We start from the raw sequence: 70,720 nt of genomic DNA, 5'->3' as shown, positions 1-70,720 counted from the left end.
CGTCGTTTTTGAAGAGACGATGCGGGCGGCGATGTTGGAGGCGTCGCCGGTTTTGGAGGAGGCACCGCGGGCGGCGGTGCCGGAGGCCACCCCGGCGGCTGGGCCAGAGACGGCGACGAAGGGCGTTCCGTCGTCCGGGTCGGAGACGGCGATGCAGGGCGTCCCGGCGTCGGGGTCGTCATCGGCGCTGGGTGGCGTCGGAGGAGGTGCTGGCCGCGTCACGAGCGGCCAGCGGGGAGTACGCCTTGGTGCCCCGGCAGGGAGGGCGCCGAGCTGCCGTGCCGCAGCTGGTGCGGAGCGGGGGCGCCGTTGTCTTCGGGCCTCAGACCCAGGAGGAGACGGCACTGGACGCCGTCAGTTGCTACGTCTTGAGCTTGCGTTGGTTTTCCCCGAAGAGGAAGGGATGATGTAGCAGAGTAGCGTAAGTATTTCCCTCAGTTTTTGAGAACCAAGGTATCAATCCAGTAGGAGCCCACGCTCAAGTCCCTCATACCTGTACAAAGCGATAGCTACTCGCAACCAACGTGATTAGGGGTTGTCAAGCCCTTCACGGTCACTTACGAGAGTGAGATCTGATAGATAGAATATTTTTGGTATTTTTGATATAAAGATGCAAAGTAAAAAGTAAAAGCAAAGTAAATAGCAAAACAATATAATAGTGATGGAGATTGATATGATGAGAATAGACCCGGGGGCCATAGGTTTCACTAGTGGCTTCTCTCAAGAGCATAAGTATTCTACGGTGGGTGAACAAATTATTATTGAGCAATTGATAGAATTGAGCATAATAATGAGAATATCTAGGCATGATCATGTATATAGGCATCACGTCTGTGACAAGTAGATCGAAACGATTCTGCATCTACTACTATTACTCCACTCATCGACCGCTATCCAGCATGCATCTAGAGTATTAAGTTAAAAACAGAGTAACGCCTTAAGCAAGATGACATGATGTAGAGAGATAAATTCATGCAATATGAAATAAACCCCATCTTGTTATCCTCGATGGCAACGATACAATACGTGCCTTGCTGCCCCTTCTGTCACTGGGTAAGGACACCGCAAGATCGAACCCAAAGCTAAGCACTTCTCCTATGGCAAGAACTACCAATCTAGTTGGCCAAACAAAACGGATAATTCGAAGAGACTTGCAAAGATAACCAATCATGCATAAAAGAATTCAGAGAAGATTCAAATATTATTCATAGATAGACTTGATCATAAACCCACAATTCATCGGTCTCAACAAACACACCACAAAAAAGAAGATTACATCGAATAGATCTCCACAAGAGAGGGGGAGAACTTTGTATTGAGATTCAAAGAGAGAGAAGAAGCCATCTAGCTACTAACTATGGACCCGAAGGTCTGAGGTAAACTACTCACACTTCATCGGAGGGGCTAGGATGATGTAGAAGCCCTTCGTGATGACGACCCTATTCTGGCGGAGCTCCGGAACAGGCCCCAAGATGGGATCTCATGGATACAGAAAGTTGTGGTGGTGGAATTAGGTTTTTGGCTCCTGTTTTGATCGTTTGGGGGTACGTGTGTATATATAGGAGGAAGGAGTACGTCGGTGGAGAACCGAGGGGCCGACGAGGCAGGGGGCGCCCCCCCATCCTCGTGACCACCTCTTTGATCCCTTTCAGTAGGGTCCAAGTCTCCTGGATCACGTTCGGTGAGAAAATCACGTTTGTGAAGATTTTATTCCGTTTGGACTCCGTTTGATATTCTGTTTATCCGAAACACTGAAATAGGCAAAAAAACAGCAATTCTGGGCTGGGCCTCCGGTTAATAGGTTAGTCCCAAAAATAATATAAAATTGGAAAATAAAGCCCAATATAGTCCAAAACAGTAGATAATATAGCATGGAGCAATCAAAAATTATAGATACGTTGGAGACGTATCAGGCATCCCCAAGCTTAATTCATGCTCGTCCTCGAGTAGGTAAATGATAAAAAGAGAATTTTTGATGCGGAGTGCTACTTGGCATAATTTCAATACAAATTTTCTTAATTGTGGTATGAATATTCAGATTAGAAAGATTCAAGACAAAAGTTTATATTGACATAGAAAATAATAATACTTCAAGCACACTAACAAAGCAATTATGTCTTCTCAAAATAACTTGGCCAAAGAAAGTTATCCCTACAAAATCATATAGTCTGGCTATGCTCCATCTTCCCCACACAAAGTATATAAATCATGCACAACCCCGATGACAAGCCAAGCAATTGTTTCATACTCTAACTTTTTCAAAACTTTTTCAATCTTCACGCAATACATGAGCATGAGCCATGGATATAGCACTATAGGTGGAATAGAATGGTGGTTCTGGAGAAGACAAAAAGGAGAAGATAGTCTCACATCGACTAGGCGTATCAACGGGCTATGGAGATGCCCATCAATAGATATCAATGTGAGTGAGTAGGGATTGCCATGCAACGGATGCACTAGAGCTATAAATGTATGAAAGCTCAACAAAAGAAACTAGTGGGTGTGCATCCAACTTTCTTGCTCACGAAGACCTAGGGCAATTTGAGGAAGCCCATCATTGGAATATACAAGCCAAGTTCTATAACGTAAAATTCCCACTAGTATATGAAAGTGACAACATATGAGACTCTCTATATGAAGAACATGGTGCTACTTTGAAGCACAATATATGAGACTTGCTATATCATGGCGCTACTTTGAAGCACAAGTGTGGAAAAAAAGGATAGTAGCATTGCCCCTTTTTATTTTTTTGGGCCTTCTTTTTTTCTTTTTTGGCCTTCCCTTTTTTTTATTTGGTACAATGCTCTATTGAATGATGATCATCACACTTCTATTTATTTACAACTCAATGATTACAACTCGATACTAAAACAAAGTATGACTCTATATGAATGCCTCCGGCGGTGTACCGGGATATGCAATGAATCAATAGTGACAAGTATTAAAGAATTATGAACGGTGGCTTTGCCACAAATACTATGTCAACTACATGATCATGCTAAGCAATATGACAATGATGGATGTGTCATGATGAACTAGATGATGGAAAGTTGCATGGCAATATATCTCGGAATGGCTATGGAAATGCCATAATAGGTAGGTATGGTGGCTGTTTTGAGGAAGGTATATGGTAGGTGTATGATACCGGCGAAAGTTGCACGGTATTAGAGAGGCTAGCAAGGGTGGAAGGGTGGGAGTGCATATAATCCATGGACTCAACATTAGTCATAAAGAACTCATATACTTATTGCAAAAATTTAGAAGTTATCAAAGCAAAGTATTACACGTATGCTCCTAGGGGGATAGATTGGTAGGAAAAGACCATCGCTCGTCCCCGACCGCCACTCATAAGGAAGACAATCAATAAATAAATCATGCTCCGACTTCATCACATAACGGTTCACCATACGTGCATGCTACGGGACTCACAAACTTCAACACAAGTATTCTTTAAATTCACAACTACTCAACTAGCATGACTTTAATATTATCACCTCCATATCTCAAAACAATTATCATGCTTCAATCTTTTCTTAGTATTCAACACACTCAAAAGAAAGTTTCACAAATCTTGAATACCAAGCATATTATTATTAGGCAAATTACCATGCTATTAAGAGATTCTCAAATTAATTTAAGTGAAGCATGAGAGATCAATAGTTTCTTTAAAACGAATCCATCACCGTGCTCTAAAAGATCTAAGTGAAGCACATAGAGAAAAATTATCTATCTCAAAAGGATATAAGTGAAGCACATAGAGCAAAATTATCTAGCTCAAAAGATATAAGTGAAGCACATAGAGCAAAACTATCTAGCTCAAAGGATATAAGTGAAGCACATAGAGTATTCTATCAAGTTTTAATTCATGTATGGCTCTCTCATAAGGTGTGTACAGCAAGGATGATTGTGGCATACTAACAAAAAAAGACAAAAATAATACAAGACGCTCCAAGCAAAACACATATCATGTTGGTGAATAAAAATATAGCTCCAAGTAAATTACCGATGGAAGTGGACGAAAAGAGGGGATGCCTTCCGGGGCATCCCCAAGCTTTGACTTTTTGGTGTCCTTGGATTATCTTGGGGGTGCCATGGGCATCCCCAAGCTTACGCTCTTGCCACTCCTTGTTCCATGATCCATCAAAAGAATTCACCCAAAACTTGAAAACTTCACAACACAAAACTCAAAATAGAAAACTCGTGAGCTCCGTTAGCGAAAGAAAACAAAAGACCACTTCAAGGTACTGTAATGAACTCATTCTTTATTTATATTGGTGTTAAACCTACTGTATTCCAACTTCTCTATGGATTATAAACTATTTCACTAGCCATAGATTCATCAAAATAAGCAAACAACACACGAAAAACAGAATCTGTCAAAAACAGAACAGTCTGTAGTAATCTGTAGCTAGCGCAAGATCTAGAACCCCAAAAATTCTAAAATAAATTGCTGGACGTGAGGAATTTATCTATTAATAATCTGAAAAAAAGAATTAACTAAATATCACTCTTCAAATAAAAATGACAGCAGTTCTCGTGAGCGCTAAAGTTTCTGTTTTTTACAGCAAGTTCAACAAGACTTTCCCCAAGTCTTCCCAACGGTTCTACTTGGCACAAACACTAATTAAACACACAAAAAAACAACCAAAAAAGAGTCTAAATAATTTATTTATTAATAAACGGGATCAAAAAGCAAGGAATAAAAATAAAATTGGGTTGCCTCCCAACAAGCGCTATCGTTTAACGCCCCTAGCTAGGCATAACAAGCAAGGATAGATCTAGGTATTGCCATCTTTGGTAGGCAATCCATAAGTGGCTCTCATGATAGTTTCATATGGTAATTTTATTTTATTTCTTGGAAAGTGTTCCATGCCCATTTTAATGGAAATTGAAATCTAATATTCCCTTCCTTCATATCAATAATCGCACCAACCGTTCTAAGGAAAGGTCTACCAAGAATAATAGGGCAAGAAGGATTGCAATCTATATCAAGAACAATGAAATCTACGGGCACATAATTCCTATTTGCAACAATAAGAACATCATTAATTCTTCCCATAGGTTTCTTAATAGTGGAATCCGCAAGATGCAAGTTTAGAGAGCAATCATCAAAATTATGGAAATCTAGTAAATCACACAAAGTCTTGGAAATAGTAGAGACACTAGCACCCAAATCACACAAAGCATAAAACTCATGATATTTAATTTTAATTTTAATAGTTGGTTCCCACTCATCATAGTGTTTTCTAGGGATAGAAACTTTCAACTCAAGTTTTTCTTCATAGGATTGCATCAAGGCATCAACAATATGTTCGGTGAAGGCTTTATTTCGACTATAAGCATGTGGAGAATTTAGCACGGATTGCAACAAGGAAATACAATCAATCAAAGAGAAATTTTCATAATTAAATTCCTTGAAATCCAATATAGTGGGTCTAGCAACATCTAGATTTTTATTTCTTTCAATCCCACTTTCATCAGTTTCATCATTAAGATCTAAACACTCCGAATTTTTAGAACGCCTTCTAGGTAAAGGAAGATCATATTCAGTTTCATCAAGCTTCATATTGCAAAATAAAGATTTAATTGGAGACACATCAATAACTTTTAAATCTTCATCTTGATTTTCATAGGAATTGGAAGAACACGCTTTAATTAATAAAGGCATCTTTGGAAGCACGCATCCTAGTGGTTCTTTCTTTACACTCATAAATTGAAATTCTCATGGCTTTTAGAGACTCATTAATATCATGCTTAGGTGGAATAGATCTAAGTTTCGAAGCATCAACATCAAGAGCAATTCTATCAACGTTCCTAGCCAAATCATCAATCTTAAGCAATTTTTCCTCAATCATAGCATTAAAATTCTTTTGTGAAGAAATAAATTCTTTAATATTAGATTCAAAATCAGAGGGCATCTTATTATAATTTCCATAAGAATTGTTGTAGGAATTCCCATAATTATTAGAAGGATTACTAGGATATAGCCTAGGATTAAAATTCCCTCTATAAGCGTTGTTACCAAAATTATTCCTACCAACAAAATTCACATCCATAGATTCATTATTATTCTCAATCAAAGTAGACAAAGGCATATCATTAGGATCAGAAGAAACACTCTTAGTAGCAAATAATTTCATAAGTTCATCCATCTTTCCACTCAACACATTAATTTCTTCTATCGCATGCACTTTTTTATTAGAAGTTCTTTCAGTATGCCATTGAGAATAATTAACCATAATATTATCTAGGAGTTTAGTAGCATCTCCTAAAGTGATTTCCATAAAAGTGCCTCCCGCGGCCGAATCTAAAAGATTTCTAGAAGCAAAATTCAATCTGGCATAAAATTTTTATATAATCATCCACAAATTCAAACCATGAGTAGGGCAATTACGTATCATTAATTTCATTCTCTCCCAAGCTTTTGCAACATGTTCATGATCAAGTTGTTTAAAGTTCATTATATCGTTTCTAAGAGAGATGATCTTAGCGGGAGGAAAATACTTAGAGATAAAAGCATCTTTGCATTTGTTCCATGAATCAATACTATTCTTAGGCAAAGACGAAAACCAAGCTTTAGCACGATCTCTAAGCGAAAAAGGAAATAGCTTCAATTTAACGACATCATTATTGACATCTTTTTCTTTTGCATATCACATAAATCAACGAAGCTATTCAGATGAGTAGCGGCATCTTCACTAGGAAGGCCGGCGAATTGATCTTTCATAACAAGATTCAACAAAGCAGTATTAATTTCACAAGATTCAGCATCGGTAAGAGGAGCAATCGGAGTGCTAAGGAAATCATTATTATTGGTGTTGGTGAAGTCACACAATTTGGTAGTATCTTAAGCCATCGCGACAAACAAGCAATCTAACACACGGGCAAACAAAAAGCAAGCGGACAAAAGAGGCAAACAGAGAGGGAGGATAGAGAGAGAGGGCGAATAAAACGGCAAGGGTGAATTGGAGGGAGAGGAAAACGAGAGGCAAATGGCAAATAATGTAATGCGAAAGATAGGGATTGTGATGGGTACTTGGTATGTTGACTTTTTGCGTAGACTCCCTGGCAACGGCGCCAGAAATCCTTCTTGCTACGTCTTGAGCTTGCGTTGGTTTTCCCCGAAGAGGAAGGGATGATGCAGCAGAGTAGCATAATTATTTCTCTCAGTTTTTGAGAACCAAGGTATCAATCCAGTAGGAGCCCATGCTCAAGTCCCTCGTACCTGCACAAAGCGATAGCTACTCGCAACCAATGCGATTAGGGGTTGTCAAGCCCTTCACACTCACTTACGAGAGTGAGATCTGATAGATAGAATATTTTTGGTATTTTTGATATAAAGATGCAAAGTAAAAAGTAAAAGCAAAGTAAATAGCAAAACAATATAAAAGTGATGGAGATTGATATGATGAGAATAGACCCAGGGGCCATAGGTTTCACTAGTGGCTTCTCTCAAGAGCATAAGTATTCTACGGTGGGTGAACAAATTATTATTGAGCAATTGATAGAATTGAGCATAATAATGAGAATATCTAGGCATGATCATGTATATAGGCATCACGTCTGTGACAAGTAGATTGAAATGATTCTGCATCTACTACTATTACTCCACTCATCGACCGCTATCCAGCATGCATCTAGAGTATTAAGTTAAAAACAGAGTAACGCCTTAAGCAAGATGACATGATGTAGAGAGATAAATTCATGCAATATGAAATAAACCCCATCTTGTTATCCTCGATGGCAACGATACAATACGTGCCTTGCTGCCCCTTCTATCACTGGGTAAGGACACCGCAAGATCGAACCCAAAGCTAAGCACTTCTCCTATGGCAAGAACTACCAATCTAGTTGGCCAAACAAAACGGATAATTCGAAGAGACTTGCAAAGATAACCAATCATGCATAAAAGAATTCAGAGAAGATTCAAATATTATTCATAGATAGACTTGATCATAAACCCACAATTCATCGGTCTCAACAAACACACCGCAAAAAAGAAGATTACATCGAATAGATCTCCACAAGAGAGGGGGAGAACTTTGTATTGAGATTCAAAGAGAGAGAAGAAGCCATCTAGCTACTAACTATGTGTTGGGGAATGTAGCATAAATTCAAAATTTTCCTACGTGTCACCAAGATCAATCTATGGAGTCATCTAGCAACGAGGGAGGAGTGGATCTACATACCCTTGTAGATCGCGCGCGGAAGCGTTCAAGAGAACGGGGTTGATGGAGTCGTACTTGTCGTGATTCAAATCACCGATGATCCTAGCGCCGAACGGACGGCACCTCCGCGTTCAACACACGTACGGAACGGAGACGTCTCCCATGCCTTGATCCAGCAAGGAGGAGGGAGAGGTTGATGGAGATCCAGCAGCACGACGGCGTGGTGGAAGTAGCGGGATTCCAACAGGGCTTCGCTAAGCGCTGCGGGAGGAGGCAGATGTGTCACGGGAGGGAGAGGGAGGCGCCAGGCCTTAGATTGGTTTGCTCCTCCTTTTTCCCCACTATATATAGGGCCAAGGGAGAGGGGGAGGCGCAGCCCTTGCCCCTTCCTCCAAGGAAGGGTGCGGCCAAGGGTGGGGAGGAGTCCATCCTCCCCAAGGCACCTCGGAGGTGCCTTCCCCTTTTAGGACTCTCCCCTTTTCCCATCTCTTGGCGCATGGGCCTCTTGGGGCTGGTGCCCTTGGCCCATATAGGCCAAGGCACAACCCCTACAGCCCATGTGGCCCCCCGGGGCAGGTGGCCCCACCCGGTGGACCCCCGGGACCCTTCTGGTGGTCCCGGTACAATACCGATGACCCCGAAACTTGTCCCGATGGCCGAAATAGCACTTCCTATATATAATTCTTTACCTCCGAACCATTCCGGAACTCCTCGTGACGTCCGGGATCTCATCCGGGACTCCGAACAACTTTCGGGTTACCGCATACTAATATCTCTATAACCCTAGCATCACCGAACCTTAAGTGTGTAGACCCTACGGGTTCGGGAGACATGCAGACATGACCGAGACGTTCTCCGGTCAATAACCAACAGCGGGATCTGGATACCCATGTTGGCTCCTACATGTTCCACGATGATCTCATCGGATGAACCACGATGTCAAGGACTTAATCAATCCCGTATACAATTCCCTTTGTCTATCGGTATGTTACTTGCCCGAGATTCGATCGTCGGAATCCAATACCTAGTTCAATCTCGTTACCGGCAAGTCTCTTTACTCGTTCCGTAACACATCATCCCGTGATCAACTCTTTGGTAACATTGCGCATATGATGATGTCCTACCGAGTGGGCCCAGAGATACCTCTCCGCTTACACGGAGTGACAAATCCCAGTCTCGATTCGTGCCAACCCAACAGACACTTTCGGAGATACCCGTAGTGTACCTTTATAGCCACCCAGTTACGTTGTGACGTTTGGCACACCCAAAGCACTCCTACGGTATCCGGGAGTTGCATAATCTCATGGTCTAAGGAAATGATACTTGACATTAGAAAAGCTTTAGCATACGAACTACATGATCTTGTGCTATGCTTAAGATTGGGTCTTGTCCATCACATCATTCTCCTAACGATGTGATCCCGTTATCAACGACATTCAATGTCCATGGTCAGGAAACCGTAACCATCTATTGATCAACGAGCTAGTCAACTAGAGGCTTACTAGGGACATGGTGTTGTCTATGTATCCACACATGTATCTGAGTTTCCTATCAATACAATTATAGCATGGATAATAAACGATTATCATGAACAAGGAAATATAATAATAACCAATTTATTATTGCCTCTAGGGCATATTTCCAACAGTCTCCCACTTGCACTAGAATCAATAATCTAGTTCACATCGCCATGTGATTAACACTCACAGGTCACATCGCCACGTGACTAACACCCAAGAGTTTACTAGAGTCAGTAGTCTAGTTCACACCACTATGTGATTAACACTCAATGAGTTCTAGGTTTGATCATGTTGCTTGTGAGAGAGGTTTTAGTCAACGGGTCTGAACCTTTCAGATCCGTGTGTGCTTCACAAATCTCTATGTCATCTCCTAGATGCAGCTACCACGTTCTATTTGGAGCTTATTCCAAATAACTGTTCTACTTGGAGTTATTCTAAATTGTTGCTCCATTATACGTATCCGGTATCTCTACTCAGAGCTATCCGGATAGGTGTTAAGCTTGCATCGACGTAACCCTTTACGACGAACTCTTTTTACCACCTCCATAATCGAGAAAATTCCTTAGTCCACTAATTACTAAGGATAACTTTGACCACTGTCATGTGATCCATTCTTGGATCACTCTTGTACCCCTTGACTGACTCATGGCAAGGCACACTTCAGGTGCGGTACACAGCATAGCATACTGTAGAGCCTATGTCTTAAGCATAGGGGACGACCTTCGTCTTTTCTCTCTATTCTGCCGTGGTCGAGCTTTAAGTCTTAACTTCATACCTTATAACTCAGGCAAGAACTCCTTCTTTGACTGATCCATCTTGAACACCTTCAAGATCACGTCAAGGCATGTGCTCATTTGAAAGTACTATTAAGCGTTTTGATCTATCCTTATAGATCTTGATGCTCAATGCTCAAGTAGCTTAATCCAGGCTTTCCATTGAAAAACACTTTCCAAATAACCCTATATGCTTTCCAGAAATTCTACGTCATTTCTGATCAACAATATGTCAACAACATATACTCATCAGAAATTCTATAGTGCTCCCACTCACTTCTTTGGAAATACTAGTTTCTCATAAACTTTGTATACACCAAAATCTTTGATCATCTCATCAAAGCATACATTCCAACTCCGAGATGCTTACTCCAGTCCTTAGAAGGATTGCTGGAGCTTTGCATACTTATTAGCATCTTTTCAGGATTGACAAATCTTTCGGTTGTATTACATACAACCTTTCCTCAAGAAAATCGTCGAGAAAACAATGTTTTGACACCCTATCTGCAAGATTTCATAAATAATGCAGTGACTGCTAATATAATTCCAACAGACTCTTAGCATCGCTACGAGTGAGAAAATCTCACCGTAGTCAACTCCTTGAACTTGTCAGAAAACATCTTAATGACAAGTCGAACTTTATTAATGGTGACATTTACCATCATTGTCCGTCTTCCTTTAAAAATCCATCTACACTCAACAGCCTTATGACCATCAAGTAGTTCTTCCAAAGTCTACACTTTGTTTTCATACATGGATCCTCTCTCGGATTTTATGGCCTCGAGCCATTTATCGGAATCCGGGCCCACCATCGCTTCTCCATAGCTCGTAGGTTCATTGTTGTCTAGCAACATGACTTCCAAGACATGATTACGTACCACTCTGAAGTAGTACGCATCCTTGTCATCCCACGAGGTTTGGTAGTGACTTGATCTGAAGTCTCATGATCAATATCATAAGCTTCCACTTCAATTGGTGTAGGTGCCACAGGAACAACTCTTTGTGCCCTGCTATAGACCAGTTGAAGCAACGGTTTAATAACCTCATCAAGTCTCCACCATCCTCCCACTCAATTCTTTCGAGAGAAACTTTTCCTCGAGAAAGGACCCGATTCTAGAAACAATCCCTTATTGCTTTCGGATCTGAGACAGGAGGTATACCCAATCCTTTTTGGGTGTCCTATGAAGATGCATTTATCCGCTTTGGGTTCGAGCTTATCAGCCTGAAACTTTTTCACATAAGCGTCGCAGCCCCAAACTTTTAAGAAATGACAGCTTAGGTTTCTCCAAACCATAGTTCATACGGTGTCATATCATCGGAATTACGTGGTGCCCTATTTAAAGTGAATGTGGTTGTCTCTAATGCCTAACCCATAAACTATTGTGGTAATTTGATAAGAGACATCATGGTATGCATCATATCCAATAGGGTGCAGTTATGATGTTCGGACACACCATCACACTATGGTGTTCCAGGCTGTATCAGTTGTGAAACAATTTCCACAATGTCTTAATTCTGTGCCAAACTCGTAATTCAGATATTCATCTCTATGATCATATCATAGATATTTTTATCCTCTTATCACGACGATCTTTCAACTTCACACTGAAATTACTTGAACCTTTCAATAATTCAGACTCGTGATTCATCAAGTAAATATACTCAACATCTACTCAAATCATCTGTGAAGTAAGAACACAACAATATCCACTACATGCCTCAGCACTCATTGGACTGCACACATCAAAATGTATTACTTCCAACAAGTTGCTTGCTAGTTCCATTTTACTGAAAACGAGGCTTTCAGTCATCTTGCCCATGTGGTATGATTTGCATGTCTCAAGTGATTCAAAATCAAGTGAGTCCAAACGCTCCATCCGTATAGAGTTTCTTCATGCATATCTACCAACAAACATGGTTCGCATGTCTCAAACTTTCAAAATGAGTGAGTCCAAAGATCCATCAACATGGAGCTTCTTCATGCGTTTTATACCGATATGACTTATGTGGCAGTGCCACAAGTAGGTGGTACTATCATTACTATCTTATATCTTTTGGCATGAACATGCGTATCACTACGATCGAGATTCAATAAACCATTCATTTTAGGTGTAAGACCATTGAAGGTATTATTCAAATAAACAGAGTAACCATTATTCTCTTTAAATGAATAACCGTATTGCGATAGACATAATCCAATCATGTCCATGCTCAACGCAAACACCAAATAACAATTATTTAGGTTTTAATACCAATCTCGATGGTAGAGGGAGCGTGCGATGCTTGATCATATCAACCCTGGAAACACTTCCAACACATATCGTCAGCTCACCTTTAGCTAGTCTCCGTTTATTCCGTAGCTTTTATTTCGAGTTACTAACACTTAGCAACCGAACCGGTATCTAATACCCTGGTGCTACTAGGAGTACTAGTAAAGTACACATTAACATAATGTATATCCAATATACTTCTATCGACCTTGCCAGCCTTCTAATCTACCAAGTATCTAGGGTAATTCTACTCCAGTGGCTGTTCCCCTTATTACAGAAGCACTTAGTCTCGGGTTTGGGTTCAACCTTGGGTTTCTTCACTAGAGCAGCAGCTGAATTGTCGTGTCATGAAGTATCCCTTCTTGCCCTTTCCCTTCTTGAAACTAGTGGTTTCACTAACCATCAACAATTGATGCTCCTTCTTGATTTCTACTTTCGCGGTATCATACATCACGAACAACTCAAGGATCATCATATATGTCCCTGATATATTATAGTTCATCACGAAGCTCTAGCAGCTTGGTAGTAATGACTTTGGAGAAACATCACTATCTTATCTGGAAGATCAACTCCCACTTGATTCAAATGATTGTTGTACTCAGACAATCCGAGCACAAGCTCAACAATTGAGCTTTTCTCCTTAGTTTGCAGGTTAAGAAAATCGTCGGAGGTCTTATACCTCTTGGCGTGGGCACGAGCCTGAAATTCCAATTTCAGCCCTCAAAACATCTCATATGTTTCGTGACGTTTCAAAACGTCTTTGGTTCCTCAACTCTAAACCGTTTAACTGAACTATCATGTAGTTATCAAAATGTGTATGTCAGATGTTCGCAACATCCACAGACAACGTTCGAGGTTCAGCACACTGAGCGGTGCATTAAGGACATAAGCCTTCTATGAAGCAATGAGGACAATCCTCAGTTTACGGACCTAGTCCGCATAATTGCTACTATCAACTTTCAACTAATTTTTTCTCTAGGAACATATCTAAACATTAGAACTATAGCGTGAGCTACGACATAATTTGCAAAATCCTTTTGACTATGTTCAGGATAATTAAGTTCATCTTATGAACTCCCACTTAGATAGACATCCCTCTAGTCATCTAAGTGATTACATGATCCGAGTCAACTAGGCCGTGTCCGATCATCACGTGAGACGGACTAGTCAACGTCGGTGAACATCTTCATGTTGATCGTATCTTCTATACGACTCATGCTCGACCTTTCGGTCTTCTGTGTTCCGAGGCCATGTCTATGCACATGCTAGGCTCGTCAAGTTAACCCTAAGTGTTTTTGCTGTGTAAAACTGTCTTACACCCGTTGTATGTGAACGTAAGGATCTATCACACCCGATCATCACGGCGTGCTTCGAAACGACGAACTGTAGCAATGGTGCACAGTTAGGGGAGAACACTTCTTGAAATTTTAATGAGGGATCATCTTATTTACTACCGTCGTTCTAAGCAAATAAGATGTATAATCATGATAAACATCACATGCAATCAAATAGTGACATGATATGGCCAATATCATATTGCTCCTTTTGATCTCCATCTTCGGGGCTCCATGATCATCATCGTCATCGGCATGACACCATGATCTCCACATCATGATCTCCATCATCGTGTCTTCTTGAAGTTGCCACGTCATCTATTACTTCTACTACTACAGCTAACGGTTAGCAATAAAGTAAAGTAATTACATGACGTTTATGTTGACACGCAGGTCATGAATAAATAAAGACAACTCCTATGGCTCCTGCCGGTTGTCATACTCATCGACATGCAAGTCGTGATTCCTATTACAAGAACATGATCAATCTCATACATCACATATATCATTCATCACATCCTTTGGCCATATCACATCACATAGCATACCCTGCAAAAACAAGTTAGACGTCCTCTAATTGTTGTTTGCATGTTTTACGTGGCTGCTATGGGTTTCTAGCAAGAACGTTTCTTACCTACGCAAAGACCACAACGTGATATGCCAATTGCTATTTACCCTTCATAAGGACCCTTTTCATCGAATCCGATCCGATTAAAGTAGGAGAGACAGACACCCGCTAGCCACCTTATGCAACTAGTGCATGTCAGTCGGTGGAAGCTGTCTCACGTAAGAATACGTGTAAGGTTGGTCCGGGCCGCTTCATCCCACGATGCCGCCGAATCAAGATAAGACTAGTAACGGCAAGCATATTGAACAAAATCAACGCCCACAACTACTTTGTGTTCTACTCGTGCATAGAAACTACGCATAGACCTAGCTCATGATGCCACTGTTGGGGAACGTAGCATAAATTCAAAATTTTCCTACATGTCACCAAGATCAATCTATGGAGTCATCTAGCAATGAGGGAGGAGTGGATCTACATACCCTTGTAGATCTCGCGCGGAAGCGTTCAAGAGAACAGGGTTGATGGAGTCGTACTCGTCGTGATTCAAATCACCGATGATCCTAGCGCCGAACGGACGGCACCTCCGCGTTCAACACACGTACGGAATGGAGACGTCTCCCATGCCTTGATCCAGCAAGGAGGAGGGAGAGGTTGATGGAGATCCAGCAGCACGACGGCGTGGTGGAAGTAGCGGGATTCCAACAGGGCTTCGCTAAGCGCTGCGGGAGGAGGCAGATGTGTCACGGGAGGGAGAGGGAGGCGCCAGGCCTTAGATTGGTTTGCTCCTCCTTTTTCCCCACTATATATAGGGCCAAGGGAGAGGGGGAGGCGCAGCCCTTGCCCCTTCCTCCAAGGAAGGGTGCGGCCAAGGGTGGGGAGGAGTCCATCCTCCCCAAGGCACCTCGGAGGTGCCTTCCCCTTTTAGGACTCTCCCCTTTTCCCATCTCTTGGCGCATGGGCCTCTTGGGGCTGGTGCCCTTGGCCCATATAGGCCAAGGCACAACCCCTACAGCCCATGTGGCCCCCCGGGGCAGGTGGCCCCACCCGGTGGACCCCCGGGACCCTTCTGGTGGTCCCGGTACAATACCGATGACCCCGAAACTTGTCCCGATGGCCGAAATAGCACTTCCTATATATAATTCTTTACCTCCGGACCATTCCGGAACTCCTCGTGACGTCCGGGATCTCATCCGGGACTCCGAACAACTTTCGGGTTACCGCATACTAATATCTCTATAACCCTAGCATCACCGAACCTTAAGTGTGTAGACCCTACGGGTTCGGGAGACATGCAGACATGACCGAGACGTTCTCCGGTCAATAACCAACAGCGGGATCTGGATACCCATGTTGGCTCCTACATGTTCCACGATGATCTCATCAGATGAACCACGATGTCAAGGACTTAATCAATCCCGTATACAATTCCCTTTGTCTATCGGTATGTTACTTGCCCGAGATTCGATCGTCGGAATCCAATACCTAGTTCAATCTCGTTACCGGCAAGTCTCTTTACTCGTTCCGTAACACATCATCCCGTGATCAACTCTTTGGTCACATTGCGCATATGATGATGTCCTACCGAGTGGGCCCAGAGATACCTCTCCGCTTACACGGAGTGACAAATCCCAGTCTCGATTCGTGCCAACCCAACAGACACTTTCGGAGATACCCGTAGTGTACCTTTATAGCCACCCAGTTACGTTGTGACGTTTGGCACACCCAAAGCACTCCTACGGTATCCGGGAGTTGCATAATCTCATGGTCTAAGGAAATGATACTTGACATTAGAAAAGCTTTAGCATACGAACTACATGATCTTGTGCTATGCTTAAGATTGGGTCTTGTCCATCACATCATTCTCCTAACGATGTGATCCCGTTATCAACGACATTCAATGTCCATGGTCAGGAAACCGTAACCATCTATTGATCAACGAGCTAGTCAACTAGAGGCTTACTAGGGACATGGTGTTGTCTATGTATCCACACATGTATCTGAGTTTCCTATCAATACAATTATAGCATGGATAATAAACGATTATCATGAACAAGGAAATATAATAATAACCAATTTATTATTGCCTCTAGGGCATATTTCCAACACTATGGACCCGAAGGTCTGAGGTAAACTACTCACACTTCATCGGAGGGGCTAGGATGATGTAGAAGCCCTTCGTGATGACGACCCTATTCTGGCGGAGCTCCGAAACAGGCCCCAAGATGGGATCTCGTGGATACAGAAAGTTGTGGTGGTGGAATTAAGTTTTTGGCTCCTGTTCTGATCGTTTGGGGGTACATGTGTATATATAGGAGGAAGGAGTACGTCGGTGGAGAACCGAGGGGCCGACGAGGCAGGGGGCGTGCCTTAGGGGGGGGCACGCCCCCACCCTCGTGACCACCTCTTTGATCCCTTGCAGTAGGGTCCAAGTCTCCTGGATCACGTTCGGTGAGAAATTCACGTTTTCGAAGATTTTATTCCGTTTGGACTCCGTTTGATATTCTGTTTATCCGAAACACTGAAATAGGCAAAAAACAGCAATTTTGGGCTGGGCCTCCGGTTAATAGGTTAATCCCAAAAATAATATAAAAGTGGAAAATAAAGCCGAATATAGTCCAAAATAGTAGATAATATAGCATGGAGCAATCAAAAATTATAGATACGTTGGAGACGTATCATCAGTCTTCGCCTGCGAGGCCGGACGGAACGGCTCGAGGCCTTCACCCAGGCCGAGGTGGAGCGGACGCGCGACCTGGAGCGCGCCGTTCTGATAAGTCTTCTTGTAATTTCTTCTTTGTGGGGGCGCGCAAGCGCACCCACTGGGTGTAGCCCCCTAGGTTCGGGCCAACTGCGTAGTAGTTGGGTCGAATCTTTAGAGTGTTGGCCTTGTTCTGATTTCTGTTTTCTTCAGCATCCCGATGCCTTCCGGGTCGCCGCCTACAATCGTCTCCTGGGCAAGCACCGGGAGCTCATGGAGCAGCTTGCCACCAAGGAGGAGGAGTTCCGCGTCACCGTAGGTATTCTTGTGCTCTTTTCTAGTGGGGGCGCGCTAGCGCACCCACTAGGTGTAGCCCTCGAGATTCGATCCAATTGTGTAACAGTTGGGCCAAATCTTAAGTGTTGCTTTTTTCTTCTACTGAGTCCTTCTTTTTCGCAGCCGAGGTGCTGTCCTGGCGGACTCATCTGCTCGGTCATCACTACGACCGGATCGTTGCCGACACCGGCCGTCTTGGTGTCGAGGCGGCGCAGGCGAGGGAGGAGGCGGCCGTGGCTCGGCGATCTCTCGACGAGGCCAACCGGCTGCATGAGCAGCTGACGGGTCACAAGGGCCGCCTCGCCTCGAGGCCGAGGGGGAGCTCCTTAAGGAGGAAGCCGCCAAGATGGCAGAGGCGCAGCAGACCATGGTGGAGGCGGACTAGCAGCGCGGCCAGCTGGCCGACGACAAGGGCCGACTCCAGGCTGAGGTGGATCGCTTGCGGGGGCAAGTCACCACGGCTGAGGGGGCCCGTCAGGACGAGGCCCGTCGCCACGAGGCGGCCAAGAAGGTGGCCAAAGACAAGGACGCTGAGCTGAAGTCGGCCCTTGCCAAGGCGTCCGATCTGGAGAAGGCGCTCAAGGAGCGCGACCGCGTCATCAAACGGGAGCGGCGTGGTACGTTGCTTGAGGCGTAGCACCTGGAAGAGTCCTTCTCCAGTAAGTGCTTTTTCTTGTCGTCTGCCGGGTCGAGATCCGGCCTTTCTTCCTTGTTGCTCTTCTTCTAACTCGCTTCTTCCTTTGCGACAGGGGCCTTCCCGGAGATGCAGCGGCTGGCGGAGGAAGTCGTCCGCTATCAGCGCGACCCGACCGGCGTCGTTGGGTCCGGGACGGATCTGCGGGTGGCCTGGACCTTCCCGGAGATCGTCGCCGCCGCTGAGGCCCGCCTGCAGGTCCTGGGAACGCAGTTGGGGCGGCTGTCCCAGGCCGACACCGCAATGACGGCGGCCCTATGGTCGGACTCCATCCAACTGAGCAGCTTCTCGCGCCTAGCGCGTTGGTTGGAGATGGGGCCGGACCGGCTTGGCGAGTGGCGCGTCTCCGTCGCTCGTGCCGGTGCTGAGATGGCGCTCCGGTTCGCGCTGTCCTGGCATACGGACCTGCAGCTGGACGCGTTGATGGGCCAGCGGGCCGGTTCGGAGCAGCTCTTGCAGGAGCAAGCTGGCTGGATTGCCTCCCGGGCCAGCTACATCGCCGAGTTCGCTTTCCACGACGAGTTCCATCCAGAGCGGATGGAAGACGGCAGGGCCGTGGACAGCGACGACTACGGCTTGCTCCTCCATGATCCGGAGGGGAGCTCGGAGGAGATGGGCGTCTACCGCGACGCGGGTGCTGAGGAGGACACCGGCGCCTCGCTGGACCTGGAGGCCGCCAGGGGAGAACCGTCGACGTCGCGACGCGGCACTGGTGATGCCTGAGACACTTTGTGTAAATTTTGTTAAATAGCAGGTCCACCCACCCACTGGGGCTTTTAGGGTGTAATGAACTCGGGCCGTGGGCCTTTGCTTAAATACTTGTGTAGATGTCGTGGGTGCTTTTGCTTTTTGCCTTCCGTTTTTTGGACCAGTTTCATGCGCTTTTCCTTTCTCAAACCTCCCTCCCCCCATGAGTCAGACGGCCGAGGCTCCGGCCCGTGACAAGGAGTTCGGTTCTTTGAGAGGAGCGCACAGGACTTGGGTCCCTCGAAACGTTGAGCGCGAGCGAAACACCCACTGGGCCGGCTGGCGGCAATCCGGCGAAGCCGGTTGGCGAGCAGCCGGTCGTGCGGCTATTCATTTGATGAATGGTGGGCCGGGTTGATCGACCCGGCAGCCTTTGACTTAGTGTATGAAGCGTAAAGGAGCTTTGGCCTGTTGTGCTTGTCAGCCGACAGCCAAAGCTGGATCTGTGGCTTTAGAGCGAAGTGGGGGACCGCGGCATCCTAACTTTATCAGGAATCACCAAGTAAGGCGGTGGGGTGGTGACCAAGCCGGCCAGCCCCCGAGCCCCCGGGTCGAGCGAGTCGGACCAGTGGCCGGGTTCAGTGGTATAGTGATGCAAGAAAATAGGGACACAATAAATTGGTCGACAAAAGGCAGCCCCCGAGTCTCGTTCGGGGACCCCATGGTTCCATGCGTTTACAAAAGGCGACGATACATACGCTGATGCGACTAACTGTAAAACGGGCGGAGGAGTTTCGCGTTCCATGGCCGGGTCATTTCTTCACCGGCGGTGTCCTTCTTGCGCTTCCTTGACTTGCATGCGTCGATGAGGTAGTAGGCGTTGCGCTCGCGCAAGGCCTTGCTCACGATGAATGGGCCCTCCCATGGAGGGGACAGTTTGTGCTGGCCTGCCTGCTCTTGGACGAATCGGAGGACGAGGTCGCCCTCGCGGAATGCGAGGGGCTTGATCTTCCTGCTGTGGTAGTGCCTCAGGCCTTGCTGATAGATGGTCGAGCGACTGAGAGCCAGGAGGCGTGCTTCTTCAAGCAGGTCGACGCCATCTTCGGGGGCTTCTCTGGCTTCGGCTTCGGTGTACATCGCGACGCATGGCGAGTCGAACTCGACCTCGGTCGGGATGACGGCTTCGGCTCCATAGACGAGGAAGAATAGGGTGAACCCGGTCGACCGATTCGGCGTGGTGCGTAGACTCCAGAGAACGGCTGGCAACTCGTCAAGCCAGCTGCCGGGTGAGCGGATGAGTGGCTCGACGAGTCGCGGCTTGACGGCGGACAGGATGAGTCCATTGGCCCGCTCGACCTGCCCGTTGGATTGCGGATGCGCAACGGAGGCCAGGTCGAGGCGGATGCCGGAGACGGAGCAGTATTGCTCGAGCGCGCCCTTGGCGAAGTTGGTGCCGTTGTCGGTGATGATGCTGTTCGGCATGTCGTAGCGCACCGCTATGCCCTTGATGAACCGAACGGCCGTTGGCCCATCCAGTTTCTTGATTGGTCTTGCCTCGATCCACTTGGTGAATTTGTCCACTGCCACCAGCAAGTGTGTCATGCCGCCTCGAGCGGTTTTGAAGGGTCCCACCATGTCGAGTCCCTAGACCGCGAAGGGCCAGGCGATCGATATGGTGCGGAGTGCTGACGCCGGCTGGTGGCTGCATTTGCTGAAGCACTGGCATCCCTCACACTTGAGGACGAGCGACTCGGCATCTTGGAGGGCTGTGGGCCAGTAGAAACCGTGGCGGAACGCCTTGGCCACGAGGGATCGTGATGCGGCGTGGTGCCCGCACTCGCCCTGATGTATGTCGAGGAGGATGTCGATGCCCTGTTCCTGCTCGACGCAGCGCTGGAACACGCCGGTGGAGCTGTGCTTGATGAGCTCGTTGTTGATGATGCTATAGGCGGACACCCGGCGATGAACTTGGCGAGCCTCGGTCTCGTCCATGGGGAGAACCCCGTTCTCCAAAAATTCTGATATTGGGAGGGCCCAAGATGGAGCCGTAACCACGGCGAAGACGGCCGCCAGGGTGGGTTCCGAGTCGGCAGCCCCCCAGCCGGGTTGAGCAGCCCCTGGGTCGGGGATGGCAACGGCCGGATCCGGGACGAAGGTGGTCGGGTCGAGCTGAGCAGCCCAAACCCCTGGGCAGGGTTCAGCAGTCCCCGGGCCGGGTTGAGGTGCGGCCGGGTCATCTGGAACGTGGATGGACTCGGAGTCCGGCGATGGCTTGACGGACGGCTTGCGCAGGTGCTCGAGGGAGACACCGGACGGGATGGCTTGTCGCGACGAGGCGATCATGGCGAGCGTGTCGGCTGCTTTGTTCTCCGCGCGCGGGATGTGGAGGAACTCGCAGCCCTCGAAAGATCCGGACAGCTTCTGGACGAGGAAGCGGTAGCTTGCCATGTTGGAGTCGCGGGCGTCCCATTCGCTGGAGCACTGCTACACCACCAGGTCCGAGTCGCCGTAGCATAGGATGCGCCAGATGCCGGGTTCCTTGGCAAGCCGGAGGCCATGCACAAGGGCTTCGTAGTCGGCGACGTTGTTGGAGGCGGTGAAGTGGATCTGGAGCGCGTAGCGGAGCCGGTCGCCCTTCGGGGACGACAGTACGATGCCGGCCCCCAAGACGAGTCGCATCTTGGGCCCGTCAAAGTGCATGCACCAATGCGTCGAATCGGGAGGTGGCGGCAAGTACTGGGTCTCGGTCCAGTCGACGAGGAAGTTGGCCAGGGCTTGAGACTTGATCGCGGTGCGGGGCTCGTAGAGGATGGTGTGGCCGGCTAGCCGGATCACCCACTTGGCAACCCAGCCAGCGACATCCCGGCATCCGATGATTTCTCCGATAGGCGTCGTGCTGACCACGGTGACAACGTGCTCTTGGAAATATTGTTTCAGCTTCTTGGCGGTGAAGTACACGCCGTAACACATCTTCTGGTAGTGCGGGTAGTTCTGCTTGGAGATGGAGAGCACCTCGCTCACGTAGTAGACCGGGCGCTGGACGGCTTGGATCTTGCCCTTCTCTAGTCGCTCGACCACCAGCACCGTGCTGACCGCCCGCGAGGTCGCGACTATGTAGAGCAACAGTGGCTCCTTGTCGGTCGGCGCGGCCAAGACTGGTGCAGTCGAGAGCATGCGCTTGAGGCCTTGGAAGGACTCGTCTGCCTTGCCGTTCCATTCGAACGGGCTCGTCTTCTTCATCAGCTGCTAAAGGGGTAGCGCCCTCTCGCCCAGCCATCTTAGAAACCGGCTGACCGAGGCCAAGCATCCGGTGAACTTCTGGACATCGCGCAGCCGAGCCGGCTTGCTCATGCGCTCTATGGCCTTGATCTTCTCCGGGTTCGCCTCAATGCCACGTTCCGAGACGAGGAAGCCGGGTAGCTTTCCAGCCGGGACGCCGAAGACGCATTTTTCCGGGTTAAGCTTGACCTTGTATTTGCGGAGGTTGGTGAAGGTTTCCTTCAAATCATCGAGAAGCGTGAGGTGCTACTTGGTCTTCACCACGATGTCGTCCACGTATACGTGGATATTGCGGCCGAGTTGCGGCAGCGGGCATTTCTGCATGCAGCACTGGAAGGTGGCGCCGGCGTTCCTCAAGCCGAACGACATGGTGATGTAGCAATACGCCCCAAAGGGCGTGATGAAGGACGTCTTTAGGGCGTCGGCCGGGTCCAGCTTGATCTGGTGGTAGCCGGAGTAAGCGTCTCGGAAGGACATGAACTCACACCCGGCGGTGGAGTCGATGACTTGGTCGATCCGCGGGAGGGCGAACGGATCCTTGGGACATGCCTTGTTGAGGCCGGTGTATTCGATACACATGTGCCAGGTCTTGTTCTTCTTCAGGACGAGGACTGGATTGGCCAGCCACTCGGGGTGAAACACTTCCAGTATGAAGCCGGCCGCCAAAAGTTTGGCGACCTCTTCACCAATGGTTCTTCTCTTCTCTTCGGAAAATCATCGTAGGGGTTGACGGACAGGCTTGACATCCTTGTGGACGTGAAGTTTGTGCTCGGCGTACTTCATCAGGATACCCGGCATGTCCTTGGGGGTCCATGTGAAGATATCCCGATTCTCACGGAGGAAGTCGACGAGGTCGCCTTCCTATTTGCTCTCGAGGCGGGCGCCTATGACAACGTACTTGCAGTAATCGCCGGTGATGGTGATGAGGCCCTTGGGACCCGGCATCTTCATCTTCAGGTACGTGTAGTGGGGAATCAGCATGAACTTGGCGAGCGCGGGCCGGCCCAGCAATGCGTGATACGCGCTGGACAGGTCCACCACCTCGAACCAGATCGGTTCGCGCCGGAAGTGGCTGCTGTCACCGAACAGGACATCTAGCTGGACCCGGCCAATGGGGGAGAAGGAGAGGCCGGGCACGATGCCGTGGAAGATCGTTCGGGTCGGCTCCAGGTCCTCGGCCTTGAGGCCGAGCTTGGTCATCGTGTCGCGGTAGAGGATGTTGATGTTGCTGCCGCCGTCGATGAGGACTCTGGAGAACTTGCATGTGCGCCGCGCGATGATGGTGGGGTTGAGGACGAGGGTGTAACCACCCGGACTCGGCATGACTGTCGGGTGATCCTCCATGGTCCAGGTGATCGGGCAATCCGACCAATGCATGAACTCCGGCTTTGCCGGGACGACGGTGTTCACCTCCTGCCGAAGGAGGCGCTCGCGGCGCTTGTCGTCGCCGAGGCTGGTGAAGACGACGTAGTCCACGTTCTGGTCCGGGTAGGCGTCGTCGCGCATCGCGCCGCCAACTGGAGGCAGAGGCGGCTGTCCTGCGCCTGGAGCCGGAGCCGGAGGGGGCGGGACGTCGCCCCTCATGATGCGCTTGGTGATGGCGCACTACCGAAGTGTGTGCGTGGAGGGTTTTGCGCCGCTGTGGTGCTTGCAGGGGGCGTCGAGCATCTGCTCGAAGCTCATGGCGGGTTGCCATGCCATCTTGCCGGTTTGCCGGGCTTCGCCGCCGGGTCCGCCGCGGGTTCGGTGGCCGCGACAAGCCGGTTGTCGTGACGCGGCGCTGGCTGGTCGGCCTTGTGCTTGTTGTTCTAGTGATGCTGCTGCCGGATGCTTTCGCCGGCTGGCTTCAGAGGGGGAACCGGCTTCGCCTTGCTGGCTTCATCCGGCGCCACCTGGATCTTCATGGCGGAGTCGGCGTTGTCGTACTTGTCCGCCGTCACCATGAGCGCGGCCATGGTGGCCGGCTCGGAGCGTAAGAGCTTGTGCTTGAGGAGGGTGCCATCTCGGCACCCGCTGATGAAGTACTGGATCGCCTGGACTTCATGGACGCCCTCGCAGCTGTTCCGGAGCTCGGTCCAGCGTGCGAGGTACTCGCGACCAGTCTCCGTAGGCACTTGCACGCACATGACAAGCTAGCTAGGGAGGCCGGGTCGCTTGTAGGTCCCCGTGAAGTTGCGGACGAAGGCTTCCTCGAAGTCCACCCACATGTTGATGCTGCCCATCGGCAGGCTGTTCAACCACGTGCGGGCTGACCCTTGGAACATGAGCGGTGCGTAGCGCACGGCGAGACGACGATTGGCGCCGGTGATGCCAATAACCGTGGTGTAGTCGGTGAGCCAGTCTTCTGGCTTCACTGTCCCGTTGTACTTGGGGGTGTCACAGGGGAGCATGAATCCTTTGGGGAAGGGCTCCTCCCGGATGCGCGGACCGAAGCGCGCCGGCCCGATAGCGCCTCTCTCCTCCACCTCCAGGGAGTGAGTGAGCCGATCGAGGCGGTGGCAAGCATCGGCGTCGTTGATGGCGCGCGGGTCGAGTCGACTTGCGGCCAGGCCCCGAGGGGCCGGGTCGGTTGGAGCCGGACGCCAGCCATGCGGGCCGGGTCCGTGCTGGATCTCTAGGATGGGTTCGTCGCCCAATCCACCGGCGGCTGTAGCGGCCGGATCGCGCCGAGTCCGGGTTCAGTCGGAGTGCGCCTCGCCGGGTGGCGAGGAAGCGGTGTGCAGAAGTTCGCCGGACCCGCCAAGGCGGGCGGAGCCGGATCCCGCCGGCTTGGCGAGCTGGTTGAGGCGGTCCTGCTGGGAGTTGGCGGCGTGGAGGAGTTCGCGCATCTGCCCGATGCGCTCTTTCGGCTCCTCACCCGCGAGCTGGTCCAGGCCGGCTGCGGCTGCCTGGGCAGTGCGCATGTTCTTCGCTGGGGTCTCGTAGACGGTTGGGACGGCGCCGAGGGCCCGGCCAATCGCTCCTCCCCGAGCACGCACATTAGCGACCCGGCTTCGCCCGGCCGCGGCGGGCGTGAACCCGTAGGCGGCATCGCGCTCCAGCTGAGCGGCGTCCAGGCGACGCTGAGTGGCGGCGAGCGTCTCGGACTAGTCCAGCATCTGCTGGCGCCTTTCCTCGAGCTGGGTTTGGGCCTCAGCGACGTTGGTGGCATCGACGTCGGTGCCGATGGGGATGCGGAGGCTCTGCATCGCGGCGCGCAACGGATCAGACGGCTCGATCCGATCCACTGCGGCCCTGGCTTCGGCAGCCTTCCTCGTCTTGCTCGACGAGGAGGAGGCGCCGTTGCCGGTGACGAAGACCTCCACATGGACGTCCATTGCCCCAGCGGAAACGCCACCGCCGAGGGTGAGTTGAGAGTCGGAGTAGCTGAGCTCCTCGCTGGGGTACTTGTCGGCCGCGAACGCATCGGAGATGCGCAGTGCGGCGAAGGAGGCGGCAAGCGCGCCGACAACGTCGTCCGCCAGCGCGACGGACTCGTCGGTGTAGGAGAAGGGCCCCGTATGAAGCATGCTCCTGGCCAGCTCCTCGAGCTGCCCCACGGTGGGCGCCAACTGTCGTGGTGGGCACATGGCAGATGCCTTGGATGGCTAAAGAGAGGAGGAGGCTCGAGGGCGCTGGTGGACTCCAGAGGCGGGGTTGGCATGAGCGGGCGCGGGACGCCGGACATACCCTGGTTCGGGGCTCTCCGGAGAGATAATACCCCTAGTCCTGCCGAGTGTAGTTGGATGATCGATAGTACAATGTTGCTCCTGGAGCTGTATGGAGGAGGAAGGAAGCTGGCCAAGGCTTGGGCTGCTCCTTCTCTCCATGTTGTTGTTTTGTGGCTAGTCCTATGCTTACTTGCTCTTCTCTCGTATGTGTTTTCTGTTTGCCCTCTCGCCTGTCCCCTCATGATCATGGGCTCCCGGGGGGTTTTATAGTCCACCCCCCGGGGGTACAATGGTAATGTTACAAGTCGGTGGGTCCGTATTGTCGGTGTCCGGGAACCCGTGCTGGGTCCCGCTGAGGGCTTGTGGTTCGCCGGGTTCCCCTAGGTGCGGGCCCCTCATGCCTAGGGGGACTGTGCGCCGTCTTGTCGGTCGTCAGGGCGTGGCCGAGTCGAGTCGCGTACAGTGCTCTCCGTCAGGTGGCCGCTTGCTGTCGTCAGCGGTGAAGGCGGGGGCACTGTAGCCACGCCGGCCCTAGTCAGCGGGTAGGTGAGGGGCACTGTTGCCATGTTCCTGCTGACCAGAGGCATGGACGGGGCACTGTTTCCTCGGTCATCGTGATTGAAGTCTCGTCCCCATCATACGGCCTGGATGGGACGGGAGTTGATCTGCGGCTGGATTGCGTAGCACGCCACGGGTGGTGCTGGCTTGTCGAGGAGGCTTTGGCCGTGCCGGGTTCGGCCGTCTTGCGCTAGTTGTTGGGGCCGAGTCGACGTGTCTTGCCGGGTCAGCTAGTCTGGCCAGCTTGCGGGGCTTGGCCGGGTCGAGCGACCCGGCCAAGCACGTGCCGGTATTGAGGGGCGGTGCCAACCCCGTTGTTTTTTGAAGAGGATCCAGGTTCCGTTGCCTTCCCGGGTCCATCCCCCCGACAGTACTTGACCTTGATACCGTGGCTTGTTTCTTTGCGCACCATGATATGAGATTAGGCCCAAAGAACACAGCAAAACCACATGTTGATCGTCTGTCATCTACACAGCCTGCCCAGTCAGAGTCTGAGAAAGCACTGACAAGCATAGTTGATGATTTGCTGAAAGTAAGACCAGTACCCAAAGTATGTTTAACATATCTGACAATGCGCTTAGCTGCAGTCCAATGAACAGTAGTGGGTGCATGAAGAAACTGACATACTTTGTTAACAACAAAGGATATATCTGGCCTTGTAAGGGTCAAGTACTGAAGTGCACCTACCAGACTTCTGTAGTTGGCACTGTCCTCTTGATTCAAGAGGTTTCCTTCTGCCAGAGACAATTTTTCAGAGCTTGATAAAGGAGTTGATGAGGGTTTACATCCTTGCAAACCAACCCTCTTTACCAGATCTGTTGCATACTTTTCCTGGGACAGATGAAGATCATCTCCATGTTTCTGTACTTCAATACCTAGGAAGAAGTGTAAGTCTCCTAGATCTTTTAGAGCAAACTCAGCACTCAAATCCCTCAACATTCCTGCCACCGCTTCATTAGATGAACTAGTGACAATAATATCATCAACATAGATAAGCAAAAACATGGAAGTATTTGACTTGTTGTAAATGAACAGTGAGGTGTCAGCCTTGGAGGGGATAAACCCAAGTGCTTGTAGTTTGTCAAGTTTGCACACATGTGAGGGGAACTTTTTTTTTTCAAACCTAGGAGGTTGTTTCATATAGACGTCCTCTTCCAGAACACCATGAAGAAACGCATTCTTTATATCCAGTTGTCTAAGACTCCATCCGAAACATCAATAGACAAAACGAGGTGAATGGTGGCAGCTTTTACTACTGGACTAAAGGTATCTTCATAGTCCAAACCATACCTTTGCTTAAAACCTTTTGCAACCAACCTAGCTTTGTAGCGATCAATAGTTCCATCAGATTTTCTTTTGATTATGAAAACCCACTTGCAGTCAATCAAGTTTTTACCTTGCTGTGGGGGAACTAGATGCCAGGTCTTGTTTCTTTGCAGTGCTATGTGTTCTTCCTCCATGGCCTTTCTCCACGTCACATCACCCAGTGCCTCTTGAAGCGTAGCAGGTTCACCTGTGGAACAAGCCAAACCAAATTTGGTGATAGTTTTGTAATTTACAGGCTTAAGTACCCCTTTTTTTAGCCTTGTCCGTGGTGTAGAGGGCTCCACAGAAGATCCAGGAGCACCCCCTGCAGCGGCGGATCCCGAGGCTGATACGGCTGGCTCGGATCGGCGCGCTGGAGGATTTTCTGTGGCCAAACGCAGAGGCAGAGGTGAAGAAGACGGCGCAGAGGATCCTGCGCCAGGCCCAGCTGACACGCCATCATGGCGCAATGATTGGGCCGGTCGGGCTGGTGGAGGCGCGTCAGACGCAGTTGGTGCAGTGCGTCAGGTCGCGCCAGGCCCAGCTGGCACGCCATGATGGCGCGATGATTGAGCCGGTCGGGCTGGTGGAGGCGCTTCAGGCGCGGTTGGTGCAGCGCGCCGGGTGTAGCACCGGGTTTCGTCAGTGGGCCACCGAGCCCCGGACCGCGTGGCAGTTGCCGACTCGCCCAGGACGAAATCGAGCGCAGGACGAATGGGAGACGCTCGCGCGTCGTCGCCAGGGTGGCCCGCGCGGTCGCTTTCACGGACGGGTGGCGCGGAGCCAAAAGCCGGCGCACTGGCCCGCTCCTACAGTGCAGATCCCGCGGAAGATGCGCTGCCAGACTGCTGCAACAGCGATCCCGAGGTAGATGTGCTCCCTGGCGGCGGACACATAAAATATGACCCAGGCGCCGCATTATGTTCTTCATTTTCTGCAGCGATTTCTTCTGTATTTTCACCTGTAGTGCCAAAAAGCTCATGCATGTTGTTATGAGAATCAGTCAATATTGGTTCACCGCAACTGTTTCCCCCTATGACATCACCGGTGAGATGTGAGGGCAATAGGAGGATTTCTTGGCGAAGGAGTGCTCCGGCATTAGGATGAAGATCGGCGAAGGGGAATTTAGTTTCATCAAAAACAACATCCCTGGAGATGTAGACACGGCCGGTGGAAACATCAAGGCATTTCACGCCTTTGTGTTGAGCACTATAGCCAATAAATACACATTGTGTCGAGCGGAACATGAGCTTTCTATTGTTGTAAGGTCTGAGGTTTGGCCAACAGGCACATCCAAAGACACGAAGTGACTTGTACTCAGGTTTGGTGTGGAGAAGTCGCTCAGTGGGAGTTTCATAGTTGATGACTCGGCTAGGTAATATATTGATGAGATGCACGGCGGTGAGAAAGGCTTCATCCCAAAACTTAAGTGGCATGGATGCACGTGCAAGTAGAGAGAGCCCTACTTCTACAATGTGTCTGTGCTTGCGCTCAACTGGCCCATTTTGCTGATGGGCATGTGGGCAAGAAATGTCGTGAGATACACCAAGTTGTTGGAAGAAGGAATTCAACTTTTCGTATTCCCCTCCCCAATCAGATTGGACAGCTAGTATTTTGCTATCAAATTTCCTCTCAACTAAAGCTTGGAAATTTTGGAATACATGAAACACATCAGATATTTTCTTAAGAAGATAGATCCAGGAATATTTGCTGTAGTCATCAATGAAACTCACATAATAACTATGTCTACCAATAGAGGAGGGGGCAGGACCCCAAACATCAGAAAAAATGTGTTGCAAAGGTTTGGTAGAAATACTCATAGAAATTGGATATGGTAATTGATGGCTTTTAGCCTTTTGACAAGAATCACAAATTGTTTCACAATTGTGCTCTCCAACATATGGGAGCTTATTTTTCCTAAGCAATCTTTCAACTAAAGAAAATGATGCATGCCCTAAACGATCGTGCCACCGAGAGGATGAGAGCTTGGTGACACCACATGCTTGCTTATTGAGCCTCCTAAGTTCAGGAATCAACGGATACAGCTCTCGAACGCATCTACCTTGATATAGGATTTTCTTCGTGACCTGGTCCTTGATGAAAAAGAAGAAGGGGTGAAACTCAAGAAACACATGATTATCAAGGGTGATTCGATGAACGGAAAGAAGATTCATGGAGGCTTTAGGGACATGCAAGATTTTCCTAAGATGGAGTTTTCGGTGAGGGGTTTTAATAGTTGAGTGACCAATATGACAGATTTTCATACCTTCTCCATTGGCAGCATGGATTTGGTCGGGGCTGCGGTACTTCTCCCTCATGGTCACTTTCTCCAGTTCGCCCGTGATGTGGTTGGTAGCACCACTGTCCACGTACCAGTTTGTATCGATGCCGTACGATCCTTCAGCACCGCCAGCTACTTTCTCATCTTGGGATGAGTCGTTGTCATCCTCAAAACGGTACCAGCAGTCCTTCACGGAGTGCCCCAGCTTGCCGCAGATCTGACACTTGACGGCATCAGGGCGAGACCTAGTAGAGGAGTTGTTGCGGCGACCCTTGGTGTTGTTGTAGGAGGGCCGGCCGCTGGTATTGCCGCTGCTGGTGTTGCTGTTGGCGCGAGGGTTGTTATTGCCGTTTTGCCCCTTGCGCGGAGGGCCACGGTAGCGGGAGGAGCCACCACCTCCACGGCCACGTGAAGCACTGTTGGCCGAAGACTTGAAGCCGTTGTCGTTGCCGCGGTAGAACGCCACCCTCTGGTCGAAGTTGCTCATCTGAGCAAAGAGCTCATCGAGCGTGACCCGGATGGTGCGAGCATCCAGCGCTGAGACCAGCGGCTGGTACTCCATGTCGAGCCCCGCAAAGATGTGAGAGATCAGTTGATCATCCTCTAGGGGCTTTCCCGCCGCCGCCAACTCATCCGCCAGCGAGCGCATCTGGGCAAAGTACGTCGCCACGGACTGCTGCCCCTTCTGCGCATTAGCAACTGCTATGCATATGTTGTTGATGTGGGAGATCGAGGTCGAGGAAAACATGTGCGCGAGCGCCGTCCACAGATCGTGCGCATGGGTGATGGCCGTAACCTGCACAAGCACTTCCTTCGACAAGTTATTCAGCAGATACCCTAATACCTGTTGATCTTCCCTGATCCAGATTGAATGCAGGGGATTTGGCGACGACTCCTCCTTTCCATCTGCCAGCTTGGTGGTGACGGTCGAGGTAGGATCCTTCATGGATCCATCGACGTAGCCGAAGAACCCCGCGCCTCGGAGTTGCGGCGTGATCTGGGTACGCCAGAGCACGTAGTTCATGCGCCTGAGCTTCTCGGTGATCTGGCCGGTCAGGGTGCCCTGAGGAACGCTCGAGGAGGAGGACATGGTGGCTTGGTGGTGGAGATCGAGAACTAGATGTAATGGAAGAGGATAGCTCTGTATACCATGTGGAAAGTTTAGGGAAACGTCATACCCTACCGAGGGCGATGGGTTCGTGTTTATATAGCCAGCGCTTATCTCTGGTACATGCGTACAGGTTGTTCAGATTACAGACTTGAGATATAAGGGATAAAGAAGAATATATTCGGTTACAAGAGATAGAACTAACTTAAACAACCAATGTATATCTCTACATCTCTACGAGTCCAACCTGGCTAAACCTGACGCATGTAGCATGTTTAACAATGCCAACATATATTAACATGAGTAGCCAACTGAAACACACATACGCACTAAAAAAGTTCTGTCAACTACTAATTGAGTAAATACAATACTATGATCCAAGCTGATGTAGACTATTGACTCCACTGTAACATGCGTAGGTGTTGCCCAGCAATTGGTTGAGCAGGCTGTAGTACATGTTGAATATTAATTTAGCTTCGCGTAGTTTGTTTGGTGTATTAGTAGTGTATATACTCCAGGTATGCTCCGGTAGTCTCTTGGAAAACGAGCTGGCTAATGGCAGTAATTAATTAAGCTAAGTTAAAAAAGAAGGGTTGTCCATGTCGGATCCGGTTTGCCTGCTGCCTTCCCGTGCTCCCATCCGTGCTCCCACTCCATCCTACGATTGTCTTTTTTCCTCTTTTCTTTCTAATCTAATCATCTCCCCCCCCCCCCCCCCCCTCCCTGATTTTAAGGGGGTGGGGCCGGGCCTTATTTTGTTCCAATCAAATCAAGCCACGTATGCGGGAGCACGGATGGGCACACGCCGGGGGAGCAGGCAAGTCTCGTCCGTCCATGTCAGGCGCTGCCTGCTCAGGCCTTAACCTCAACAATGTGTGTTGACGATTAATTATAGACTCCTGTTCATACGTTGAACCAAAATTTCAGCAAACAAATTGGTCCTACTGGCTAGCCTGATTAAAGTATAGATGGATCGGTCAATTCATGAGTAGTTGTACTAACTTGTTGCCAACTGGTTTGACTTGATGTCACCAGTGGGAAATTAGAAGCAAATTACCAAGGTAAAGATGATGAACTCTGTTTCGCCCGAGTTCCACTTTACTTGGATGTCTCTCTCTGCCAGGAGGGGATTAGTTACTGCATCATCACGTAGGGATTAGTTACTGATTGATCTCACTAGAGCTTGAAGCATAAAGAGGGCCGGTCTATCTTGCCTCTTGGGAGGAGACAGGGACTGCCACACAAGTAATCATGCACAATCAAACTCTGTAATAATCTCGTTTCAAAAAAAATTTATAACTCGTTTCAAAAAAAAAACTCTGTAATAATGTCTGGTGAGTGGGATGTTTGTTTGGTGTTGGACTTCTGTTCCTCTTATCTTTGACAGTGGAACCCAGGGGCGAGTCATATGGGAAAAACATCAATATAAAATTTTCTATTAACATACGTTCAGTGGAACCCGACCCAGCAGACGACTGCATCATTCCTCGACCGGTTCCAAATTTCACGAGACATTCCATGGCACACATCTATTTCAAATGCTTCTTCTTGTTGAGAAGCGGGACGAAGAAGAAAAACACGAAATATTCCTACTCAAACGAAAAGAACAACGAGGTTGCACCAAACTTGTCGGATGCTTTGAAATCTTCAATCTGAATTATGTTTACTAAACTAATAATTCAGAGTGAGAAGTGCAAAACTATTATGGAAGGATAAAAGGGCACCAGACTTCAGTAGTGAGCACTGCGAGTCATTCAATCTTTCCATGTCTGTCAATCTGTTGTGTTCGTTAGATTGGATAGTCCTTGGCTGGTTGGTTGCTGCCTATCCATCTTCCACAACGCCGTCCCGGCCATTACGCACTACTGTTTGTTGCCTCCACGTGCGTTAATTGGTCACCTCACATGCTCAAACATATGCACACGGCTAAGCTGCAAGTTTTAGCAAGTGTAGAGAGACAGGGATATGAACGAATGATGAGGCGTCAGGTTGGTCGCATTATCTTAGCTAGGCCTGTGTGGGAAGAAATCAGCCTGTTTGTTTGTTGGTTGGGCTGCATTAAAAAGTTGACCCGCACGAAACTTAAAATACTTCTGGCCCTGCATCGCTGGGAACATTCGATTTAGCCGTTTCCAGCGAGCCAGGCTCCAGCGATGTAGCGGAGCCCACGTGGGTGGCTCTCTGGTGCAATCTTGTGCTGGCTGCATTAACCATGTTGGTGAGTTTGTACGTGTTTAGTGTAACTTCCTCTTAATCTTTTTTTTTCTATTCTATATAACGGTGCTTCAATTCAAAATAAGCTCTACATGAAAATGATGCATATCGATGTTATGGTTCCATTTTTGCGATCGGTTCGTAGTTTCATCGACTGTAAATGTTTAATTACCTGTTCATGTTTGCAACAATATTGGATGAATTTTATCAAATTCATCATGCATGGTCAACAGTTTGAAATTGTCTTTGACAAGTAGCTTCACCTTGCAGTTTCACACGACTTTCGTGTTGCACATTTTCTATTTCGACGATCATAGACTAGTAGATCTACCTCTTCCTCATGGAGTGTACGCATGCATATGTGTGATCTGTTTTAATGACACTCCTTAATCTCCTCCACATAGTCGTTCCCCTCGGCCTCCTCGCCCACCGGTGTCACCGCAGGCGTCGCTCCTCTGGGGCACCTCCCCCGTGTGTTGTTGCACTAGTGACACTGCCGGTGTCTTTCCTCTGAACCTCCTCTCCCGCATCCTACTACACTCGCTGATTGTCATTCCTCTCTCGCTTCTCTCCCATGTCCCGCTACACCGAAGCCATCGTCGATGTCATTCCTCTCAACCTCCTCGCTCGCATCCTACTACACTGGCGCCGTCGCCATCAATATTCTTTTCGGCCTCCTCCTCCGTGTCCTGCTACACTGACACCGTCATGGCGCGCACACTACATTTTTTCTCCATCATTCTCCGCCTCCTCCTATTTATTACTCCACACGGACTTTCTATACGGCGACGACACTAGCAACTAGAGTTCACCGGGCCGTCGACGGGATCGCTCGCCCACGGCTCCGTGCTCGTCGTCTTGGACTCGACGTCGCGACCACCGTCCACCGCATCCTCGAGGAACTCTTGTGTGACGTTGTGTGTTATGTGTAGTTGTTCACTCTTAATCATGTCCAGTGTATGCAATCAAACAACATGCACTAGTATGAGTACAACCAATGCGAGCAACCAAACACAATGTGTAGAGTTGTTTCTACGATGTAGGGAGAGGGAATGCAGGCAACCAATCAACATTTAGATGTTGATTTTTTACCTGAATTTGCTCAACCAGGTCCAACTGGGACAAGTATGCAAAGGGGCAAAAAATGATGCAGGTAACCAAGCACATTATGACTGAATGGATCCACCTTTTCGGACAGTTGGGAGGGCGACACCCATCATCAACCCAATCTTTTTGCAATGCAATCATTCATGCAACAGATGAACATACATGTGGTTGCCAATCCAAATGGAAATCAACATCTCTCCCCAGAAATGGGAACAAAAGAAACTACATACTAGCACGAGCCAAATCAGCCAAGAACACACACATTCATATACAATTCACAGAATAATCATTGATTGATTAGTAAATCCATGATATACTAAGTAGTCCCTCCGATCCATAATAAGCGTCACAGTTTCAAACTAACCCCGACACTTATTTTGGATCGGAGGGGTATATATTTTAAAAAGTACACGGTTTCAGTTTGTATACATGTATGTTTCATTTTTTTGATAAAGATGCATATTTGGTTGGATGAATATACATGTATGTCAATAACAATATGTATGTATGTTTGGTTTCTGCAATCTAACGTTTATGTATCTCAATCTTAATTGGGTAGTTGAGGCTAGCTAGCGTGAGATGTCTGGCTTGGGTGGTGAGCAGGTCCCGGTGTCCACGGACGACTCACAGCTGAGCTTGAAGAAGGAGGCGTCATGGTGCTCCAGCACATACTCCTCCAGCGCGGCAAGCAGCTCACCGGGCATGGGCGCCGCCACGAGGATGTGCCGCGCCGGCGGCGCGATGTACCCCCTCCTCCACCGCCTTGTCGATAAACACCAGCAGCGAGTCGTAACGTTCAACAATCCCACCTAAAGTTGAACAAAATACATTCATCTCAATCAAACTCAACACAAAATCTAACGAAATTTATCACAAATTTGTACGAACTGTATAGAAAAATATGTTCTTTGGGAGTTCATCAGGTGATGACTGACTGGCTTGTCCTGGATGCCGAACTGGGCCCAGGTGATGACCTCGAGCAGCTCCTCCAGGTGAGTGGATGCGATGTGATGTACTAGAATAATTAACCTGCCTGCCTACCTAAAGCTTAGCTTAATTGTTTGTTTGTAGCTAGCTAATTAAGCTGCTCTCATAAAGAAAAGCTCATTAAGCTGTAGCTAATTGCCAGAGAGGACTTTTGGCAATCTCCTCTCTTGTCTCTCCTGGGCTAAGGCTGCGTGGATCACTCGATGCAGAGGCCGAGAACCTTCCCCTCTTTTAGAAAATAAAATCCACCTAAAGTTGTTCTTCAAACGAACACATGGTAGCTGGATAAATGTACATAGACACACGTTTGTGTATTTTTTTTATTTTTTTTTTTGAAATGGAGGTAAACCCCCGGTCTCTGCATCATGATGATGCATGCGGCCCTTTTATTAAAAATCCAGATGTGTAGTGCAATGAAGGCTCTAAGGTGGCCGACGCTGACAGGTGGTCCCCACCATTCCACTTGTACTCAGTTATATATGTCAGCTCCTGGATCATACCATTAAATCCAAGGCATGGCCCAACTATCTATTCCCTTTTCCCCTCAACTTCTTAGTTTCCAATTTGTTCTTTTTGATAAGAATCCAGTTGAAGCACCCGCCATGGTCTAGTGAAAACCAGATGATTGGCCAATGAATTGCTTCCACCGACATATAGGGTATAAGGCCGAATCACCATAGTAGTTGCTTGTCGAATGGTGGAATTGTGCGGTGAGAAAAGACTAGTCACGGGTGAAGCTCCTCGATCATGGGCTAGCGGAACTGGAGGCTTTGCCGACATCAACACACATATGGGATAGTAGAGCCGCCTCCGAACCACCAGATGCAAAAATGACAGATATGATGGCGCGTACATACCAAAGCTCATTGGCGTGTCATCACCAAGAGGGTCAACCTCTATGTGGTTGAAGCCAGAACAACATTATACCTAGCACTACCCCCGCTGCCGCATCGTCGAAGCAACACCATGAGGTAATATACTCTAACCGTTCAAGAACTAACGTTCTCTTATGATAAGGTCTTTAACGAGAAAAGTATTTCTCTTATGCAAGTTATCTACAGGTGTACCGATACGCTTTCGTTTATGATCGTCTCTACAACGTGTGGAGAATCAAGACCTGTTTATGAAGGTGTGTACATGATTGAAGGCCACGACGAGGGATACTATTACCCGACATGGATGGCAGTATGATCTTAGGATTGGCCCTCACACGGATTAGGCGTTACACAGTCTCTACATGATTACTTGCATTCTACCTTTTTTTTCCTTTTTCTGGATCATGGACCTGGTTATGGCTGTGTGCATCCCAGTTATGCAGAGGTCGGGTGTCATGATTAAACATTTTAAGTAAGAGCAGTTTTAACATGATCCCTCTTATCCCCTCTTTTCACATGAGAGGTAAGAGTATAAAATAGATCTTAGCCGTTGATCTCATCAATGAATGGCTTGATTGACTCTTACCTTCTTACCTCACATGTAAAAAAAGGAGGTAAAAGAGACCATGTTAAAATTTACCTTTAAGTAATAAAACGCCCTTTATCAAAAAATAACTAACCACACACTCAACAATTGAGATCTGAGACACCCCCCCTCCCCTCTCCCACCTCCGGGTCGGCGACAGAGGAGGATAGCGGACTTGTGGACTCCTTCGTGAGGATGGATGTTTTGTGTGATCGCGAAGGCCCATTCTACAAAAAAGATCAAATAATGCTCACACCAAGTATTATAGACCCATTAGGTGCTAAATCTTTTCCACACTAGACTTTCTAGTGATTGGATGGACGAATTAACCAAACAAGAAAGGTCGACCTCAAGCCAGCCTTGAATGTCTTGTCCTGGTGTACACGGTGTACACTGCAAGGCCAGTCAAGCAGTTGTGGATCCCAGTGCATAATTTGTTTTGGCTAATTAAGTGACCTCTCTCTCTCTCTCTCTACTATCCGACAAACCAAACTGTTAGTGAGAAAGAAGAAAAGAAAAGAAGGAAAGTTGCAGCTGGCTATGTCGATTGGGAGAGGAGTTGCAGCGTGTAGGGGGGACATTCTATTCCTGCTCAATTATTTGGCTGACTTGGCTAACTAGCAGCTTATACAACCATACCAATTGGACACGTGGCATCCTCCCATGGGTTCCTAGTGTATCTGCCAGTCTTGGATCTCCCTATCCAATCGATGCAAGCTATGATCTCACTCTTGTCTTTCTAGAGTGTTTAGAAGGAATCGGGTCAAACTACGCGGTTTCCCTCTTGCTGTTTTTCATTATACAATCTGCCCAAAGAATATGAATTAAGTAATCCTTGATCATGCATGCTAAACAAGTTTTGCCACCCCTTTTGGCAAACTATGTATACAAAAGCATTGGTCTCTGTCAGTTACAAACGTGTATATGTATACATGCTTGCAAGCATAATTATGAGGTTCTTATGTTAGTGGTGTGTGTGCAAGCATGTCCACATTAATTGACATCAAGTAAGAAAAAAAGTTACACCCTTTCGCAAATGTTACATCAACATATGTCGTCTTGAGTTATAGTTGTTGAGAGAGACAACTAACTTAATTAGCATAAAGAAGTTATTTATCCTGCAAAGAAGACGTGAAACACCAACTAAAGGAGCGCTTGATTGTAAAAATATATATTAATCGTTACGGTGCGATATTAGGTGATGGAAGCAAGATCAGATGTCCCATTTCCATCGAGAAAGCAGTCACTATTTGGTGGATGGTTAGCGACATCGTCCATGGCAATAATGAAAACAATGTGCGTTGCCAGATAAATAGTTTTGATTTTGCTCTTGCGGGATGCGGGATGTGTTGTCAATCATCTGTCCGAAAGTAACCAAAGAAGTTCGGTCCGATAGCAAGGCACCATAGCTTAATTTACTTAGCTTTACTAATTCATCGTCAAAGATTCCATTCGGTGATTAATAAGCTCAATAATGCAACAAGCTGGCTAGTAGTGGCCTACGCAATCCAGGAACTTGTCTAAATAATTTCCTCTCTCTTTCGAAAGACAGAGATGACTAAGGGGTAGAGCAACATGGATGGATGGATGGACCAAAAGTCACCTGTATGTACTTGTGGCTAGATACCGTTGTTAGAGAGGGAGAGGCAATACAACATGATTCCATCGCATCAAGAATAAAGAATTAGTATATCCCATTATGTGGATCCATGAAAAGGAAGGAAGAGCTTTTTTACAGTACCCTGGTACTCCCACAAAAAGAGATGGAGTACCACTTAAATCTGACCCTCCACTTACAAGGGTAGTTTAGTATTTTCTCCTCTTAATTAGGCCCTTTTTCTGATTTCTAATCAGATCATGTATCCTATCACTAACACAGCCGCCATCACATGAGAGCAGTTACGTCTCCATGACGACCGACCCATTGCCGCCTGCCATCTGCTATTTGTCACAGGCGCCGATCCAGAGCGAGTGGATATCAAGTTAGCAACCCATGTTGGTCTCACAAATCGAAGGATAAAAAAGTTATACCGATCAATCGATGGATAAGTTTTCTTTGCACTGGACCTATCAAACAGAACTTGGCTACAAGTTCTCGGAAACCACACAAAATATCTAACTACTAACATGTACAAAAGGAAATTAACACCCAAATATAGTGGAATACACCAAGATAGATCAGGCTCGCAAGAAGTTCGTTCATCAGACCGACATAGTCTAATCAGAGCAGCCGCTTCTCGTCCCTCCATACTGAACCAAGTCCATCAGATCAACTGCACATTCGTACACCTGCAGTGCCGCCATGATAGATCTACGTCCAGCCTGATGATCCCGCTTCGCCCTAGTCATCCTGCTTCAACGCGCGGGCGAGCTTCCAATTGCGTGGGAAAGATGGCTCTTGCAAATGCCCCCGTCGCGGCGGCGGCGGCGCTGCCCACCCCCTGGTCGGCGACCCTTCCCAATCGATGCCATTCTGGCAAGTTCGTGCCCCAATGGTTGTCTGTCTCCACAATGGCCTCTATCGACTGTTCTATTGGAATTAGGGTTATTTTTTCAGGAAGAAGAATTAGGGTTCTAGCAATCGAGTCGAATAGCTATTATGTATCAGCGGTGATGCACCGATATGGGAATAATAATAAGAATCAGTTTACCTTTTTACCCCCTATCAGGAGGTACTCCCACGCTTTTTTGTTGGTACTCTCTCATACACACCTTGGAGTACCCGTAGACATCAATCGTTGGATCAAGAGAAATGGAGGGTCCATATTCATTTAGGGGTACTGTAAAGGAGCTCAAAGGAAATTGAATAGTAACTACTCTTCATACATACTCCTAGTATAAGAGCAGCTCCAACGATATCTAGATTTTATTATCACTATAAAACAAGATTTAGATTTAAAATGGCCTAAGCAACATGCACATAGACTAGGGGCCTATAGTCACCCAGGGGGGAAAATGCAGTCATAAACGCAGACGCACTTGCTTGCATTGGGGAGGAAGGCCAGGGTGATGGGAGCTTGCGGATGAGAGCTTGGGGGCGACGAGCGGGGTCGAGGTGGATACTGCGCGTACGAATATATCTTCGATCATGCGAATGCGAACGTGCACTCCCATATGAATATAAACGTGATGACGACACATGGTTGGCCGATCATGTCAACAGATATTAACATAAGTAGGCAACTGAAACAGACACTGATTATGATCCAGCTGGCTGATGTAGAGCATTGACTCCATGGTAGCAACACGCCTACGTGTTGTCCAGCAATTGGTTCAGCAGGACATACGTGCGTACGTGTTGACAATTAGTTTAGCTACCCTAATTTGTTTAGAGTATTATTAGTAGTGTATAAGTAATACCCGGCGCTCCTTGTTTCTTGCTTGTAGAAGTTAACTAGGCAAGTTAACCATGGGGCCATGGAGGGTTGTCCTTTTCAGCTCTCGGCTTAATATGAAGATGTATGCGTGTTGACGATCATAGATAGACTCCTGTTCATACGTTGCACCAAAATGTCAGCAAAGAAATCGGTCCTTGCTAGCTAGCTAGATTAAAGTATACCTATGGATGGATCGGTCAATACATGAGTAGTTGCACTAACTTGTTGCCAACTGGTTTGACTTGATGTCACCAGTGGGAAATTAGAGATGATGAACTCGATCCGTTTACTTGTGCCCTAATCAACCTGTGAGCAGCTTCTTAGCTTCCTTTGCACCCCACGTATATTCAATTCAATTCGATTCTCTGTCGGACGATTCTTATCCAAAAGTTGAAAGGTATCATCGCATCGCATAAAGGAGGCTTGGCCCATCTTGCCTCTCGGGGGGAAACAGGGACTGCGTGCCACACGTACTAAAATCATGATCAAACGCACTATAGTAACTCTGTAAATATGTTTGTCTTGGGTGAGTGGGATGTGTCTTGGGTGTTGGACCTCTGTTCCTTTTATCTTTGATGATTGTGAAACCCAGGGCGGGGTAGTATATGAAGAAAAGGTCAATGTAAAATGTTTAATTAACGCACGTTCGGTGGAGCCTGACCCAGCGGATGACCATGTCGTCTGTTGGCTCCTTCCGGTTTTCAGGAGACGTTTCAAAGCACACATCTATGTCAACTTCTTTGGATTGAAAAGAGGGGAGAAGGAATAAAAGAGATCCTCCTATTCGAAGGATAAGTCATATGTTGTTTACATGCCTTTTGTATGTAGTAATTCCTCCGATTGCTCCGTATCCTTACTATGAAGACGTATGCGTGGGTGTCACCCGTGTTAGACCGAACGACGCCACCTAAGCAAGGGGTACCTATTTGAATATTTTCCAAATTAAATCAAGTTCAAATTGTTTGTGTTCTTTTTATTTTGATTAAAATAATTTCATTGGGTGGTCTTGAATTCAAGGTGAATTGTACTAATTCAGGTTGAAACGTGTAGCAAATACCTCCAACTCAAGTAGTTGCCTCCATTTCTCAGCCACTATTTTCTTATAACACATGGTTCAATTTCAACCTTTCTTTTTTCCCCGCCAATCTCCTTCCTCATATAGACGTCTCTCTCTCTCTCTGTGTGTGTGTGTGTGTGTGTGTATTATATAGACCGAACGATGCCACCTAAGGAGGGGGTACCAATTTGAATCTTTTCCAAATTAAATCAAGTTTCATTGAGGCTCTTGAATTCAAGGTGAATTGTACTAGTTCAGGCCGAAATGTGCAATTATATTAGCCTCTCTAGCAATAGCCCCCATTTCAGAGCCCCTAAAGGTTAAAGGGGGACCACCTCCCATTTCCCAGAGCCCGGAAAATGCCTCCAACTCAAGAAGTTGTCTTCATTTCCCAGCCACATTTTCTTATAACACATGGTTCAATTTTCACCATGCCTTTTTCCTCCCGCCTCTCTCCTTCCTCATCTAGTGTCGCAACTCGGATGTGGCGGCGGAGCTTCAGAGTTAGCGGGTGCACGATGATGACATTGTATCGGCAGTGTTGCGCGGCATGGGTGACGTCAGGAGGCTTCAGCCAATGACTTGAAATGCAGATATTTTTAGGTGGGGATCGTGGGCCTCCCAATTTTGGAGACCTCAAAAAACTTATTTGGTGACCGGGGGGGGGGGGGGGGGGGGGGGGGGCTTGTTAGCTAGCTAGCTAGCAAGAGGATAATTGATGAGAAAAATGGGTGAGGGTGACTTGAGTAGTGAGCATTGTCAATCATTCTTTGTCTATTGTGTTGGTTGTGGATAGTACTTGGTTGGTTTCTGCCGGCCTATCCTCCACAGCACCAGGTCCCGGCCACTAGTGCTGGTTCCACGGTGGTGCATCCACGTGCCTGAATTGGCCACCTCACACACGCACACCCATGCAGCCAAGATGCAAATTGCAGAGGGAAAGAGAGGACAGATGGACATGGATGTGAATGGATCGACCTCACTTGTCCCCTTCACAACTTTTCCGATGGTTGGGGAGGCCACATCCATCGTCAATCCTCTCATCTTTTTGCAGTTCAATCAATCAATCATGTTGTTGTTGTTGTTGTTGTTGTGGATCCAAATCATGTCAAACCCCAAATGGAAATGGGCATCCCTCCCCAGAAATGGGAACCGAAGACACATAAACAGCACAAGTAGAATGAAAGTCAGCCAAGCACAAGCACAAGAACATAAAAGTATTTTTGCATACATACTCCAGCCTTACGGGCCACAGAATGATATATGAGATCTAATTGATTAATCCATCCAAGATATCTAAAGTATTTACAGAGTATATATATACGGATGATGAATATCTATGTTTGGTTGGATGGTAATGGATATATGATCTACTATCTGATATGTGTGTGTTTGTCAACTAATCTTGGTGGTTGATGGTGAGTTGATCCGGCCGCCGCCCGGCTAGCGGGAGATGTCCGGCTTGGGAGGCGAGCAGGCCATGGTGTCCACCGACGACTCCCAGCTGAGCTTCACGCCTCCGCCGTCGTGGTGCGCCGGCGCGTAGTCCTCCAGCGCGGCGAGCAGCTCGCCGGGCGTGGGCGCGGCGACGATGATGCGCCTTGCCGCCGGCGACACGAACCCCTCGTCCACCGCCCTGTCGATGAAGTCCAGCAGCGAGTCGTAGTACCCCTCCACGTTCAGCAGGCCCACGGGCTTGTCGTGGATGCCGAGCTGCGCCCAGGTGATGACCTCCAGCAGCTCCTCCAGCGTGCCGTAGCCGCCGGGGAGCGCCACGAAGGCGTCGGCGCGGCGGGCCATCTCGGCCTTGCGCTGGTGCATGCCGGACACGGCCTTCACCTCCTCCCCGCCGGGCGTCTCGCCGATGAGCTCCCGCGGGAGGACCGACCGGGGGACCACGCCCGTGACGCGCCCGCCGCCGCCGTGCACCGCGCGGGACACCAGGCCCATGAGCCCGACGCTGCCGCCGCCGTACACGAGGTCGATGCCGCGCTCCACCAGCTGCTGCCCGAGCTGCACGGCGGCCAGCTGGTACGCCGGCTTCCTCCCCGGGCTGCTCCCGCAGAACACGCACACCCGCCGGAACCGCGACGGCAGCTTCTTGCTCGACGGCGCAGGCTTGGGCGACGTGGCCAGCGCCACCGTGGTCGTGGACGTCGGCGCCTCCTCCAGCTGCTCCATGTCTATCTGCCTCTCTCGGTCGATCGACGGTGGCAGAGAATCTAGCTAGGGGAATGTATATGTGCCGGCCGGGAGGGGGAGGAGAGGTAGCCCGGCCGGTGTGGGCACGTATATATAGCCTACTGTTGTGTTGCGTTGCGTTGCGTTGGTCTTGGTCTTCTTCCTCCTCCTCCTAGCTGCTTGGATAGTAGGGACTATATAATAATTAGTATCTCTTAATCTTCATCTACTATAGTTGATTGATTAACAATTTGTTGCTAATTAAGCTGTGGGCATTAGCTATTGTTGGCTGGAGAGAAGATTCTGGGCGATCTCCTCTCGTGGCTTCGTCTACCTTCTCTCCTCCGAGTCAACCAGTTTGATTATATCAATCTCTCATGTGCTATACATGTTCCTACTTGCATATTAACAAAGCCATTTGTTACTTCTTTGTAACGCAAACGCAAATGCTCATACATACGCACATACATTTATATTACTATTAACCTGACCCCTATGAACAAAGACATTAGTTAGTTTCTTCTTCCAAATCCATGAAGCAACTGATCTCTTTAGCTGTTCATCTTCATCTACTACCAAGGCAAGGAATGAAGAGATACGGAGCACGTACTACATCTTATCTGTATAAATCTACCTGCCGTTGTTTGGTCCAGGGACGGACACGAGGGTGCTGGATAAACGTGTACGTACGTACACACACATGCGTCTGTGTACACAGGTAGTGCACTTAAGACTCTGAGGTGGCGCCGGTGGTCCCACATGTCCACTTGTGCCAGTACCACTCCACCTGTCCACATGTGGACCCATCATTTTCACTAATTTAATCCACGGCATGGGCCGACTATTATCTGTACATTTCTCCACAACTTCTATTTATTTTTTTTTGTAAAATTTGTCACCATCCACTCGTTGAAGCGCCATCAATGGTTAACGGTTTAGCGGGAAAACCAGAAGATTAGCCACTGGATTGCTTTCACCGACATGTCGATTATAAGGTCCCATTGAATTGTCACGATAGTAGCTCACCACATAGGACATGATCCTGAGGTGCGAGAAGGAAGATCCCTGATCGATCTAGACCAACGGTTGTGCAGCCCAACCGGGCAAAGCCGGCTCTTTGCCGGTAGCTCCTTATCCCTTGGGTGCTTCTTGTCTGGCTCTTGCCTTCATTGTCCCTCACATATGACTCCCCCTCCTCGCACTACTATACTTGTCATCTATCTCTCTCCTTCTTCGTCCATTTGGAAAAACCAAGAAACATGGGATGTTGACAAGTGAGAAGTTCGCTGCCGAACATTTTGCTGAATGACAAACTACGACGATATGTGTCAACAAGTTGGGCTGGTGTTTCCTTTCTTCCCGGGAAAGAATGAAAGGCTCCTAGGCGTTCAGGATTTGTCTACCTCCCGCCGCCGGCGCCACCGATCTACCTCGTCTCGTGTGGCCTTAGGACCATGGAAACATGGTGGATCCTGGCCCTTGCCGGTGGGAGGGTTCCATCTTCAATTTAGGTGTTTTTTTTGTTTGTTTTGGATTTGTGTCCTGCTCGCGAAGGCGAGTCGGCAGCAACTCTCTGAAGATAGAATAAGGTGCTCCCCGCCCCGTGTCTCGACAATGCGTCTTGCGTCGTCGGAGGGCGTGTGGAGGTGTGTCTTCGACGGAACTCACGGGATTCGGTCGGTGTTTGTTTTCAGTGGATTTGTGTGGATATATTCTTCGTTTGTCTGCGTTCATGTGTTTACAGGCCGGATCCTTCTGATATATGATTCTATTCATCGGTGGCGGTTGTTGTTCTGGTGCGCTGGTCCATTGTGGCCTCAGTACAACGACTTTCCGACTATGTACTGTAATAAGGTATGCCTGGCTCCGATGAGGGAGGGGCGATGACGGCGGCGCGCCTTCGGCTCGCTCCTCCACTGCTTGTAGTCGTCGTTAGATGGTCTACGAACATGGATGTAATTTTTATTACTTCTCATTCTTCTTTATACTGCCATGATGTTTGATGAATAGATCCAAACTTTTTCCTAAAAGAAATACCAAATTACGATGGTGGAGATGTTAGTAGAGAAGCAAGGAGCGGAGTCGAGAATTTGCACGAGCATAGGGTTGCCGAACTTGCACTTAACCAGGGGCATGTTCTTAATTAAAAGAACCAAATAATAATGCTTAATTACGCATAGTGCTGTATCCATCAGGTGCAAAAAATTTCCACGCTACTTTCCGGCGATTGGATGGACGAATTTTAACCAGACAAGAAAAGGTCGACAGCCTCGACTGTCCTGTCTTGATGTGGTACACTGCCATGCAGGGCGAGTCAAGCCCAGCTGTGGGTCCCAATTTTTTTACACAGGAAAATATTAGCATGTGCTCCGACAGGCCAAACAGTTAGTGAGAAAGAATGAAAAGAAAGAAATAAAAAAAAGTTGGAGCTGAGCTGAGCTGCAGCTGTAGAGGGGACATTCTACTGCAGCTCAATTATTTGGGTGTCTAGAAATACTAACATACTAAAAACCGGGACACGTGGCACACTCCCAATGGGATCCCAGTGTACCGTCCCAGAACTCACTATCCAATCGATGTAAGCCATGATGTCACTCCTCTCCCTCTCTCTTTTCAGTTCTCGATCTGCTGATGTCGTGGGGGAATCGGGCCAAATTACGCGGTTTCCCTCTTGCTGTTTTCTATACAATCTATCTACTAGGACAACATAAATTATAACCTTAATCATGCATGCTAAACAAGTTTTCCCATAATTTCTGCAAATTATGTGTATATACAAGCCGGTCTCCGTCAATTACAGGCGTAAGTACGTGTGCTTAGGGAGGCGTGGAACACGAACATGTGGTTGTAGAAGATTTGTTAATCATACGGGAGTTCGATCTTAGGTGATGGAAGCACAGATATGATCTTAGTGTTGCAAAAACACAGTCACTAATTGGTGGACGGTTTTGTCGGAGGGATTGTTTTCATTTCGGTGCTTGCCAAATGCATGACAGGTTGTTGAGAAATCTATGAAAAGAACATGAGTAAATCATCTGTTTTTACTTGTAATTTATGCATACAGACCGACGTCTGGCTGTAAAGATTGTTAATCGTGGGTGCCTGATTTTGGGTGCTGCAAGCATGATCTCCAGCTAGGTCCCATTTGTATCTGGAAAACCCAGTAACTAATCGGTGGACGGTTAGCGATGTCGTCATCTATGGTAATAATAACAATCAAAACATCGTGCTTTGTCGGAGGAACTGTTTTAGTTGTGCTCTCGCAGGACGCGTGATGTATTGTTAATCATATGTGCCATAGTAATTAATGAACTAAACCCGGTCAGATAGCAAGGCACCATATATTATCTTAATGGATCCCTCGTCAAAGATCCCATTCCTGCTGGTGTCTTTCGACGATTACTGCTCGATGCCTACTACCCCTGCAGATAGAGGAGCTAGATATATAGTTGGATTAATCAGCTCAATAATGCAAACAACCTGGCTAGTAGTGGCCTATGCGATCCACACACTTGGATACATGGTTAATATCCTTCTTCTTTTCTGTAGAGGTGGAGACGATTAAGGAGCAGAACGACATAGACGAATGGCACATCAAAGTCAGCTATATGTGTTGCTAGCTACTCCCTCCGTTCCGATTTACTCGTCGTGGTTTTAGTTCAAATGGAGAGGCAATCCAACAGGCATGGATCCATCCCATCAAGAACCTCAGTATATTCATTCTGTCGATCCAGGAAAAGGGATCCAAATAAAAACGACCACTCATATATTAAGAGCTAGCATATCCAACAACATCTAGATTAAAAACAAAGAAGCAAACAGTTGGATTTAAAATGTGGTGTGAGAGAGGACATAGGCCCATGGGAACAGGATCGATCCTTAGTGTCGACCTCTTGTTAATTATGCATATGGACCGGGTCTCCGTCGATTCTAGACGGTTGACTGTAAAGATTGTTAGTCGTGGGTGCCTGATCTTGGATGATGGAAGCTTGATCTCTGGCCAGCTAGCTCCCATTTGTATTGGCAAATCCAGTCACCAACTAGTGGACGGTTAGCGATGTCGTCGTCTATGGCAATAACAATAACACCATCGTGCTTTGTCGGAGGAACTGCTTTAGTTCTGAGCTCGCGGGACGCGTGATGTGTTGTTAATCATATGTGTGACAGTCATTAATGGGCTAAAACCCGGTCGGATAGCAAGGCAACATTGCTTAGTTAATTCAACTGCTTGTCAAAGATTCCATTCCTGCTGGTGCCTGAGATGATTACTATAGAGGAGCTAACTAGTGGGATTAATCAGCTCAATAATGCAACAACCTGGCCTACGCAATCCAGACACTTGAATTCTCCTTTAGATAGACAGAGACGATCAAGGAGTAGAGCAACGTTGGATGGATCAAAGTCAGCTAAATTCATGGCTACAAGATGGCAGAGAAGGGAGGGCAATCCAACATGAGTCCATCCCATCAAGAATATCTTCGTGTATTCTCCCATCCAAGGGAATGGGAACCGAATAATAACGACCCTTCATATGCAAGAGCTAGAATCTCCAACAACATTTAGATTTAGATTTATCTTAATAAACAAGCATTTTGATTTAAAATTGTGCGAGTGAGAACATACACCCATCCCATGGGATCCCAGTGCATCGCTCCACTGGCATCAATCTCCCCATCCAATCGGCGTCATAAAGTTGTGATGTCACTCCTCTCCCTATTTCCCTCTTGTCGTTCTGATCTAATTTATCTATAGGACATACATAAATAATCCTTGATAAATCACACATGTTGAACAAGTTTGTTTCAATCTACCTTGTTTTGCAAATTATGTATATACATGAGCCGATCTCTGTCAATTCTAGACGTATCTATATATGCTTATGAGGGGCATCTAACACGGATCTAAATATATACAGCTGTCAAAGTTATTAATCGTGGGCGCTTGGTCTCAGGTGATGGAAGACGACCTCCGGTCCGCTCCCATTTGTATTTGGGAAATTCAGTCACCAATTGTTGGACCGTTAGTGATGTCATCGTCTATGGTGGTAATAAAAGTAATAAACACCTTAATGCAACCATGCATTTGAAGGTTGTCGTCATCTGTTTTCACATTCATACGAACGCTAGGGTCGAGAGCACATGACTGTGGTCGCATAGGCTGAAGCGTTGTGATCAAAAGGTCCACACTAGTTTGTGGTGTGATTATCTCTCTTCTCACTTTCTACGTGACGCTGCAAAACTGCTGTGACGTTATGAAATTATCCTGGTGGGAGCCTCCCCTAAAAGCTTGAAACACCGAGAAGTTTTGTCGGAGAAAAATCTTTAGTTGTGTGTGCGTGATGTGTTGTCAATCATATGTGCCTTCAATTGTAATGAATGACCTAGTTAAGCTCGGCCAGGTCTCAAGGCACCATACCTTGATGAACTAAGCAATTCCCCGTCAACAATTCCATTCATGCTGGTTTCTTTGATGATTACGGGATCCGTACAGCTCCTAGTGGGATTAATCAGCTGAATAATGCAATAACCTGGCCAGTAGTGGCCTCGGCAAAAGGCAATCCAAGCACTCAGATAATGGCCATCCCTTTTCCTTTGTTGGACAGTTAGAAAGAGGGCATGCAACATGGATCAAAGTCAAACGAGCTAGCACAAGGGGCGGACAAAGGGGGAGCGAAATGCCACAAATTTTGATGGATGGATGCTGATCCATGAAAGGGAGATGGAACAAATAATGTGAAGGAACAAATAATGTAAGGAGAGATAGTGAAGGTCCTTTTTACATCAGCGACCTTAATAAGTTTGTAAGAATGGACTTAGTTGCCTTATTTTTTTTATTTTTCGAGGGGACCTCAGTGGCTAATTTTGTTTTCAGGAAAAAAATTTGAGTGAAATATTGTTTTCAGGAATGAAAGTAGTCGTTGGATGAGCTGATCCGCGGGCCCATCATCCCGTGTGCTCATAAGGTGGGCCATGACCATACCATGGTGGCCCACACCAAGATGGGCGAGGCCGGCCCGGAAACCTCGAAGAGGCAGGCTTCCCATCATTTCCTCTCAACAAAAAAAAAGTATTTCCGAGAGAAGAATCGGGAGAAGTGACCGATGGAGAAAGACACGGCGGCGGCGGCGACGGCGACGGCGGCGACGAGGGTCTGCCGGCGGTGCAAAGCGAAGTACTCGCCGTCGGGAAACACGCCGCAGTCCTGCAGGTTCCACCCCTCATACTTCGTCTGCCGCCGCCACGACGACCAGAAGAGGTAGCCACTCCGATCCCCACTCTTCCATCACCAATCCGCTAGATCGGCCTGGCGATTGACCACGGCGACGGCTGTGCAGGTACTACGAGCTCAAGGAGGGCGAACCGCCGTACGCCGCCAAGTTCTACGACTGCTGCGGCGCCGAGGACCCCGCCACCGCAGGCTGCGCCACCGGATTCCACCTCTCCTACGACGACCCCGAGTGATTAGCCAACCAACTACTAGTACGCTTGCTTGTTCATCTCCTCTGAAGCAAACGCAGTGTTCTGTTACTTTGTACAATCAGCAGAGCAAACACCCTGTTAGTCATCTGGATTGTGTGTATAAATCAGGGTTCAGAATATAATCCGATCCTGTAGTATCAGTGTTCAGAATAAAATCGTCAGAATGAATTCTGGCTGCGAGCAATAATTCAGATAAGGAGCGTTTGCATTAATTCATAACAAATTTGCTTGTCTCCAGATGTCTGAAACCTGTAAGAAAATTCTCTAGTGAAGGAATTGCGTGTGTGCGCAGTATAGTGTGCCATGAATGAAAGGATAAAATCCTTTCCTTTTTTGTTTGACAACCTTTGCACAGACTAAATTCTGGCCGTCAGAAATCCTAGTCCTGTTTGAATAAACATGATGAATTGGATTCAGAGCTAAGAATGGGATGTGGCAAAAGAGTTTATCTGAAGAAGTTTGAACCATGTATAATATTTTTGCAGTGAAAAGTCTGAACCCTATACATTGTTTCTCTAGTGAAGAAACTGCATTTGCGCCCAGTGTAGTCTATCGAATGAAAGAATCGAGCCTTGCTTTGTGTGTGCACTGGTTAATTCAGTCATTGACAAACACACTCCTGCAACAGGGGCCTTGGTGTGGCCCCTGGCATTAATTATTAATAACAAATCAACTTTACATATATCCAAACCCTAGTCTACAACACAAGCCACAAATATGTACTGTATATGTGAACTATATGAGTACAATACTGTAACAACATTGATACATGGTAAAATCTGCACACTCAAATGATAGCAAATGGAGAACCAAAGCAAGCTAGTGAGTGGTCTCAGCTTCTGCGCCTTTTTCTCTTGTCCAGGAAGCCCAGGTTAGAACCACTTGCACATATACCCGGTCATACAAGCTGTCGCAAACCGAGTACCAATAAACCGTCCATTTTCTCTTGAACAGGAAGGTGCAGAAGACCACCCAGATACCCATAGCGATGAAAAACGATGCCAGGTCATTTAAATCACCATGGTGTTCTGGAGTAGATGGAATTGGCTCTGGTTGCGGACATTTACGCGAGATAGGTGGACCGCAGAGGCCTGGGTTGCCAACATAAATATATTCTGGGTCCTCAAGTGTCCGCAGTTGATCTCCTGATGGCACCTCTCCTGTCAGGTTGTTATATGACAGGTTCAAGCGGCTTAATGATGTAAGAGCCGACAAGCTTGCAGGGATTTCACCAGACAGCCTATTGTGCGATAGGTCCAGCGACTCCACTTGCGCCAAGGCGCCAATATTTTCCGGAATTTTTCCACTGAAGATGTTCCATGATAGGTTCAGGCTCTTCAATTCAACAAGCACGCTGATATCTTTGGGAATATCACCAATAAGATTATTACATGATAAATCAAGGTTCACCATGTATATGACCTCTCCTGTATATAATCTCTCTTGACCCTTTGTGACAACCGTGAAATTCTCGGTATAGGTGACCAATTCATTAGGGCCATGCTCCCATTCATCATTGAAGCCAAAAGCACGATGTAATGCATCACCACCATCATCATAATTATCTCTTGTTGCTATCATCCCTTTGCAGTTAACAATAGGTTTTGGTATGTTACCAGTTATATTATTGTAGGCAAGGTCCAAATACTGAAGCTTGACTAGCTTCGTCAGCTCCCCTGGAATGTGACCACAGAACATGTTTGATCGTAGTCGTAAGAAAGCCAACTGTGGCAATTTCTCCTGAAACCATGTTGGCAAAGTTCCAACGAAATGGTTGTGTGCAAGATCAAGAAAGACGAGTTCTTGGCAGTGTTGGAGAAATGAAGGAAATTCACCGGAGAGATTGTTGTTTCTTAAGCTTAGATTAAGAATACTCATACTGGTCATGTTTGTTGTGGATGTATTAGTAGAGCAATCAGGAATTGGTCCATTTAGCTTATTCCCGGAGATATCCAATAGTATTAGTGATCTCATTTTGCAAAATGAAGAGGGAATGGTGCCAGATATGGAGTTATCAAATAAAACTAGTTTCATTAGATTCGGCGTTCCAAAATCTAATGGTAGTGGTCCATCTAATTTATTTCTACTAAGATCCAAGTCACTTAGACTAATGGGAAGCTTAGGTATTGTGCCATTGAACTGGTTAGAACCAAGATCAATTGCGGTTGCTCCCATAAATTCTATTGTAGATGGAAGAGAACCACTAATTTTGTTATGTCCCATTTTTAGAGTGTACAATGTAGAAGCTGTTATCCAAAACCAATCTGGAACCGTGTCAGATATGCTTATGTTTGAGATATCAAGATTGTCTAGACTAGTTAGCCATCGAAGCCACGGTGGAAATTTAGGCCCGAGAAGGCATGACCGAAGTTCAATATTTGTTAGACTTGAAGGAGGAACCCATGTCGAATTCACTGTCAGGGTTAAGGAATTATCAGAGAGCCACAACCACTCCAAGCTTTCTAGTCCTGATAAATGACCTTCATGTATGAAACCATCCAAGTTGTTGTAGCCCAGGTCTAGGTAAGTTATCTTTCTGAGCTCTCCTATCCAGAGTGGCATACGACCAATGAGCTTGTTACGACTGATATCAAGGTAGATCAAATTGTTTAACGGTTCTAGTTTGGTTGGTAGTCTCCCTGTCAAGTTGCTGGAAGCTAGAGACAAGTATGTCAACTTATTCCATGAACAACTAGGCAAACGCTGGAAGAATTTTGTTATACTTCCATTGATGTTGGTTTCATGTACAAAGAACTCTTCCAAGCTACATATGTTCTTCAGGTTTGATGGTATCATGCCAACTAGGTTATTCGATGATAAATCAAGCTTTACTATGGAAGTCATATTACCAATCTCGTCCGGAAATTGGCCATAGAAACCATTCAATGAGATATATAGATACTTGAGGCTAGTCAAATCCCAAAACCAGTTGCGTGCGATATGTGTATGGAAGCCATTGGCGGAAAGGTCAAGGGTTTCGAGAAAAGTCAGATTTGAAAGCTGAAGTGAAGCAGAGCTAGTTCTAAGATTGCAATTGATAAGATGAAGAACCTTTAGAGATGGAAGCATGTTCACCACCGGAAGCCAGTGAACAATTGCACTGAGGTTCGTGCCGCTCAGGTCCAGGTGCACAAGGGAAGTTAACTGTGACAACCAGGTGATATCCATAGAGTATGTGCCATTGAAATATTCCGGGTTGAGATTTAAGTATTGTAAGTTGGAGAGATTACCCAGCTGCGGTGGTATCCTTCCTATGAAGCTTAAACTCGATAGGTCGATGTATCTCAACTTGTGGAGAGAGCCCAAGAACTCCGGCACTTGCACCCCATAGAACCCATTGCAGCTAAGATCAAGATACTGTAGATGTCGTAGACCAAGCAAAGAGGAGCTGATGTTGCCTCCTAGCACTTGCGTCCACGCATCGCTGTTGGGGTCACAACCATGGCCCTGGAGATCGAGCTTGACGACATGGCTGTTTCTGGTGCTGCAGTGGACGCCCTTCCATTTGCAACACTCATCACCCTTCCATGATGAAAGGAGGTATGCAGGGTCGGAGAGGCCTGCTTTGAAGCCGAGAAGCGCGGACCTCTCACTAGCAATACAGCTTGTGACCGTATGGTTTGGATGTATGTGAGAAGATGGCTGTACAAAGCTCTTGCCTATGGTGAACAAGAGAAGTGCACCAAATATCACTATGTGGATGGAGAGTAGAACCTTGTCCATTGGTGCTTTTGCAATGGATCTATGTTCTTCCTGCTATACGATGCAAACTCCGTTTCTTTAAGTATAGTGTAACTGAGATTCCTGCGACACTGACCTGACAGAAATGTGACTACCCCTGGAGAAGAAATTTGAACCGGTGAAAAGGACACTGGTGGCCGTTTTAGATTGTATTCTGTTCACATGGTCACGAAGTTGCCTTTCTTTTTCTTGGAGTACTGATTGATGGAAGTAATGAGCGCAACAGCATGCTTCTTCTGTTCAGAGAGTACCGTTGATATGGTTTCCAATATGCATATTAGATCACTATTTTTTTAGATATTTAAGTAGAAGTTTTTATATTCTATATTCATGACAAACTTGCTAATATATGTTTCATCTTGTCAATCTAATTTGTCTGTGCATATTAGTATATAGTCACATTTAGAAAAGCTCAACTGCATAGTAACATAGGAGTAGTTTGTATCTTTTAGTTTTTCATATTATGCAAGTAGGTCTGTATATTAGTACCGACTAGCGAGCACAGGAATGACGACATGGATCTGATGACTTGGAATTCCAAACGACCGAGACATCAATTAATTGACTCAAAATGATGGTAAGGTGTCACCAAAAGTGCCTTGCCAGATGCGTCGCTTTCGTCCCCTTCTATTCTTCCCATGCACCGCACCATACCAACAAAGGCAGAATTTGTGTGTTTGAAAGCGTCTGAACCCTTGGTATTATTTGTTTCTCTGGTAAATAAATTGTGTCTGAACGCAGCATGTCTGAACCCTGAGCATTATTTGTTTCTCCGCTGAGCGAATTGTGTCTGGACGCAGAAAGTGAAAGCATCAAATTGAGTGATTCAGATCAATTCTTGCATTGTACGCCTGTAAGTTCGGCCATTGTGGCTTGTTGGTTGGGGGTAATTCCTATCTATTAGTATAGTCAAGTTAGAAAAGCTTGACCGCATACTGACATAGTTGGTGTCTTCTAATTTTTCAGAATATCCAAGCATACTGATAGAAGGACTAACGAGTACAGGGGAACGATGACTTGACTTCCAAACGATTGAGGCATGAATTGACTCAAATGGATGGAAAGGTGACACCGTAAGCGCGTTGCCAACTGCGTCATTCTCACCTTCGTCGGTTCTTCCCGTGCACCGCACAGTACCCGATGAGGTGAAATTGGTTTGTCTGAAAACGTCTGAACCCGGGACGACGACTTTGGTCAGATGACTTGGAATTCCAGGCGATTGAGGCATCAATTGACTCAAATGGATGGTAAGGTGTCACGGAAAGCGCCTTCCAGATGCGTTGTTTTCGCCCCGGCCCGCGCACGGCACCGTATGCGACAAGGCAAAATTGGTTTGTGTGAAAACTTGTGAACCCCGAGCATTGTTTGTTCCTCTTGTGAATATAAATTATGTCTGAACGCAGCAAGTGAAAGCATCAAGTTGAGTGATGCAGACCAATTCTTCTGCCTGTGATGGATCTACAAGTCCAGTGTCATGGCCGTCTCCTCTGAAACAAAAGCGGTATTCCGCCTGTGTGAAAACTGAAAGGAAAGTTTGAACCCTGTCAGTCATCTGGACTGTGTGTAGAAATCAGGGTTCAGAATAAAATCCTATCGTGTAATATTACTTGTGTTCGGCACCCTGTAATATCAGGGTTCAGAATAAAATCGTCAGAACAAATTCTGGCTGTGTGCAATCCTACCTGAACAGACAAGCTGCATTTGCGTTCAGGCAATGTTCCCTGTCTGCAGAAGTCTGAAACCTTGTACTCCCTCTGTAAAGAAATATAAAAGTGTTTAGATCACTTCTTGTACTCTTTTGTGTTTCGCACCCTTTTGCAAGGCCTGAAGAACACACCTATCCTACCCTGTCATAAACTCTGGCTGTCATGCGTAAATCCTACTCCTATCTGAACACACCTGATAAATTGGAAATCAGTTTGTCTGCTCCCATTATAGTGCATCGAGTGGAAGCATCGACCATTAATTGCTTTGTGTGTGTGAAGAGGAGGCCGGAGGCTGCTGCCTGTGGCTGTTGCTCAACACCAGTTAATTCAGGCCTTGACACACACCCGGAATAATGAGGGCGACCGAGGACCCCGAGTGAAGAGCCAACTACTAGTACGCTTGCTTGTTCCTCTCTTCTTCAGCCAACGCAGTGTTCTGTTACTTATTTTGTACAGTTAGTAGAGCAAACACCCTGTTAGTCATCTGGATTCTGTGTAGAAATCAGGGTTCAGAATAAAATCACTTGCGTTCAGAGTAAAATTGTCAGAATGAATTATGGCTGTGAGCAATCCTAGTCCTACACCCCTTCTCCTTCTTCCTGAACAGACAAGGAGCGTTTGCAATCGTCAGAATGAATTATGGCAATCCCGCTTGTCTGAAAAAAGTCCGAAATGTTAAAATTCACGCGTCCGTGCAGTATGGTGTGTCGACTGAAAGGTTAAAAATCCTTTCTGTAGTATTACTACTTGTGTTTGACAATTGACACCCTTTGCACAGACTAAATTCTGGCTGTCGGATTTAATTAAAATGATGAATTGGAATCAGAGCTTAGAATGGGATCTGGCAAGAGAGTTTGTCTGAACAAGTTTGAACCATGTATAATATTTCTCCAGTGAAAAGTGTGAAGCCTGTACGTTGTTACTCTAGTGAAGATACTGCGCCACCGCCTTCCACCTCTCCTACGACAACCCCGAGTAAAGAGCCAACTAGTACTACGCTTATCTGGTCGTCTTCTGTCAGTGCCTCCTCTATAACAAACGCAGTGTTCTACTCCCTCCGTTCCAAAAATAGATGACTCAACTTTGTATTAAATTTAGTGCAAAGTTAGTATAAAGTTGGGTCATCTATTGTGTACATTCAATCAAACACCGTGCAAGTGATCTCGATTGTGTGAAGAAATCAAACAGTCTAATCAACATAATAAATCCTGTCATGCAGTAGTCTCACTTGTGTTGCACTCTTTGCACAAACTTATTTGTGGCTCATTCAGGCAAGTTAGTCTGTACCTGCGGCTGTACTATATCTGATACTCAAGTACTTGCGGCCGCGCACAGTATAGTGCATCGAGTGAAATAATCGACGAAGTACAATCACTTGTGTTTGACAACCCTTTGCACATACTTAATTGTGGCTCATTCAGGCAAGTTACTCTGTACTTGTGGCTGTACTATATCTGAAACTGAAGTACTTGCGGCTGCACCCAGTATAGTGCATCGAGTGAAAATAATCGACGAAGTAAAATCACTTGTGTTTGACACCCTTTGCACATACTTAATTATGGCTGTCAAAAATCCTAGCCCTATTTGAACAGACATGTTGGGTTGGATACAGAGCTCCAGAACAAGATGTGGCAAAACTAGTTTGTCTGGAAAACTCTGAACCCCTTGCATTGTTTCTTTAGGGAAGAATCTGTGTTTGTGCCCAGTATATAGGCTTTGCTGCTGCCTGTGGCTGCTCACGTTATACAGCTTTCGTGGCTTATAACAACTTCACACATTGACACACACACACACCCGGAACAGGGGACTTGGTGCTGCCCCTGGCATTATTCATTGCGCATCAACTTACATATCCAAACCTTACTCTACAACATAATCCTCAAATTTATATATCTGTGAACAGAACTTGATAACAATGATACATGTGAAGCCACACATTCTACATATTACTAAATGAAGAACCAGAGAGCTAGTTGTCACTCTCAGCTTCTGCAATTGTTTCCCTTGTCCAGGAAGCCCAGGTAATGACCACCAGCACAAAGACCCAGTCATAAAACTTGTCGCATACGGAGTACCACTTAACTTTCCATTTCCTCTTGAACAAGAAGGTGCAGAAGACTACCCAGAGGCCCATTACATGTCCAGAACCCATAGCGATGAAAAACGATGCCACATCGTTTAAATCTTCATGGTGTTCTTGAGTAGCTGGAACTTGCTCGGGATTTGAACATTTCTGCGGGAGTGGAGGACCACAAAGGCCTGGATTGCCAATATAAATATATTCTGCAGTTGATTCCCTGATGGCACCTCACCTTTCAGGTTGTTGTAGGACAGGTTCAACCGACTCAATGATGTCAGAGCCGATAGACTTGCAGGGATTTCAGCAGTCAAATCATTGTGTGACAGGTCGAGTGACTCCACTTGCACCAAGGCACCTATATTCACAGGAATTTTTCCACTGAAGGTGTTCCATGATAAGTTCAGGTTCTTCAATGCGACAAGAGTGCTGATTTCTTTAGGAATATCTCCAGTAAGATTATTGCATGATAAATCAAGATTCACCATATATACGATCTCTCCTGTATATAACCTCTCTTGTCCCTTTGTGACTACTGTGGAATTCTCGGTATAGGTGACATAATCATTAGGACCAATTGACAATCCATAATTGAAAGCAGTTTGAAATGCAGCATCATCATCGGTATCATCATCGTCATATCTCACTCTTGTTAATATCATCCCTTTGGAGTTAACAATAGATTTTGGTATGCTCCCTGTTATGCTATTGTAGGCAAGGTCCAAATATTGAAGATCAACTAGCTTCAATAGATCCTCTGGGATGTTACCAGAAAACATATTCGACCACAGTCGTAAGAAAGCCAAATATGGCAATTTCTCTCCAATCCATGTAGGCAAAGTCCCAAAGAAATGGTTATGTGCAAGATCAAGAAAGACGAGTCGTTGGCAGTATTGGAGAAATGAAGGAAATTCACCTGAGAGGTTGTTGTTTCTCAAGCTCAGATTAAGAATATTCGTTAGGTCAGTTGTGGATGGATCAGCTGAGCAGTTGGGAATCAGCCCGGTTAGATTATTTTTGGACATATCCAACAAACGCAGTGATCGCAGCTTGCACAAAGAAGAAGGAATGGCGCCAGTGATGGAATTGTCAAATAGAATAAGTTTTGTTAGACCGGGTGCTCCTAAGTCTAATGGTAGTGGCCCATCTAAATTATTTCTACTAAGATCCAAGTCGGTTAGACCAATGGGAAGCTTAGGTATTGCGCCATTGAACTGGTTGGAACCAAGATCAATTGCAGTCGCTCTCATGAATTCCATTGTAGATGGTAAATAGCCACAAATTTTGTTCCTTCTCATATTCAGAGTGTACAACGTGGAAGCAGTTATCCAAAACCAATCTGGAACTGTGTCGGATATGCTTGTGTTTGAGATATCAAGATAGTCTAGACGTGTTAGCCATCGAAGCCATGATGGAAATCTAGGCCCGACAACGCATGAGCATAGTCCAATATGTGTTAGGTTGGAAGGAGGAACCCACATCAATTTCACTGTAAGGGCTATAGAATTATTGGACAACAACAACCTCTCCAAGCTTTCTAGGCCTGATAAATGACCTTCACCTATGAAGCCATCCAGGTTATTGTAGCTCAGGTCCAGTTCAATTAGCTTTGTGAGCTTTCCTATCCATACTGGAACATGACCGGTGAGCTTATTACCACTGAGATCAAGCCTTACCAGGTTCCTTAAGGGTTCTAGTTTGGTTGGCAGGCTTCCTATCAAATTGGTTGAAGGTAGATATAGGAGTGACAACTTATCCCATGAACAACTAGGCAAGCGTAGGAAGAATTCTGTTATGCTGCCATTGATGTTGTTTCCACCTATACCGAATACTTCCAAGCTACATTCATTCTTCAGGTTTGATGGTATCATGCCCACAAGATTATTCGAGGATAAATCAAGCGTTACTATGGAGGTTAAATTACCTATTTCGTCTGGGAAGTGGCCATAGAAACCATTCATTGAGATATCTAGATACTTAAGGCTAGTTGAACCCCAAAACCAGTTAGGTGTGATATGTGTGTGGAAGCTATTGCTGGAAAGGTCAAGTGTTTCAAGAGAAGTCAGATTTGAAAGCTGAAGTGAACTAGAGCTAGTTCTAAGATTGCAAACGCTAAGACGAAGAACTTTCAGAGATGAAAGCATGTTCACTACCGGAACCCAGTGAAGAATTGTACTGAGGTTCACGTAGCTCAGGTCCAGGTGCTCAAGGTAAGTTAACTGTGACAACCAGGTGATATCTGTGGAGTATGGGGGAGTACCCTCTGAGGCGTGGTCCAAGTATTGTAAGTCGGAGAGATTACCCAGCTGCGGTGGTATCCTTCCAGTGAAGCTTGAACTTGATAGGTCGATATACCTCAACTTGTGGAGAGCACCTAGGAACTCCGGTACTTGCACCCCATCAAACCAATTGCAACTGAGGTCGAGATACTGTAAATGTTGTAGACCTAGCAACGAGGAGCTAATGTTGCCTCCTAGCCCTGGCGTCCTTGTCTCGTCGATGAAGTCACAACCATAGCCCCGGAGATCGAGCTTGACAACATGGCTGTTTCTGTTGCTACAATGGACGCCCTTCCATTTGCAGCAGTCATGACCCTGATTAATAATACACTTCCTTTCTCCCTGATAAAAATCCTGTCCTGTGATAAATCAATTGTTTACAATACTCTTGCAGTCTTAATTCTGGATGCGGGCAATCCTGGTCCTACCTGAATCAGACATTGTGCATTTGTCTGAAAAAGTCTGAACCCTGTGCAGTGTTTCTCTAGTGAAGAAACCGTGTCTGTGCCCAGTATAGTGCAATAAAATCCTTCGTTGTAATATCACCTGTGTTTGGCACCCTTTGCACATACTAAATTCTCGCCATTAGAAATCCATGTCCTATCTGAATAAACATGATGAATTGAATTCGGAGCTTAGAATGAGATGTGTGGCGAGTTAGCTTGTCTGAAGAAGTTTGAACCATGTATAATGTTTCTCTAGTGAAAAATCTGAACCCTGTACTTGTTTCTCATGTGAAGAAACTGCATCCATGCCCAACGTGAAAGAATAGAGCTTTGCTTTGTGTGTGCACGGGAGGCTGAGGGCGTTCAAGTTCAACTTATGACTTTTGGCCACCAGTTATTTCTACACATCGACAAACACACATCCGAAACAGGGGATTTGTTGCTGCCCCTGGCATTATTCATTACACATCAACTTAACATACCCAAACCTTAGTTTACACGGCATAATCTTCAAACATGTATCTCTGAACTGTACTAGTACAATACTTACGATACATGGTAAAATCCCCACACTCTGCTTAGTACCAAACGGAGAACCAGAGCGATCTAGCGATCGGTTTTGGCTTCTGCAGTTTTTTCTCTTGCCCAAGAAGCCCAGGTAACGGCCACTCGTACATAGACCCAATCATACAAGCTGTCGCAGACCAAGTACCAATTAAATCTCCATTTCCTCTTGAACAAGAAGATGCAGAAAACTACCCAGAGACCCATTACATATCCAGAACCCATAGCGATGAAGATGAATTCCACGTCGGTTACGTCTTCATGGTGTTCTCGAGTAGCTGTAATTGGCTTGGGTTGTGAACAATTCTGCGAGAGAGGAGGTCCACAAAGGCCTGAGTTACCAATGTAAATATATTCTGGATCCTCGAGTGTTTGAAGTTGATCCCCAGATGGTACCTCTCCCATCAGGTTGTTATAGGACAGGTTCAACCGACTTAATGACGTAAGAGCTGATAAGCTTGGAGGGATTTCACCAGACAACTCATTGTGTGATAGGTCGAGTGACTCCACTTGCACCAAGGCACCAATATTCTCTGGAATTTTTCCACTGAATGTGTTCCATGATAAATTCAGGTTCTTCAATTTGACAAGAGTGCTGATTTCTTCTGGAACATCACCACTAATATTATTACAGGATAAATCAAGATTCACCATATACATGATCTCTCCTGTATATAATCTCTCTTGACCCTTTGTGACTACCATGACATTGTCGGTATAGGTGAAATCATTCAGGCCAATTGACCATCCATAACCGAGAGCACTATAAACTGCATAATTATAATCATCTCTTGTTGCTATCATCCCTTTGCAGTCAACAATAGATTTTGCTATGCTCCCTGTTAAGTTATTGTAGGCAAGATCCAAATGCTGAAGATTAACTAGCTTTGTGAGCTCCTCTGGAATGTGACCATAAAACATATTTGATCGCAGCCGTAAGAAAGCCAAATATGGCAATTTCTCCTGAATCCATGTTGGCAAAGTCCCAAAGAAATGGTTGTGTGAAAGATCAAGAAAAATGAGTTTTTGGCAGTATTGGAGAAATGAGGGGAATCCACCCGAGAGGTTGTTGTTTCTGAGGCTTAGATTAAGAATATTAAGACTATTCATGTTATTTTTGGATGTAGAACAATCAGGCATTGTTCCGGTTAGCTTATTTTTGGACATGTCCAACAGAAGTAGTGATCTCAGTTTGCACAACGAAGAGGGAATGGAGCCAGAGATGGAGTTGTCAAATAGAATGAGTGTTACAAGCCTCGGTGCTCCGAAGTCTAATGGTAATGGCCCAACTAAATTATTTCCACTAAGATACAAATCCGTCAGGTTAATGGGAAGCTTAGGTATTGGACCATTGAACTGGTTAGAACTGAGATCAATTGCAGTTGCTCTCATAAATTCCATTGTAGATGGTAAATAACCGCTAATATTGTTATGTCGCATGTTTAGAGTTTTCACTGTGGAAGCCATCGTCCAAAACCAATCCGGCACCGTGTCAGATATGCTCGTGTTTGAGATATCAAGATTGTCTAGATGTGTTAGCCATCTTAGCCACAATGGAAATTTAGGCCCAAGAAGGCATGACCGAAGTGCAATATTTGTTAGATTGGAAGGAGGAACCCATGTGGAGTTCATTGTGAGGGCTAAGTAATTATTAGACAACCATAAATACTCCAAGCTTTCTAGTCCTGATAGATGACCTTCATGTATGAAGCCTTCCAGTTTATTGTCGCTCAGGTCCAATTTAATTAACTTTGTGAACCTTCCTATCAATAGGGGCACATGACCAGTGAGCTTGTTCATACCAAGATAAAGGTTCCTCAGATTGCTTGAGGGTTCTAATTTGGTTGGTCGGATTCTTGTGAAATTGTTGGAAGGTTGATGCATGTATTTCAACTTATTCCTTGAGCAACTAGGCAAGCGTAGGAAGAACTCTGTTATGCTTCCACTCATGCTGTTGTTACCTACATCAAATTCTTCCAAGCTACATAGGTTCTTCAGGTTTGATGGTATCATGCCCACAAGGTAATTTGATCCTAAATCAAGTTCTACTATGGAGGTCAGATTACCTATCTCGTCCGGAAGTTGGCCATAGAAACCATTGCCTCTAATATCTAGATACTTGAGGCTAGTTAAACCCCAAAACCAGTTGGGTGTGATGTGTCTAGGGAAGCTATTGTAGCAAAGGGCAAGTGTTTCAAGAGATGTCAGGTTTGAAAGTGGAAGTGAAGCAGGGCTAGTTCTAAGATCGCAACTTCTAAGAGAAAGAACGTTCAGAGATGGAAGCATGGCCACAACCGGAAGCCAGTGAACAATTGTACTGAGGTTTGTGCCGCTCAGGTCCAGGTACTCGAGGGAAGTTAACTTTGACAACCAGGTGATATCCTTGGAGTATGTGCCAGCACCATAGGCGAGATTTAAGTATCGTAAGTTGGAGAGATTACCCAGCTGCGGCGGTATCCTTCCAATGAAGCTTGAGTACGACAGGTCGATGTACATCAACTTGTGGAGAGAACCAAGGAACTCAGGTACTTGCACCCCATAGAACCCATTGCAACTAAGGTCGAGATACTGTAGATGTCGCAGGCCAAGCACCGAGGAGCTAATGTTTCCTCCTAGCACCTGCCATCTCACATCTCTGGGGAAGTCGTCACAACCAAAGCCCCAGAGATCGAGCTCGACGACATGGCTGTTTCTGCTGCTGCAAATAACGCCCTCCCATTTGCAGCAGTCATCACCCTTCCATGATGAAAGGAGGTTTCGAGGGTCCAAGAGGCCTGCTTTGAAGCCAATGAGCGCAGACCTCTCATCGGCGATACAGCCGGTGGCCGTGTCGTTTGCATGGGAAGATGATGGGGATGACGATGATGACTCTACAAAGCCATTTCCTTTGATGAGCAAGAGAAGGGCACCTAGTAGCACTATGTGGATTTTGGAGAGTAGGAGCTTCTCCATCGGTGCTTTTTCCATGGATCTACGCTCTTCTTGCTGTAGCATACACACGCCATTTGTTTGTTATATATATACAGTCGGTATTATTCTACAATATACGTTTTCATTTTCTCCAAGAAAAATGAAGGAAAATCTCGAAGTGTCATATTATAGAGATTTCTGTGATGCTGACCTGCCATATAAATGTGAGGACAGCTTAGAGGAAAGTTTTCTACAGGTGAAAAGGATACTGTCGGTCATTCTAGACCGAATTCCGTCCAGGTTCAGAAAATGTACGTTCTCTCTTTTTCTTTTAAGATACTCCAGTCTCCAAGCATTTCCAAATCACCGAGACTGCTGACTGAATGAGGAGCACAGCAAACGACGACCTGGGTATGATGACTTGGAATTCCAGGCATCAAGGTTGTTTTCGCGTTGCCGTATACGGCAGGGCCTCGGGCCATGTCTTCTGGGAAGTGAATGAAAGCATCAGAGCCACATCCGTACCTCAAGGTGAGTGACGCAGATCATATCCTCTCGAATTATTTGTGCAGAACGAATGAGCTCACCAGAAAATCGCCATTTCTTTTGCGGTTCAATGCTTGCGAAGTTGCGATTACGATGGATGTGCTCAATCAGTCAAGCATGCAATTTCCGTGGCATGTGCGCAACGTACCACTTTGATTCTGAGTTTCAGGAACCTGCTATTTACAACGACAAACCAACGTTGACTGATGAACTGTCATTCACTCACTCACTTGCAGGCCGAACAAGGAATGAAACCGGACGGTAGGTACTAGGAGCTCAAGGAGGGCGATACGCCGTACATGACCAGGTTCTACGACTGCTGCTGCGCTGAGGACCCTGACGCCCCCATCTTCCACCTCTCCTACGTCGCCCCCGAGTAGCCAACCAACCACAGTAGTACGCTTGATTCTGTCACTATGTACAGTAGAGCAAACACCCTGCCAGTCATATGGGTTGTTTGATGAAATTAAACAAACCAATCAACATAATAAAAATCCCATCCTGTAACACCAATTGTGTTTGACACTCTTGCACAAACTAAATTTTTTCTGAGAGTAATCCTAGTCCTATCTTTCTGAACAAACATGGTGACTATACATTATTTCAGTAAAATTTGTTTGACTGAACAAGTCTGAAACCTGTACTAGTGTCAGCGCCCAGTATAATGTATCGAGTGATATGATCTTCAAAATAAAACCGTTTTGCTACAATTTCCTTTGTGTTTGACACTCTTTTACATAGTATATTCTGTCTCTCGGAAATCCTAGTCCTATCTGAACAGACACCAGAGATATGGGTTGGATTCAGAGATATGGCAAATTAGTTCACATGAAGAAGTCTGGACCCTGTATGATGTTTCTCTAGTGACGAAATCACGTCCGCGCCCGGCATAGTTCATCGATAGAAAGAATCAACATAATAAAATCCTACACTGTAATATCACTTGTGCAGAGTAAATTCTCTATGTCAGAAATCTTAGCCGGAGTCACATGTGGTAAATTAGTTTCTGAAAAAGTCTGAGCGCCGAGACCCCGTGCGTTGTTTCCCTAGGGAAGAAAATGTGTTCCGCGCCCAGTATAGTGCAGCAAATGAAAGTGTCGAGTTAGGTTTGCGTGCGCACACCCAGCCAAAGGCTGCTGCCTGTGGCTGTTCACTTTATACAACCTTAATTTGTGGTACTAGCTTAAATCTTTGGCACGCACGCTGACACCTGTTGCAAACTTTGGCCACCAGTTAACTTCACAGATTGACACACACAGCCGGAACAGGGGACTTGGTGCTGCCCCTGGCATTATTCATTACACATCAACTTTACATGCCCAATCCTTGTTCTACGGCATAATCCTCAAATACATATCTGTGAAAAATAGTAGTACAATACTATAAATCCCCACACTCTACATGGTAGAAAATGGAGAACCAGCCTGAGCTAGTGATCGTTCTCAGCTTCTGCGTTTTTTCTTTCTTTCCAGGAAGCCCATGTAACGGCCACTTGCACATAGACCCAATCGCACAACCTGTCCCAGATGGAGTACCACTTAACTCTCCACTTCCTCTTGAACAAGAAGGCGCAAAAGACTACCCAGAGACCCATTACATATCCAGAACCCATAGCGATGAAAAACGATACCTCATCGTTTAAATCTTCATGCTGCTCTCGAGTAGCTGGGATTGGCTCGGTTTGTGAGCATTTCTGCGAGAGAGGAGGGCCGCAGAGGCCTGGGTTGCCAACATAAATATATTCTGGTTCCTCAAGTGTTTGCAATTGATCTCCTGATGGTACCTCTCCAGTCAGGTTGTTATAGGATAGGTTCAACCGACTTAATGATGTGAGAGCCGATAAGCTTGCAGGGATTTCACCGGACAATTTATTATGTGATAAGTCCAGTGACTCCACTTGCACCAAGGCACCAATATTCTCAGGAATTTTTCCACTCAAGTTGTTCCATGATAAGTTCAGGTTCTTCAGTTTGACAAGAGTGTCAATTTCCTTAGGGATGTCTCCAATAAGATTATTACAAGATAAATCAAAATTCACCATATATATGATCTCTCCTGTATATAATCTCTCTTGACCCTTTGTGACTACCGTTAAATTCTCGGTATAAGTGACCAAGTCATTAAGACCATCTGTACCTCTAAAAGAGAAAGCACCGTTGTAATAACCATCACTCATTGTTATCATTCCTTTGCAGTGAATGATAGATCTTGGTATGATCCCCGTTATATTATTGTCGGCAAGGTCCAAATACTGAAGATTAACTAGCTTTGTAAGATCCTCTGGAATTTGACCGTAAAACATATTCGATCGCAATCGTAAGAAAGCCAAATTTGGCAATTTCTCATGAATCCAGGCTGGCAATGTCCCAGAGAAATGGTTGTGTGCAAGATCAAGAAAGACGAGTTGTTGGCAGTATTGAAGAAATGAAGGAAATTCACCCGAGAGGTTGTTGTTTCTCAAGCTTAGATTTGTAATGCCCATGCTTGTCATGTTTGTTGTGGATTTTTCATCAGAGCAATCTGGAATTGGTCCAGTTAGCTTATTTTCGGAGATATCCAAGAGACCTAAGGATTGTTGTTTGCAAAAAGAAGAGGGGATGGTGCCTGATATGGAGTTGTCAAATAAAATAAGTGTGTATAGACGATACAATGCTCCAAAGTCTGGAAGTGGCCCATCTAAATTATTTCTACTAAGATCCAAATTTTGCAGACCAGTGGGAAGCTTAGGTATTGGGCCATTGAACTGGTTAGAACCGAGATCAATTGAAACTGCTGTTGTCATAAATTCTATTGTGGATGGTAGAGTACCCCTAATTTTGTTATCTCGCATATCCACAGCCTCTGCTGTGGAAGCTATTCTCCAAAACCAATCTGGCATGTTGTCGGATATGCTTGTATTTGACATATCAAGATTGCCTAGACGTGTTACCCTTGGAAGCCATGATGGAAATTTAGGCCCGAGAAGGCATGACTTAAGTCCAATATCTGTTAGATTGGAAGGAGGAATCCATGTCGAGTTCATTCTGAAGGCTATGGAGTTACCAGACAGCCACAATGTCTCCAAGCTTTTCAGGCCTGAGAAATGAACTTCATGTACAAAACCATCTAGCATATTTTTTCTCATGTCCAAAATAGTTAGCTTTGTGAGCTCTCCTATCCAGAGTGGCACAGGACCAGTAAGCTTGTTACTACCGAGATCAAGGTAGATCAGATTGCTAAAGGGTTCTAGTTTGGTTGGTAGTCGTCCTGTCAAATTGCAGGAAGGTAGAGATATGTATGTCAACTTATTCCATGAACAACTAGGCAAGTGTTTGAATAATTCTGTTATGCTCCCATTGATGTTGTTTTCATCTAAATAGAATTCTTCCAAGCTACATAGGTTCTTTAGGTTTGATGGTATCATTCGACAGGTGAAAAGGATACTGTTGGCCATTCTAGGCCGAATTCCCGTCCAGGTTCAGCGAGTGTAGGTCCTCTCTTTTTCTTCAAAGATACTCTATTCTCCAAGCATTTCCAAATGACTGAGACTGGTGACTGAATGAGGAGCACAGCAAACGACGACCTCAGTATGATGACTTGGAATTCCAGGCATCAAGGTTGTTCTCGCGTTGCCGTATACCGCAGGGCCTCCGGTCTTATCTTCTGGGAAATGAATGAAAGCATCAGAACCACATACATACCTCAAGGTGAGTGATGCAGATCATATCCTCTCGAATTATTTGTGCAGATCATAATTTGTTTTGCGGTTCAATTAATGGTTGCCAACTTGGGACACAATCAATCAAGCATGTAATTTCCGTGCCATGTACCCAGCGTACCACTTCGATTCTGAATTTCAGGAACCTGCTATTTGCAAGAACACAGGAAAGATGATTTAATGATTTTTCATTCACTCACTCACTTGCTGGTCAGGTGAGACAGCCGGCAGGCCGAACAAGGAATGAAAACCAGACCATATGAGGAGATTCAACTATGGACCTGTTCCTTAACCACGTGGGCGGCAAGGTGGTGAACAGGTGCAGATACTATGAGCTCAAAGACGGCGCCCCGCCCTACATCGACAAGTTGTACACCTGCTGTGGCGCCGACGCATGCGACGCCACTGGTTTTCGGCGTTCATCTTGCCAGTGACCAGCCTGCCGTTGCATGTGCTCAGCTTCAGGAAAAAACACGAAGTGCACTTCTAGTCTCTGTCTCTGTACGGAAAAGCAAATGCACGCTGCCAGTCAAGTTGATTATGTGAACAAAACAATCCAATCGACAAAACAAAATCCCATAGCACAACATATATCTCTTGTCCTTGACACTTTTGCACAATCTTAAGTCTACCTGTCATTTTATCCAATACCAGACGGAGAGGTTCTGAATTTTGGAGAAGACTTGTTATTATTCCTTTTGTTTGATAGTAAAACCCGAGGTGCACAATGAGCTTACACATGATACCCATCAGGCACCGGTGGTTGGACTCGCAGCCGCAGAAAAAGGCCATCATGCAAGGACCTGTTCATCGATCACAGCGATAACAGGTAATGGAGTAGATGGAATTGGCTCTGGTTGTGAACATATATCCGAGAGCAGTATGTTAGAGCATCTCCAGCAGTTCGGCCCCTAAGGATGCCGAAAAAGAGCCACCTGGGACCGAACCGGCGTTTCTTGGCACGTGGGGCGATTGCGTTCCCAGTTGTCGCCCCCAGGTCGCCGCCAAAATCGCATAAACTCAGCGATCTTTTATAGAAATTTATACGAACTCGGCGACCTGGCACAAACTCGGCGATATTTTATAGAAATTTGTACAAACCAGATAAACATGCAAACTACGCCTAAACTACACCTATTACTACGTCGCGGCCGCCGCCCGCCTTCTACATGTCGAGGAGCTTGTAGAAACGGGTGTAGTCATCGCCGCCATCGTCGTCGTCGTCGTGCGCCCCGGCGGAGCCGCCGCCGTCCCTGTTGTACCCCTGGTCAGGGTCGCCGACGCGCGCGGGGTTGGAAGGACCGGCCTCGTCCTCCTGGTCGCTGTCGAGGACGACGACGACGCCCTCCTCGCGTCCGCGGCGCGCGGCCTGACGCCGGGCCTGGAGCACCTACTCGCGGACGTAGTCGTCCCGCGCCCACTTGAGGGCGGCCTCGTCGGCGGCGGCCATCTCCGCGTGCTCCGGCTTCACGGGGAGCAGCCCCAGCTCGGTCTTCGGCCGAACCATGCGGAGAGAGCGCGGGGAGGGGCGGGCGCCCTCGTTGATGACGATGCGCCGCTACGGGTGCGGCGACGTAGTGGCGTCTCCTCCTCCGGCTCCGGCTTGACGGGGTGGAGCGCCGGCGAGCCAGAGGAGAGCGAGCCGGTGCCCGACGAGGAGGACGTCCACGGCTCCATTCGCCGCGGTGTCCAGGAGCTGCCATGGTGGCGAGAGAACGACAGGCGCGTCGGGTACTCGAGGCGTGGCATGTTGCCGGTCTCGATGTGGTCGAGGACGGCCTCGAGGGTGCGGCCCGGCACGGCCCACCACTCGCGCCATCCGCCGGTGTTGAGATGGCCGCAGGGGATGGTGCCGTTGGCGGAAGCCATTTGCTCTTCGCGGTGACGCTCTAAGAACATCGTTCACAGCGCGTGGCTGTTGACAGCGTACCTCGGCCCGTTCCGCTGCGCCTCCGGCAGCGACGAGCAGATGTGGGCAATCTCGGCCCGCCGTGCTGCCCCTTCGGGCATCGGTGGTACCGGGACGCCGCCGGCGCTCAACTTCCACGAGCCAGGCACCCGCATGTCCGGGGGCGCCGGATAGTCGGGCTGGTAGAGGAGGCGCGCCTCGTCTTCGTGGAAATGGCGTTGGCCAAAGCGGTTCGCCGCCTATCGCTCAACCATTGCTCGTCGGCGGGGGAAGATGGGGGAGACTTGCTCTTTGTGGTGGGACATGAGGCGAGCTTTGACGAATATGGTGTCCACCGCCGGGGAAGCCGACTTGTATAGCCGAAGCGGGGGCGGTGAGAGCTGCATGGCGGGCGACGCATGGCGAGAGCGGGCGGGACGCGCGTCGGTGGCGTCTTCACTGCGCCGCCCGTGAGGCATCAATGGAGGCTGACCAGCGCGGCAACGCGGCAGCCTTGGCATTGATTCCCGCGGGAACCGAGGCGATGAGGACGAGAAGCGGCATCTCGCTGACTCGGCAGGCCCATCCTCGTTCGCGCCAAAATCGCTTTCCTTGGCGCCCCCAGCACGCCGGGTTCGGCCTGGGTCCGCCGGTGCCAGTTTCGGCCCAAACCGGCGAAAAACAGGCTCCTGGATGCGCGACTGGGCCGTTTTTGGGTGCCGGCGGCAAAAATCGGATGGGGCGGCCTATTGGGGGCGCTACTGGAGATGCTCT

General features: G+C 47.1%; 8 protein-coding genes and 1 pseudogene across 8 annotated transcripts; 1 reads left to right on the top strand and 8 right to left on the bottom strand.

Moving 5' to 3' along the window:
- Positions 1-20,692: 20,692 nt before the first annotated feature.
- Positions 20,693-21,496, bottom strand: LOC147977388 (uncharacterized). The gene has a single exon (XM_087521151.1). It carries the CDS (start codon positions 21,494-21,496, stop codon positions 20,693-20,695), a length of 804 nt encoding a protein of 267 aa, XP_087377277.1.
- A 36-nt stretch (positions 21,497-21,532) lies between these two features.
- LOC147977387 (uncharacterized) lies at positions 21,533-22,288 on the bottom strand. The gene is made up of 2 exons (XM_087521150.1): positions 22,032-22,288; positions 21,533-21,944 (listed from the first exon to the last, which is right to left on the bottom strand). Exons 1-2 carry the CDS (start codon positions 22,286-22,288, stop codon positions 21,533-21,535), a joined length of 669 nt encoding a protein of 222 aa, XP_087377276.1.
- An 8,304-nt stretch (positions 22,289-30,592) lies between these two features.
- LOC147977386 (small nucleolar RNA Z247) lies at positions 30,593-30,731 on the bottom strand (annotated as a pseudogene).
- Positions 30,732-42,638: 11,907 nt separating this feature from the next.
- Positions 42,639-43,758, bottom strand: LOC147977385 (cytokinin riboside 5'-monophosphate phosphoribohydrolase LOG3-like). The gene has a single exon (XM_087519314.1). The coding sequence runs from the start codon at positions 43,611-43,613 to the stop codon at positions 42,876-42,878; it is 738 nt and encodes a 245-aa protein (XP_087375440.1). The 5' UTR covers positions 43,614-43,758; the 3' UTR covers positions 42,639-42,875.
- A 5,869-nt stretch (positions 43,759-49,627) lies between these two features.
- Positions 49,628-50,304, top strand: LOC125529585 (F-box only protein). The gene is made up of 2 exons (XM_048693991.2): positions 49,628-49,868; positions 49,948-50,304. Exons 1-2 carry the CDS (start codon positions 49,714-49,716, stop codon positions 50,072-50,074), a joined length of 282 nt encoding a protein of 93 aa, XP_048549948.2. The 5' UTR covers positions 49,628-49,713; the 3' UTR covers positions 50,075-50,304.
- Positions 50,305-50,513: 209 nt separating this feature from the next.
- LOC125529586 (receptor-like protein EIX2) lies at positions 50,514-54,991 on the bottom strand. The gene has a single exon (XM_087519313.1). The coding sequence runs from the start codon at positions 53,813-53,815 to the stop codon at positions 50,912-50,914; it is 2,904 nt and encodes a 967-aa protein (XP_087375439.1). The 5' UTR covers positions 53,816-54,991; the 3' UTR covers positions 50,514-50,911.
- A 2,373-nt stretch (positions 54,992-57,364) lies between these two features.
- LOC125529587 (receptor-like protein EIX2) lies at positions 57,365-60,336 on the bottom strand. The gene is given in 3 exon segments (XM_087521149.1): positions 57,365-57,819; positions 57,822-60,254; positions 60,324-60,336. Coding segments are annotated over 3 exon segments (2,757 nt in total). The 3' UTR covers positions 57,365-57,508.
- On the bottom strand, positions 60,143-63,899 carry LOC147977384 (receptor-like protein EIX1). Its single transcript, XM_087519312.1, has one exon. It carries the CDS (start codon positions 63,897-63,899, stop codon positions 60,948-60,950), a length of 2,952 nt encoding a protein of 983 aa, XP_087375438.1. The 3' UTR covers positions 60,143-60,947.
- A 1,643-nt stretch (positions 63,900-65,542) lies between these two features.
- On the bottom strand, positions 65,543-67,794 carry LOC147977383 (receptor-like protein EIX2). The gene has a single exon (XM_087521148.1). It carries the CDS (start codon positions 67,792-67,794, stop codon positions 65,791-65,793), a length of 2,004 nt encoding a protein of 667 aa, XP_087377274.1. The 3' UTR covers positions 65,543-65,790.
- Positions 67,795-70,720: the final 2,926 nt, after the last annotated feature.

Source organism: Triticum urartu, chromosome 4A (assembly GCF_056163025.1).
Source record: "Triticum urartu cultivar PI428250 chromosome 4A, HENAU_Tu73, whole genome shotgun sequence".
NCBI classification, from domain to species: domain Eukaryota; kingdom Viridiplantae; phylum Streptophyta; class Magnoliopsida; order Poales; family Poaceae; genus Triticum; species Triticum urartu.
The sequence above is the reverse complement of the archived record's forward strand: the minus strand, read 5'-3'. Positions and strand labels throughout refer to the sequence as shown.

Excerpts from the sequence above, each read along its gene's own strand:
- LOC125529585 (XM_048693991.2), top strand. The coding sequence starts at position 49,714 with ATGGAGAAAGACACGGCGGCGGCGGCGACGGCGACGGCGGCGACGAGG. Across the intron at positions 49,869-49,947 it reads CGCCACGACGACCAGAAGAG|GTACTACGAGCTCAAGGAGG; the intron begins GTAGCCACTCCG and ends ACGGCTGTGCAG.
- LOC147977385 (XM_087519314.1), bottom strand. The coding sequence starts at position 43,613 with ATGGAGCAGCTGGAGGAGGCGCCGACGTCCACGACCACGGTGGCGCTG.
- LOC147977384 (XM_087519312.1), bottom strand. The coding sequence starts at position 63,899 with ATGCTACAGCAAGAAGAGCGTAGATCCATGGAAAAAGCACCGATGGAG.
- LOC125529586 (XM_087519313.1), bottom strand. The coding sequence starts at position 53,815 with ATGGACAAGGTTCTACTCTCCATCCACATAGTGATATTTGGTGCACTT.
- LOC147977387 (XM_087521150.1), bottom strand. The coding sequence starts at position 22,288 with ATGAAGAAGACGAGCCCGTTCGAATGGAACGGCAAGGCAGACGAGTCC. Across the intron at positions 21,945-22,031 it reads ATCTCCAAGCAGAACTACCC|CACGACGCCTATCGGAGAAA; the intron begins GCACTACCAGAA and ends CACCGTGGTCAG.
- LOC147977388 (XM_087521151.1), bottom strand. The coding sequence starts at position 21,496 with ATGGCAAGCTACCGCTTCCTCGTCCAGAAGCTGTCCGGATCTTTCGAG.
- LOC147977383 (XM_087521148.1), bottom strand. The coding sequence starts at position 67,794 with ATGGCCAACAGTATCCTTTTCACCTGTCGAATGATACCATCAAACCTA.